The sequence below is a fragment of the Bufo gargarizans genome, chromosome 2 (genome assembly GCF_014858855.1).
Source record: "Bufo gargarizans isolate SCDJY-AF-19 chromosome 2, ASM1485885v1, whole genome shotgun sequence".
NCBI lineage: Eukaryota > Metazoa > Chordata > Amphibia > Anura > Bufonidae > Bufo > Bufo gargarizans.
In genome coordinates this window covers 611203698-611275786 of record NC_058081.1, presented here as the reverse complement: position 1 = coordinate 611275786, position 72089 = coordinate 611203698, and the positions used below count along the sequence as shown (strand labels likewise).

The 72089-nt window shown below is 46.6% G+C and overlaps 1 protein-coding gene across 1 annotated transcript; it reads right to left on the bottom strand.

The window, feature by feature from the left end:
- Window positions 1-16609: 16609 nt before the first annotated feature.
- Window positions 16610-44027, bottom strand: SLC25A33 (solute carrier family 25 member 33). The gene is made up of 7 exons (XM_044282033.1): window positions 43862-44027; window positions 25912-26094; window positions 23200-23277; window positions 21938-22038; window positions 19260-19326; window positions 18882-19165; window positions 16610-17748 (listed from the first exon to the last, which is right to left on the bottom strand). The coding sequence occupies exons 1-7, from the start codon at window positions 43903-43905 to the stop codon at window positions 17546-17548; spliced, it is 960 nt and encodes a 319-aa protein (XP_044137968.1). The 5' UTR covers window positions 43906-44027; the 3' UTR covers window positions 16610-17545.
- Between the last annotated feature and the right edge of the window lie 28062 nt (window positions 44028-72089).

Genomic DNA, 72089 nt, shown 5'->3' with positions numbered 1-72089 from the left:
CCTGGTTTTTTTTATATGGTCATTTATGACTTGTTTAGACATGAGCAGTTAGTTGGTAGTAATAAAATTTTGATATACGTGAGCAATGTTCCTTCAGTCTATGTGACCTTTGTACGACGCCATTACAAGTCTGTCCACCAGATGGCTCCACAGTCTGATTCCATTTGTTAGTGTGGATAAATTTTAAAGGGAACCTGTCACCTCAAAATCGCATATAAAACCGCCAGCATTACCTTATAGTAGCGCCCAGTCTGTTGTTAATGATGTGTTTGATCCGGTAATCTGATGCTCAATACATGACAAAAAAGATTTTTTTAATCGCCATCAGTGCTATCTCGCCAGTCAGTGTGAAGTCAAGTTAACCGTGCCCCCTTCCCTGCGACTGAAGGAAAGACCACAGCACTAGTGCCGTGGTCTTTCCTTCAAATAAATGAACTTTGTATACCACTGAGCACCTTCCTACACACGTTGAGGAGTGCCGTTCAACCTTTTCTTCACCTTCTCCTATGACTGACAGCCATCTGTCGGGCATAAGCGCGGTCAGTCACAGGGAAGGGGGCGCGGTTACCTTGCCTTGAAGCAAGGAGGTCGCTGCCCACTTGACTTCAAGAGTGACTCGAAAATAGCGCGGGCGGAGGATAAAACATCGTTTTTTCGCCCGCTTTCCTTGGGGGACACAGGAGACCTTGGGTATAGCTCAGCTCCCTAGGAGGCATGACACTAAGTGAAAGCTGCTAAGCCCCTCCTCCACAGCTATACCCTCAGCCTGGGGAGAGAGACTGCCAGTTTTTGCTTAGTGTCCAAGGAGGCAAGATACTCCCTGTTTTCTCCTTGTTGTTTAATTTTAGATTTTTAGTTTTTTTTTTTTTTCTTCCAGACCATCAGGGACAACAGAGTCGCCTGGACCTCTGTTTCTCCCGGGGTTGAGCTGCGCCAGTGCCGGTCACCCGCACTGCTGCCTCCCCCACAGAAGGCAAGGTGGACCAGGGCAGCCTAGCTCCCCTACATCCCGCCAGCGCAAGGGTCGCCCGCACGCCAAGTCCCTCTTCCAGCGTCCTGCCACTACGGTGCCGGTAGCTGAAGGGGCGACCCTGCTGGAACGGACTGAGGGTGAAGACGGCTGATGGTGAGAGAGTGGCTTCTTCAGCCCTACGCCCCCCCCCCCCCTCGGTATCCTGCGTGCCTGACCCCATACTGGTGCCTCTGGACCTAGGCTGGCCTCTGCAGGACATTGTAGCAGGCTGTCTCCTCACCGCTAGCTGCAGAATAGGTTCAGCCGCATTGCCTCCCTTCTATCCTGTGAGGATGGTGACATAGAGATGCTTTCTGTCTGGAGGGAATGTGCATATTATCCTTAGCTAACACTCTTGTTGTTCCGCAACACTGGCATCGGTCTCAGGGCCCCCCCCATCCTATTACCGGTGCGTTGCTCAGGGCCAGGGGCCCGCTCCTAACGGCCAAGGTGCAAGGCCTCGCCTTCGGCCCGCGGCCGACATAGACTTAGTGTGATGCTCCAAGCATTCCGGTCGGCCGGGCACTGCAAATTTTGGCCCAGGCTTCACGGCCTGCTGGGCCGCAACTCCAGCGCTCCTTCCCGGGCCCCTGACTTATTCGGCCAGTGAAGTGGGCACCCGCGGCCAGTATGTACATGCGCCACTCCGGTTCAGGTCCCGGCCGGTACCTCAGATACTGTGCGGCCCCGGTCGGCCGGGCGCCGCAAAAATTCAGACCCCAGCTTCACAGCCTACTAGGCCGCAAAATTACAGCCTCGGTTGGAGGGGGCGGGAACTTCTCCAGGCGTGAAATCTTCCCGCCTGGAGGTTCCCCGCCCTTATTGGATCGCAGCGCCGCCCCCCCAGGCCGGATCCCTGTTAAACCTTTGGGTACAGGCCAGCTCCCATCTAGAGGAGACCCTCTCAGATCTGGGCTTCCTCATGGGCCTGTATGGCTGGCCTCTTTCCTGCCTCTCAGAGAGGCTGTGCCCCTCAGAGAGGCTGTGTTATAAAATAAAATAAAAAGATTTCTTGTGGGCTGCGCAGGACGCTGCAGCCTGATCTCTTCCATAGGCGGCATGTCGCGCTCCCCGGCTGCGGCGCTGGCCAGGTGCATGTTCCCCTTCTAGACGGTTCTTGCCCTCTCCAGGGATACGGCGCTGGCCAAGTACATGCCGCCCTTTCTATAGGCAGATTTTGTCACCCTCTCCAGTTATGGTGCTGGCCATGTGCATGACCCCCCTTCCTAGGTGGAATACTGCACTCTCCCTGGCTGCGGGCTGGCCTTGTGCATGACCCCCTTTTTTAGGCGGAATACTGCACTCTCACCGGATACGGTGCTGGCCATGTGCACGACCCCCTTCCATAGGCGGAACGCTGCACTCACTGGATTCGCTGCCGGCCATCTGCATGACCCCCTTCCATAGGCGGAATGCTGCACTCTCACTTGATTTGCTGCCGCCATGTGCACGACCCCCTTCCGTAGGCGGTAGGCTGCACTCTCACTGGATTCGCTGCCGGCCTTGGGCATACCTCCTTCCCTCAGGCGGCATACATACACTCTCACTGACTGGGGTTGTTCTCTCGCCGGTAAGTTGCTGCTCATGTGCATGACCCCTTTCCATGGCGGGGTGCTTGCACTCTCACTGAATCCGCTGCCGGCCATGTGCATGCCTCCTTTCCTCAGGCAGCATACATACACTCTCACTAACTGTGGTTGTTCTCTCGCCAGTACATTGACGGCCATGTGCATGACCCCCTTCCATGGCGGGGTGCTTGCACTCTCGCTGGATGCGATGCTGGCCATGTGCATGATCCCCCCCCTTTCTGGGCGGCATACTGCACTCTCACCGGATACGTTGCTGGCCATGAGCATGGCCCTCTAACATGGGTGGAATGCTTGTACTCCCATTGGATGCGGTGCTGGCCTTGTGCATTCACCCCTCATTCCATGGGAGGAATTTTGCACGCTCACGAGACTCACGGCTGTCCTTGTATATGCTGTGCTGGACTCGTACATGTCCCCCTTCATTGGCGGAGTAGTTGCACTCTCGCGAAATTCAGTGTTGGGTGGATTATTGCACAATCAATGCTAGGATAACCCTGTGCATGTCCCCCTTTCACTAGGTGGACCTCCTGCGTTCCTGCTAGATACTGTGCGGCCATGTGCATGGCCCCCTTCTGGGCGGAATATGGTATGTCCTACTTCTCTGAAGTTGGTACTGGCCTTGGGCATCACCCTCTTTTGGGGCGGGTCTTTGCACTCTTGCCGACTGCAGTGATTGCCAGGTACATTTCCCCCCTTTCTGGGCGGACTGCTTGCGTTCCATTGCATGCCGTACTAGTCTTGTGCAAAACTCCCTTTCAGGCTGCACTTTGCACTTCCGTAGATACTGTGGTACTCTGTGGCTGGCCCCCTTCGCTGAGTGACTATTTTGCAGTGAGCGGACGTTCTCGTGCGCTCTGTGTGTTGTTTGGGCTGTGTATGCCTTAACCTCCTGTGGGTGGGTTGGCCTTCTCACTGCTTACGGGGCTGCTCGTACGTATGCCTTCCTCCCTCCTGCGACATACTTGTTTCTCTTGGGATACGATGCTTGCCGCAAGCCTTGCACTCTTCTCTGAAGAGATCATTCTGTCCACCTGACGCGGACGGGCTCTACTTGCTCTCTACTGCACCGAGCTAGGTGGTACTCATTCTCGGGTTTGGATTGTATATTGCGGTTCCGTTGTGATGGTATCCTCCATGTTCGTTGGCCCTTCCACCTGGGGAGTGTTCGTGGTTCCTAGATGCGTACCCATTCCTCCTCCCGCAGCATTGCTTCCCTGCGCAAGCAGTCACATGGACGAGAGTGCTGTCTGCAGCGCCCCTCGAATTCTATGTTGGCTCTGGCGGGACTACGGTTCCCTCGCCTACTACCATTTCCTCCTCTTTGGATGCAGTGTGGTATGAGTCCTTCTTATTAGCCACCTCAGACCCATTCTTCCACACTACTGACCACACTATGTATCTCCTGGGTGGTTAGCCCTGCATCTTGGGTGATTTAAACTGGGGCACCTGTATCTCTTGTGGTGCATTTCAGCCAGTCAGATACATGCTCTTATCTATGAGCCTCCTCAGTAACGATCTTTACGCAATCTTCCATTGCCAACCTCAGTGTGTATGTAGGCAGTCGAGTTTACTAACCATGCCGCCAAAAAAACGTATGTAAACTGCCATTTGGCAATCATCTAATTACTCTGGGTCTGTCGTGTCAAAAAGGATTGTTTATTCTTGTATTTATGTACGCACGTATCATTGAACTGGGACGGCCACAACCACTGGCAAGGGTCCCAGGACCTCGTTACACCTACCACACATAACCCCCTGATGAACCCACTGTATGGGTGAAACGCGTCGGGGTCTGTAGGTTATCTATCCTAATATATTTATGCTTAATTGTGCGTTTATTTCTAACAATAATTTTATCCTCTAGGTGTGCCCTGTACCTCCTGGATATGCCACGAGGGTAGTATACAGTGGACACCTCTTTAACTAATCCTTTCTATCTGTGCTAGTTTTCCACTTAGACACCACGCATTACCTTCTCACTCCACCACTCACCTTATCAGGGATAGTCAGGAGCTGCAGATTAGGCACGTGGACAGGGCGCCCCCACCACCAGGAGACGTCCCTGGGCAGAGGACCAGTTCAGGGAATCAGTGCTAGGGATATTCTTCCCCGGCCTCCCGCTCTATATACCTTTACCCTAGGTATTAATTCATACTCTGGCCTCTCCGTGGATTAATTGCATAGAACTGTATATGTTTGTGTATATGTAAATTCTTAACTTCTTATTAAATTTAGTTATCTAATGAATGAACAGGGTACCCCTGCTGGACTGATTGTTTTACACACTGATACCCCGTCTTAGTATAAGCTTGCTATTTGTATTGCTGGACTTCTTCTTATTAGCGCCCTCTGCGCTTTAGTTCTGCTCTGCTACCAGGTTCGGGCCGCTCTTCTCGGGAAGGTCACCCAACTTCTCTTGGGTGCTCGATTATCCAGGTCCGGAGATCTCCACTTTGGGTTCTTCAGGGTATTCTCCTTCTGCGAGGCGGTGAGCCGGCGTCTCACAGAGTAGCGGGTGTTCTGCTTTTGGCCTGTCCTACTATGACTTCCCTGTTGCCCACTCCTCCTTTCGGTTAGAGGGTGTTATGCCGGCCTCTGTCTCGACTGCCTTTTCTCGCCGGCTCTGTTTTGGCTCCCACTCGGGGCACATCTCTCCGATGTGGCTTCTGCCCCGGCCAGGCTTAAGGGGCTGTTCCTTCACTGCCCTCCCCTCTGGGGAGAGCATGGTTGTTCACTTGGATGGTTCCGGTGTTCCTTGTGGCCTCGTACTGTCTCCCTCGTTCACACTGGCTGTACTAGCTGTGTGCCTATTTACCGGGTCTACCACGTTCTGTCCTCCCGCTGGGTCCAGATTGCGTTTTCCATTCTAGGCAATGGTCCTGCTGGTGACTTACCTTCTCGGTAACTTGGGAGGACTACCCTTCGGTCAAGATTATCCTTAGATCTCACACACCGGGACTGTAGAACCCCTTCCTGTGGTGGCAACATCGACATGGACTTTAGCCTCTCTTGTCCTGGCATCTGTCGGATGCTGGGCGGACCCTTTCGGTTCCTCCCGTCTGTCCTTCTGCTCCCCCACTCCGGGTGGACAGGGCTATTCTCCATCCCGTTCCTTCCTTCCTTCCTTCTGAAGGTGGTATCTGCCTTTCATCTCAACAAGGCTATTGTCCTCCCCTTTCCAACTGTCATGGAACCATGAACCAGACGTACAACAAGAGATAAGTGGAAATAAGAAGGCTTTATTGAAAATCAAGCTGTAAGGCAAAATTCCAAATGGATGGCTAAACCGAAGCAGGGTCTTGCGAAGCCAGAGGTCAGGAACCAGAAGGGTAGTCAGACGAAGCCTGGATCAGGAGCCAGCAGGGTAGTCAGACGAAGCCTGGATCAGGAACCAGCAGGGTAGTCAGACGAAGCCAGGATCAGGAACCAGAAGCAGCAGCAGTCTTAGAAGCATGTGAACACAGGAGGACCAAGCAAGGAACTGAAGCCACAGACCTCCTATATATATGAGCTAGGCATCCAGCTCCTCCCAGTGGGAAGGAGAAGCCGCAGGGTGGGAGGCTACAAGAAACCCAGAAACCAAGATGGCCGCCAGCACATGTCAAACGAAGGAGAACAGCAAGAAGGTAAGACCATGACAGTACCTCCCCCTCAAGGGCCCCTCCTCCGCGGAGTAAAGAACGGTTTCTGAGGGAAGCGTGCGTGGAAGGCTCGGAGCAAGGCAGGAGCATGGACATCTGCGGAGGGAACCCAGGAACGCTCCTCTGGACCATAACCACGCCAATGGACCAAAAACTGCACCCGCGGACCAGGCAGTGAGTCCAGGATATTGCTCACCTCATACTCCTCACGATTGCCCACTTGGACCGGACGAGGCCGAGGAACCGAGGAAGTGAAACGATTACACACCAGTGGCTTCAACAGGGAGACATGAAACACGTTGGAGATCCGCATGCCAGGAGGAAGCGCAAGGGCATAGGCTACCGGGTTTACCCTGCGAAGCACTCGGAAGGGACCAACAAAGCGAGGCGCCAGCTTGGGAGTGGGCACTCGAAGGTTGAGGTTGCGGGTGGACAACCATACGCGGTCTCCGACCTGGTAGGAAGGAGCGGGCGCTCGTCTGCGATCAGCCTGGAGTCTCTGGCGCTGCGCAGAGACCTCAAGGGACCTCTGGATCTGTACCCAAGAAGCACGTAGGACGGAAAGGTGATCCTCCACAGCCGGAATATCCTGGGGAGAGAATACCTCCGGTAACACGGCAGGTTGGAACCCATAATTGGCCATGAAGGGAGACGTCCCAGAGGAAGAGTTCACCGCCGTGTTCCTGGCAAACTCAGCCCAAGGCAGGAGGTCAACCCAATTGTCTTGGTGATCGGAGACATAGCAACGAAGGAATTGCTCCAAGGCCTGATTGGATCGTTCTGCGGCCCCATTGGACTGAGGGTGGTAGGCCGAGGAGAAAGAGAGATGAATCCCCAACTGGGAGCAAAAGGCGCGCCAGAACCTGGACACAAACTGACTCCCCCGATCCGACACAATCTCCCTGGGCAAACCGTGCAACCGGAAGACCTCCCTGGCAAAAATCGTGGCCAACTCTTGTGCAGAGGGTAACTTCTTGAGAGGAACACAGTGGCACATTTTGGAAAACCGATCCACAATCATGAGAATGACCGTATGGCCTCGGGATGCAGGGAGGTCCACAATGAAATCCATCCCCAGGTGTGACCATGGACGCTCCCCGGTGGCTATGGGTTGCAAAAGGCCCAACGGAAGGTGCCGAGGGGACTTACTCTGGGCACAAACGGAGCATGCCGCTACATATGCGGCGATGTCGGAACGTAGAGAAGGCCACCAGAACAGACGTGAAACAGCCCAGGACAGCTGATTCTTTCCAGGATGCCCCGCGGCCTTGGAGTTATGGTAGGTTCGCAACAACCGAGTGCGCAACGCCTCAGGCACAAAACATCTGCCATTGGGTCTCCCAGAGGGAGCACCAGATTGAGCCGCCAAAATCTGCTCACCCAGGGGAGAGGTCAGGCTGGTGCGAATGGCGGCCAGGATCTGATTCGGAGGTATGACCGAAGTCGGAATCGACTCCTCCCCGGACAGCTCGGAGTACTGCCGTGATAAGGCATCCGCTCTGATGTTCTTGGAACCGGGTAGGTAGGAGACCACGTAATTAAAACGTGACAAGAACAGAGCCCATCTGGCCTGACGTGGTGTCAATCTCTTGGCCTCAGAGAGGTAGGTCAGATTCTTGTGGTCCGTCAGGATGAGAACCGGAACCACCGAGCCCTCGAGCAAGTGCCTCCATTCTTTAAGGGCCTGCACGATGGCCAATAACTCCCTGTCACCAATCTGATAGTTGCACTCTGCGGACGACAGTTTCCGGGAGTAAAACCCACAAGGAAGCAGAGGACCCTCTGGTGTTCTACGCTGAGACAGAAGGGCGCCTACTCCCGTCTCAGACGCGTCCACCTCGAGGACAAAAGGCAACCCAGGGTTGGGATGCGACAGAATCGGAGCCGACACAAAGGCGGACTTTAGAGCCTCAAAAGCTCGGATGGCCTCGGGATGCCAGACCTGGGGATTACTGCCCTTCCTGGTCAGATCCGTGAGAGGCTTGGCTAGCATGGAAAAGTCCCTGATGAACTTCCGATAATAATTGGCGAAGCCCAAAAAGCGCTGCAGGGCACGAAGACCACTGGGCTGGGGCCACTGTAAGACAGCCGAAACCTTCTCAGGATCCATGGAGAACCCCTCAGCGGAAATGATGTAACCTAAGAAGGTTACCTGGGATCGGTGAAATTCGCATTTCTCAAGCTTACCGAACAGCTTGTTCTCTCGTAACCGTTGCAACACTCGTCTGACATCCAGAATGTGGGCCTCCATGGATCCAGAATATACCAAGATGTCATCCAAATAGACCACCACACACTGCTGCAACAGGTCACGGAAAACATCGTTGATGAACTCCTGGAAGACTGCGGGCGCATTGCACAACCCAAAGGGCATAACCAAGGATTCATAATGACCGGTCCTGGTGTTAAACGCGGTCTTCCACTCATCGCCCGCCCTGATCCTTACCAGGTTATATGCCGCCCTCAGGTCGAGTTTGGTAAAGACCGTGGCCCCTTTGAGGCGATCGAACAGCTCGGAAATCAAGGGTATCGGGTAAGCGTTCTTGATCGTGATGCGATTGAGACCCCTGTAATCGATGCAAGGCCTCAACTCACCGCCCTTCTTTTTCACAAAGAAAAATCCAGCCCCTGCCGGGGACGAGGATTTGCGAATGTGTCCGCGTGAAAGCGCCTCCCTCACGTACTCCTCCATGGCCTCATTCTCCGCTACCGACAGTGGATAGACCTTGCCACGAGGAGGAACGGCACCAGATTGTAACTCTATGGCACAATCGTATGGGCGGTGCGGAGGTAGGGCAACCGCACGCACCTTATCGAATACATCCCGGTACTCCTCGTATTCAGGAGGCAACAGAGAGTCCGAGGAAGTACACAGCAACTTGACAGGCCCATGGATGCAACTAGCCCCACACTGCGGTGACCACGAGAGGATTTCGGCCGATCTCCAATCGAAAGTCGGATTATGCTTCTGGAGCCAGGGGTACCCCAAGACCACCGAGTAGTGTGGAGACGAAATAACCTGGAGACAGACCGACTCTCTGTGAGCGGCACCAATGGCCATCCCCACTGGAAGGGTCTCATGAGTCACGTGTGGCGGCAGAAGGGGTCTGCCGTCTATCGCCTCAAGAGCCAGTGGGGAACCTCGAGGCTGCAGAGGAATGGAATTGGCGGCAGCGAACACACTATCAATGAACAAACCACCAGCACCAGAGTCCACCAACGCCTGGGTCGTCACCGAGCCCCCGACCCAGGAGAGGACAACAGTAATCAGTGGTTTGTCAACACGGGAAACCGGGGACGAGGAGACTCCACCCAAGATCTGCCCCCGACAGGATCTCAGGTGCGAGCGTTTCCCGGACGGTTCGGGCATGCCAACCGAAAATGCCCACCGAGACCACAGTATATGCATCGGCCCTCGCATCTCCAGAGTACCTTCTCCCCCTCGGACAGGCGAGCAAACCCCAGCTGCATGGGTTCACCCCCAGACAAGTCATCCCCAGGAGGCGTGGGAGGAGAGGGAGGCACGGGTGGGACAGCAAACGTAGGCGCCAATCTGTTAGAAGACCTCCGCAGGCTCTCCTTAAAGGAAGGTCTCTCCCTGAGTCTGGTGTCAATCAAAATCAGGAAAGAAATAAGAGACTCGAGCTCCACTGGTAGGTCCTTAGCTGCAACCTCATCCTTCAAGGCATCCGAGAGACCATGAGAGAAAGCAGCGACCAGAGCCTCATTATTCCAGCCCACCTCTGCTGCCAGGGTACGAAACTCAATGGCGTATTCAGCTACGGATCGTGAACCCTGTCTGATGGACATAAGGAGCTTCGCAGCAGAGGCAGCACGAGCCGGCACATCGAATACCTTCCGAAGAGAAGCAACAAAACCGGAAAACTCGGCAACCACCGGATTGTTGTTCTCCCATAAAGGGCTGGCCCAGGCCAAGGCCTTGTCCGAGAGCAGCGAGATCAAGAAGCCCACCTTTGATCTCTCAGTAGGAAAGGCATGTGGCAGCAACTCGAAATAAATGCCCACCTGGTTAAGGAAACCTCGGCACTGAGTTGGCTCTCCCCCAAAGCGCTGTGGAAGGGGGGCAGAACCGGTCATACCCCGAAACACCGCAGGCGCAGCAACAGGTGTCGGGGTAGACTCTGGCGCAACAACCGGAGCGGCAGTAGGAGCGGGCCCAGGAGCGACAACCGACCCTTCGGCAACGGAAGCTAAATGAGCCGTGCGTTCAAGCAGGGTTTGCAACGCCACAGCGAACCGACCCAACAGGTGATCCTGCTGATCAAGTCTGGCAACCAGCGTAGGTAGCGAGGATGGCCCTGTACCGTCAGAATTCATGGCTTGGTCCTAATGTCATGGAACCATGAACCAGACGTACAACAAGAGATAAGTGGAAATAAGAAGGCTTTATTGAAAATCAAGCTGTAAGGCAAAAGTCCAAACGGATGGCTAAACCGAAGCAGGGTCTTGCGAAGCCAGAGGTCAGGAACCAGAAGGGTAGTCAGACGAAGCCTGGATCAGGAGCCAGCAGGGTAGTCAGACGAAGCCTGGATCAGGAACCAGCAGGGTAGTCAGACGAAGCCAGGATCAGGAACCAGAAGCAGCAGCAGTCTTAGAAGCATGTGAACACAGGAGGACCAAGCAAGGAATTGAAGCCACAGACCTCCTATATATATGAGCTAGGCATCCAGCTCCTCCCAGTGGGAAGGAGAAGCCGCAGGGTGGGAGGCTACAAGAAACCCAGAAACCAAGATGGCCGCCAGCACATGTCAAACGAAGGAGAACAGCAAGAAGGTAAGACCATGACACCAACCCCTGGGAACGGACACTTCACCGATTGGACTTTGTTTGGGTCTTGCAGTTTTACTTGGAGATCTCCGACTCTTGTCGACGCTCGGTCTCTTGTGGTTCCAGGAGGTCCGCGCAAAGGTTTGATGGCCTCCAGGGTGGCTTTCCTCCACTTCATCAGAATGGCTATTGCTGAGGTTACCGCAGGTCACCATTCATTTCACCAGAGCGGTCGGTGGCTCCTGGGCTGGAGGCATTGGGCTTCGGCCATGCAAGTGGGGTCTCTCTCTCTCGGGTATAGCTGCTGGAGGAGGGGCTTAACAGTTTTCACTTAGTGTCATGCCTCCTAGGGAGCTGAGCTATACCTAAGGTCTCCCGTGTCCCCCCCCCCCCCCCCCAAGGAAGAGCGAGAAAGAGATTTTACTGAATATAAATATAAAATATATATACAGTACAGACCAAAAGTTTGGACACACCTTCTCATTCAGAGTTTTCTTTATTTTCATGACTATGAAACTTGTAGATTCACACTGAAGGCATCAAAACTATGAATTAACACATGTGGAATTATATACATAACAAAAAAGTGTGAAACAACTGAAAATATGTCATATTCTAGGTTCTTCAAAGTAGCCACCTTTTGCTTTGATTGCCAAGAGTGTGCAAAGCAGTAATCAAATCAAAAGGTGGCTACTTTGAAGAACCTAGAATATGACATATTTTCAGTTGTTTCACACTTTTTTGTTATGTATATAATTCCACATGTGTTAATTCATAGTTTTGATGCCTTCAGTGTGAATCTACAAGTTTCATAGTCATGAAAATAAAGAAAACTCTTTGAATGAGAAGGTGTGTCCAAACTTAGCGGGAGAACGGAGTGGCGCCCAGGGATAATACTAAGTGCAGTGAGAGCACCGGGCGCCGATCTCCATGTCTATATACTTAGTTCACAATGTCAGGATCGGTGAAAGGTCCTCTTTAAATGTCTTTTATGGAAAATGGTAGACATGTTTCTCTTGGTAGGAATGTGTATCTTTACATAACCCCATATAAGTAGGTTTGAATAGGTGTTCATTTCCTGTTAATATCATGTCTTATACCAGCAGAAGTGTTAAGGACGTCATGATATTAATGTGAAGCCATTACAATATGGCGCTGGCAGCTATATGTTTACATACCAAAGTTTGTAAAATGCGCAGATGCCAAGTGTTATCTCTTTTCTTCTTTTTGTACTTTGGCCAATGAAACAATGGCATGAGCCTCAGTAGAGAAACTCTCTATCTCATATGATATATAAGCTGCTTAACGTCCTGTAATAAAGGAGTTCTGCTTTGATACTCTGTGTCGGTGCGGTTCTTCCGTGTGCAATAAACTAACAGCTTGCAATTTGGAGCAGACAGTCAATAGGACAGCACAGCTTGTGTGCATCCAAAACAGAAGTGTCAGCAGTGACTTTCTTTCATACAGCAAAATATCTGGTCATGTATGCGACAAAGAAAATGTTGCCAACATTCTACAATCTAAATATAAACCACTGTGTAGATACATTGAATTGCTGATCCTCAATTTAAAGGGAACCTGTCACCTGGATTTTGGGTATAGAGCTGAAGACATGGGCTGCTAGATCGCCGCTAGCACATCCGCAATATCCAGTCCCCATAGCTCTGTGGTTTTATTGTGTCAAAAAAACTATGCTAGCTCACACATCGTAAGATTACAGCGCTCTAGCTTTGTGACATCGGGGAGCAAGGAGGAGATTCGGAGGATGCTGGGCTCATCTCAGGGACAGGACACATATCTGGTTAATTTGCATATCTATCAAATCGTATTTTTTTTTGGACTGGATATTTTGCAGATGTGCTAGCGGCCATCTAGCAACTAATGTCCTCAGCTCTATACACAAAATCCAGGTGACAAGTTCTCTTTAAGGCCTCTTTCACACTACAGTATGTTGAATTCAGTGTTTTGCGTTCCGTTTTTCACGGATCCGTTGTTCCGTTTTTTGCTTCCGTTGTGGTTCCGTTTCCGTTCCGTTGTTCCGTTCCGTTTTTCCGTATGGCAAATACAGTATACAGTAATTTCATATAAAAAATTGGGCTGGGCATAACATTTTCAATAGATGGTTCCGCAAAAAACGGAACGGAAACGGAAGACATACGGATGCATTTCCGTATGTGTTCCGTTTTTTTTGCGGACCCATTGACTTGAATGGAGCCACGGACTGTGATTTGCAGCCAAATATAGGACATGTTCTATCTTTTCAACGGAACGGAAAAACGGAAATACGGAAACGGAATGCATACGGAACACATTCCGTTTTTTTGCGGAACCATTGAAATGAATGGTTCCGTATACGGACCGTATACGGAACGCAAAAAACGGACCGTATACGGAACGCAAAAAACTGTAGTGTGAAAGAGGCCTAATCCTGTATTATACTCCAGACTAAGGGTCCATTCACACGTCCGCATCCGTTCCGCAATTTTGCGGAACGGGTGCGGACCCCTTTAATTCTCAATGCGGACAGCGGCCCCAATCTTCCAGTCCGCAGCACCGCAAAAGATAGAACATGTCCTATTCTTGTCCAGAGCTGCACTCTTTCTGCTGGTGGAGTCACTGTGTACATATATTACTTATGAAAGACTTCCGGGAGGCGGGGCATCAAGCATGGCTGAATTTTAGGAGAGCTCCCTCAGACTTGCCAATCAAACCCTTGAAAAAAGTGGGCTCCCACAGCCTTTGAGGGGGCTACACACACCTCAGGATTCGACTAATGTAATAAAGAGCAGAGGGAAGCCGAAATTTAATCTCCCAGAGCCTGCGGGTTTGAGGCCCTGAGTAATAGGTCCCTAAGATCATCACAGAGTGCTTGACCTGTACAGTCTCTTCAATAAAAAATATAAACAAAAACTATTAATAAAAATTCAAATAAAAAATGATAAAGTTCACCACTGTGTTTTCATCTTTTTTGGCAACGCATCCGCTCCTGATGAAGCTGGTGTGGCGAAAGCGGTGTTATAACCACAGAGATTTTATTCTGTTTTATGCCTATTGATCTTTGTGAGTATAATAAAAGCTATTGCCATTGGTGGACCTTCACTATGTGCCTGCACCTTTATATCTACAGAGGGGTGGTTTTGTGACAGAGATTATCCTCCTGTGGACCCTCGTTGTTTGGCATCACCTAAAAGCTGTCCTATCCTATCTTGATCAAGTCCTTCGAATTACAGCCAAGTGAGGCAGCGCGACACCTTTGAACTGCTTGACCTGTGCACCCACAGTGGGGCCAGAGACACTGATAAGTGGGGAACACCCTAAATGTGGAGCAGGAGCTCTCTAAATGTATAGTGCCTGTCAGGGATCAGCAGGCCACGGACAGACAGAGGGACAAGAGGGACAAGTGGGACAAGTCCCATCCCCCAGAGGATCACACAGAGTAGGCCTGGGACAGACACCTGATAACAGAGGGTCCTTAGCCCGGCACACAGCGACACCCCCACCCCCACCCCTGCTCCACGGCGCCCAATATAAAAGCTTTTAAACCTGCTTAACTCTTCAGTGCCTGAACCTCTAACCGGAACACAGTACAAAATATATATTGAGTCCCTGCATATAAAGTTCCCTGGAGACAAACTTCCCGCTCGACTTCTGACAATCTTTCTGCATCACCCGCTAAATCTATTCTGCCCACCAAAATGCAGAAAACAAACCCCCCCCCCCCCCCCCCCCAAGCTCACTCCAGAACTTTCTAAACAATCTCAGGAGGAACTGTTCCCACCAAACCCCCTGCAGGAAAAGGACGCTACATCACCAAACGTATCACCCAACAGTGACCCGATAACATCTCCAGAACCCGACATTTATAATGCAGTGGTGCAGGAAGTGTCCCGTATTTTATTGCCACTGTTTGACAAGAGGCTGGACGTCCTCCATTCCTTGATAAATTCAGCACTGGCTCTCATCACCACATATGCCCAGGAAATAACCACTGCTAACCTGGAACGTACTATAACACAATGCCAAGAAATGGAATCTACACTGAGAGACAAGCTAGACTAGAGGATGTAACTCAGGATCAGTACAGGATAAGTAATGTATGTAAACGGTGACTCCACCAGCAGAATAGTGAGCGTAGCTCTGGAGTATAATACAGGATGTAACTCAGGATCAGTACAGGATAAGTAATGCATGTACACAGTGACTCCACCAGCAGAATAGTGAGTGCAGCTCTAGAGTATAATACAGGATGTAACTCAGGATCAGTACAGGATAAGGGCTGTAATGTATGTACACAGTAACTCCACCAGCAGAATAGTGAGTGCAGCTCTAGAGTATAATACAGGATGTAACTCAGGATCAGTACAGGATAAGTAATGCATGTACACAGTGACTCCACCAGCAGAATAGTGAATTCAGCTCTAGAGTATAATACAGGATGTAACTCAGGATCAGTACAGGATAAGTAATGCATGTACACAGTGACCCCCACCAGCTTTACAAATAAGGCCAAGTTCACACCTCAGTTATTTCCATCACTTATTGTGAGACAATACCAGGTGCAGGTCAAAAACACAGAACAGGAGGAAACATGCATTAGGCCTCTTGCCCACGACCGTGTGCCCTCCAAGATATGCGGGCCATATGTCCCAGAGCGGCATTGATCGTGCGCACGGGAGCGCGCAGCATCATATATTACAATGATGCTGTGGACGTCGGGCCGCCCCTATTGTCCCGCACTCATATGATCTTATGAGTGTGGGACAATAGTCCCGCGGACGGCCCGACATGCACAGCATCATTGTAATATATGATGCCGTGTGCTCCGTGCGCACGATCAATGCCGCTCCGGGACATATGGCCCGTTCACGGATCGTATATCTCGGAGGGCATACGGTCATGGGCAAGAGGCCTTATACCTTATCTCCGAGTAGGCTTCACTACTGGTTTTGGCTAATGCCTCATTCACACGTCAGTGATTTCCATCAGTGATTTTGAGCCAAAACCAGGTGCGGCTCTCAACCCAGAACAGGTGCAGATCTTTCCCTTATACCTTATGTCTCTGGAGGCTCCAAACCTGGGTTTGGCTCATAATTAGAGATAAGAGAATTTATGATAAGTTTGATTCGGCGAATTAAAAAATGTTTTTTTGCTTCGTGACGAAGTAGCGGGTGCAATGACAGGGAGCTGCGATAGCGCTGCCCCCGTCATTGTACCCCTCAGATGCCGCGTTCATACACATGTGTCTGAGTGTGAAAAAAAAAAGTTAAATCAAACTTACCACCTCCATTTGCTCGCGACGGGCCGGTCGCCGCCATCTTGCTTGAAGATCTGGAGCGAAATCTTGCGCGGCGTGAGATTATGTCAGACGGCGTGGTCACCTCATACGTCACCATGCATGGGATTTCGGACGATATCTTCAATCAAGATGGCGGCCCGTCGTGAGCAAATGGATAAGTATGTGTTTTTTTTTGTTTTGTACACTATTCCAGGTTAAATTGATTGGCTAACGAAGCACAAGGAAATCGTGGGATTCGATGAGCTCATCTCTACTCATAATAACTGATGGAAATCACTGACGTGTGAATGAGGCTTAAGTGATTTATTTCTATGACTACACTTTATATAGATTATAGCTATATATAATCCAGAAAATGGTGTGCATATGCATTAAGAGTGAATACATATGGAAATATTTGGTTTAGGCTCCATTCACATGTCCGTAGTGTGTTTTGCGGATCCGCAAAACACGGAGACCGGCAATGTGCGGTCCGCATAGAAATGAATGGGTCCGCAGAATGCGGAACGAAATTGCAGATGTGTGAATGGAGCCTATTTGTGACCAAGGATTTAGTTCTATAACCAGGATAACTCGTGAGGAGGCTCAGGCCTTCTCCAGGCTGCTATATTAGCTTCAGCCCAGGCTACCAATGGTGCTACCTCATATTTAATTAAAATGCATTTACAATGTACATGTTGGAAATGACAATGCCTGCAATAGTCACAAAAGTGATGACCTAAACAATGTTGGTTTCTCAGTTGACAAATCTCCCTCTTCATTACCAGAAATAAGGTATCTCCCCTCGTTTTGAGGCTCTGCCCCTCTCCAGTTCCAGTAACTGGAGATAGTTGTACGGAAAACAAGGACCATTGATGATGTTACTGCCCCCTCCTGGATGCACACTTCACTGCAGGCAGTTCAGGAAATCATCACAGGACCAGACATTTTTTCGGTTCTTTCACTCTAGTTCTTTATAGATATAAATTAGATGCAACCGGTGAAGAATACCGTGTCAGCCGAGGCTGTATATTAAATAGCAGATCTCATTATCTAGCAGCATCAGTGAGTATCAGGACTCTGCAAGTTTTAAAATAACAAAATATACAAATTAACTAACGTTAATGAGAAATAAAACTTCCCAGAAAGATAAAAGGTGGTGAGAAGGCCGTGAGTGTCCAACGTCCTTTACAGTACAAGAGTCTCAGTTTGGTCAGTGTCCATTTCCACCTTCGCTGCTTTACTTGGCTTTATCGCGAAGGAAATAGACTAAAAGTTCATAAGTTGAAAGGACAATGGCCGTGTTGGGAATCTGCCGGAAAAGTTGAGCTAAAAGTCCTCTGTAAAAGGCTGCGTAGCCCTCTTCCCGCGCCACCAGCCGCGCCGTCTGGCAGAACGTCTGGTACTTGCTCCCTTCTTCTCGAAGCCTTGTGCGGATGACCTCTGTGAAGGGAGGACAGGATCATGTCAGTCACAGCAGAACATTACACAGATGTACACTATTGAAGGGCATCTATAAGATACCACAGTTGGCAGTAACAAGCCATCCATCTGGGGACAGATGCCAATTAAAGGGCTTCTCTGGGAATTACTTAAAATGGCGGCCAGCAACCTGTCCTACAATGAGAGCAGGACTGGTTGCCTCCACTTGCAGAGCTGCTTAGGGGGTGAGGCCCCCCTACACACTATGCTCTGGCACTTGCATATACTACACGTTGTTCTTGTCAGGCTGCTCAGCCACAATGGCATATAGGCAGGATCACATCACTTCCATCTGTTTTAGAACCGTGTAGTGAGGCCCCATTGACAATGTGTGTAGGACAGGTTGCGGATGGCCAATTTAAATCCCAGAGAAACCCTTTAAGGGTGGGTTCATATATTGTTTATCCTATATTTTATTTAAAGGAATGCTACAGGCATATATGATACAGACTTCGGCCTTCCGTCTGAGGGGGGCGGGGCATGACAGATTATTTGTTTAGCGTTCTTTGAACCCTTTCGACATGTACCATGTCCTCAAGCCCTGTACTAGGCACAATATGTACCCCCCTTTTATTATGAAAGGTCATAGAAAACAATGTTGTTAAAGGGGTTGTCGGGCTTTTAAATATTAAATGACCTATTCTCAGGATAGGTCATCAATATCAGATCGGCGGGGGTCTGACACCCCCGATCAGCTGTTTGAAGAGGAGGCGAGCGCCGCCTCCTCTTCACCATTTACCTTCTCCTCGTCACCTCTGCAGCGGTGAGCAGGTGTAATTACACCTAACCGTTCCCATACACTTGTATAGGAGGGATCCATCCCATTGAAATTAATGGGTCGGCTTGGGTGTAATTACACCTGCTCACCGCTGTAGAGGCGATGGCGAGAAGGTAAACAGTGAAGAGGAGGCAGCGCTGCCTCCTCTTCAAACAGCTGATCGGCGGGGGTGACGGGAGTCGGACCCCTGCCGATCTGATATTGATGATCTATCCTGAGGATAGGTCATCAATATTAAAAGCCCGGAGAACCCCTTTAATATATTCCAGAGACTATACCTCCCAGCATAGCACACAGCTGATAACACCAAACCTACCGTGTGGGTACGCAATGCAGGAGGCACATCCCTTGGAGAAGGCAGCAGCAAACATTAACCCTAAGAAGTTGGCGGAGGTCTTCTCTCCGGTACTGGCATTGGCCGCTGAAAGGTGCAGCTCTTCCAGGTGTTTCTTTAATCCCTCGTATATGACAAAGCAGATCATTGTCTCAGAGATCCCTGCATATGAGGCAGTGAGACCCCTGTAGAAGCCCCTCATGCCCTCTGTCTGGTACACGTAGCGGGCACACTGCAGCGCATTCATCTGCTTGGAACCTTTCACCCTAATAACACAAGATGATATTGAGGAGGTGATAAGTATCTCCTATGGGAGAGGTAGACTCGGCACAAAGAAATTAGCAGTGTCCGTAACCCTACCTTCTCTCAAGTTGCATCCGTGTTTTCACCATCCAGATTGGATTCATCATTGTATTTGTAACAAATGCTGCAAGACAAAGAGCAGAGCGGGTCATTGTAGGGTATAGTCCTGAATCATAACCATGTCAGTGACCTGCTGGACTTCCACTAAGACAGGGATGCCCAATCTGTGGCCCTCCAACTGTTGCAAAACTACAATTCCCAGCATGCTTGGTCAGACTACATCTATTAGGGCATGGTGGTTTTGCAACCGCAGGATGAGGCAGGAGTAATTCACATGACTTGCAGTTCTCCAGTGTCACACTAGGGGACAGTGTGCAGCCAGAAATGCTCATCGCTCTGTCACACTCCCTAGGCTGCTAGCTCAGCCTGAGAGGGACGTTCAGCCCCCACTGCAATTATTAAAATGTACTGCAGAGCGGCACATCCCTGCAATGCCGTCAGTACAGCAATGGCTCTGCAGATAGCAGGCAGCATTCTAGAACTGCAGACCTGGGGCTGGTGGGGGGGGGGGGGGGTTACTGTATTGTAATCTCCTTGGCGAAGCAAAAAGGAAAGAGAAACTGAAGATATGTGCACGCATTATGTAAAATGGCTACAGCATTCATAATGTTATAGACCAGTGTTTCCCAACCAGTGTGCCTCCAGCTGTTGCAAAACTACAACTCCCAGCATGCCTTGACAGCCTTTGGCTGTGCGGGCATGCTGGGAGTTGTAGTTTTGCAACAGCTGGAGGCACACTGGTTGGGAAACACTGTTATAGACAACGACATGAAAAGCAATTCCCCCAAATACAGTGATTTATGTACTTGTCCTACTAATTTCCTGCAGAAGGTAAAACTCTAGGACTGCTCCTACATAATATATCAGGGGTTGTCTAACAGGGCGATTCCCAAAATACCAAGCTTAGTGAATGTAAGTATGTTAATCTATTTATTAAGTGGCTCATCTGTTTGCTGACACGGGATTTGGTGCTCGTATCTATAGGACCCACCCTATCATGCAGTGTGTGTGTGTGTGTGTGTGTGTGTGTGTGTGTGTGTGTGTGTGTGTGTGTGTGTGTGTGTGTGTGTGTGTATATATATATATAAAAAATAAACACAAATTAGATAGGCACTCACCATCTGAAAAATATGTCATATTCTAGGTTCTTCAAAGTAGCCACCTTTTGCTTTGATTACTGCTTTGCACACTCTTGTCAGTCTCTTGATGAGCTTCAAGAGGTAGTCATCTGAAATGGTCTTCACTTCACAGGTGTGCCATTTCAGGTGACTACCTCTTGAAGCTCATCAAGAGAATGCCAAGAGAGTGTGCAAAGCAGTAATCAAAGCAAAAGGTGGCTACTTTGAAGAACCTAGAATATTACATATTTTCAGTTGTTTCACACTTTTTTGTTATGTATATAATTCCACATGTGTTAATTCATAGTTTTGATGCCTTCAGTGTGAATCTACAATTTTCATAGTCATGAAAATAAAGAAAACTCTTTGAATGAGAAGGTGTGTCCAAACTTTTGGTCTGTACTGTATATTTCAATAAATTCTTGTTGTACATAGTGAACTCAGTTGAGTGCCCTATCTAATTTCTGGCATTTATCTGCAGAATCCTTTCCGCCTCGTGCACTGATCACCCTATAAACCCAGCCACCTCTCTACGGTTTCCATCTGGGACCGTTTACAGGGATCAGCCTGTGAGAGACAATGAACAGGTCGTTCTCTGTATGAGGGATTTGTGCAAAAAGGGCCTGGTAACAACAGGATTGTTCTGGTGCCTGGAGCGGAAAATTCTCTGTGTACGGTCATTAGCTAAGGGATGTGGAATCTGTATGTATTCCCTGTGCAGCCAAACTACATGGGGGTTGGAGACGGCAAATATATTGTAGGCAAAGTCTATCATAATAACTGCATATTCATTATAAAATATTCATTTCCATGACGTGTGAGCACCAACAACCTTCTGCACTGACGCATCAGAATACTACTTCCAGAAGAGTAACTTGAGGCTTTTGATATGTAATGTGGCCCCCGTGTATCGTGTGACATTTATAATGCTGGTAGAGGGGCCTCAGGCACAAGCGAGCAAGTGCAACAGATACCTCTGTGCCCCCTAAAGATCCATCTCTGCTGCTCTTATGCAGATGAGCCCCCTCAAGTGCCAGAATGTAGATGAGACTATAGGTTCTGCACCCCTATAGCTACAGCACTGACTGGGGCTCAACAGATATGTCCATAGAATCATATGAAAGGTGCCCATAGACTTCTTCCCTGTGAACAAAAGTATCGGGCCCTGAAATTGAACAGGTGTAATCTTTCTTTCCCCCAAAATCTGTTATGGAAGGGGGGGGGGGGGGGGCAGGAAATGGCTCACAAAGTGGTCGGCCTGTGTCGCCAAAATCGACAGGTTCAGCTGATGACTTTTGTGTTGTTATGGATACTGTGTTCTGCAAGCATAAGATCTATAGAAAAAAAAAAAGAAGTTCTAAAAAGCAAAAAATATATCTGCTCTCACACAGGGAGAACATTAAACTGGACACCAAACCGTGGTGTGAAAAGGGATGGATGACATGAGCAGGTGCGACCATAAAATGAAAGGGCATGTCAGGACATACACAGCGTGGCGGCCATCAATCATACAGGATCCAGCGGTCAGTAAGTTGATGTATCTAGCAGATCATTTACCTGCACATCCTGCAGAACACATGTGCACGAGGTTACTGTTGGGAACAAATATGGTATTGAACTGCTCCTTGGCTTTCGAGTACGATGCAAAGTAGACGGCCCTGCGGAAAAAGACGAGAGGCTCGGCGACTGCAGAACAGACTGTGGGCAAACACAAGCAGCTGGCGTGTGCTTGGTACCGGATCCAGCACGGAACCAGGCCAAGAGCCAGGCTTAAAGGGGCAGGGACAGGGCAATTAACAGGTATGGCTAAAATACTAATAAATGATAGGTATATTATTAACAACAGGGCCTCTTTTCCTTACGCACCATTTTGATAGTAGAGACCCCAAATCCCCTCTGTGTTTAGTGTCCGATGCTTTACCCCCAGTATTAAGAATCCAATATTGTAGTGCTCACAGATTCACAATTTCACAAGCAGTTCTTTCATTCTGTCATAGGATATGGGGCAGAGTTCAAGGGATATCTGTTATCCATAAGACAGTAGTGCAGTATAGGGTCGGACTGTGCACTTATCAGCTACAGATAACACAAGTGGTAAGGGCAAGGCCACGGACAAGTACTGCACTCACTAGTACCAGGATCGGAAACAATGGCTTAGGCCAGGGATCAGCAACCTTCGGCACTCCAGCTGCTGTGGATCTACAACTCCCAGCATGCAAACATGCTTGGCTGTGCTTTTAACTCCTATAAAAGTGAATGGAGCAATCTGGGAGTTGTAGTTTCAGAACACCAGGAGTGCCGGAGGATGCTGATCCCTGGCTTAGGCCATGCTGGTGCTGTACAACTAAGACTACTTTCACACTCACGTTTGGTGCGGATCCGTCATGCATCTGCACAAACGCATCCGTTCAGATAATACAACCGCATGCTTCCGTTCAGAACGGGTCCATTTGTATTATCTTTAACATAGCCAAAACGGATCCATCTTATACACCATTGAAAGTCAATGGGGGACGGATCAGTTTTCTATTGTGCCAGATTGTGTCAGTGAAAACGTGGATCCGTTTGGCTCAGTTTCGTCAGACGGACACAAAAACGCTCCAAAGCGGAATGGAGGCGGAACAGAGCCAAACTGATGCATTCTGAGCAGATCCTTATCCATTCAGAATGCATTAAGGGCAAAACTGATTCGTTTTGGACCGCTTGTGAGATTCCTGAACGGACCTCACAAACGGAAACCAAAACGCCAGTGTGCCTAATGAGCAATAAGCAATTTCTTGCATTTCAGCAATACTTAGACCAAATCATTCTCCACTTACCTGGAAGGAGCCACACCAATTAGATTAGGACCCAGTCCCCGGAAAAGAGATTTTGGACCTTCTTTTTCAAGGATGGATCTAAAATGCAAAAAATAAATTAATATAACTGGAAGATACTATGGTATTTCCTTGTATTAGTAAACTTTTATGGGAAGATTATGTTGCAATTTCCATATGACTACATGATGCTACGTACATTATACCAGGAAGCTGAGGTGTGATACAAACTTTCCCAATCACTGTCATTCTCTAAGAATAAGTGCACTTCCTTCTCAGGATCTACCCCAGAGCAGTAACCAGAAAACAAAGGCATAACGAGAAACCATAATGTGGTTTTCCACTTACCATGTGTCATTTTTAATATTAACGTCTTGTGGCAGAGGGGTGTCTAAGCCGGGTGAAGGGGCAAGTGCTACCTCTGTGCCACCTATAGCTACACCCCTGCCAGAAAATCACGGAGAGGGGATAGGACAGGTCTCAGTCCTATATGCACACTTAGTATCTTCACAAGGAGACTTGAGACATGTTTTCAGTAGGAAAGGATCAGAGTCCAGTGGTTGGGTCCTAAATTAGGCCCTAATTCACACATACGTGGATTTTCACGCACCACGTCTCGCCTAAGGAGGCCCTTTGCTACTTAGATGGGAAGCCATACGATAAAAGATCCCTGAAGCACTAATTGCTACTCTCGGTGCTCCATAGCTCCTGTAGTCCACACCGGGATCACAGCCATTAGCCGGCCAGTCAAAGCTCCTAAATCACAGACTATAAAGGGTAATGGTCGCCAACTGAATAAGGGTACTTTCACACTAGCGTTTTTCTTTTCCGGCGCCGAGTTCCGTCCTAGGGGCTCAAATCCGGAAAAGAAAAGATGAATGGAGAGCAATCCGTTCAGGATGCATCAGGAGGTCTTCAGTTCAGTCTTTTTGACTGATCAGGCTTTTCAGAAAACCGTAGCATGCAGTATTTTTACCTCCGGCCAAAAATCCTGAACACTTTGACTGAACGCCGGATCCGGCCTTTTTCCCGTTGACTTGCATTAATGCCGGATCCGGCACCGTGTGTTCCGTCAAACCGGATCCGGCTTTTGCATGTTAAACTCGAAAAATGTTAGTTCATGTCCGTTTTTTCCAAAGCATTTTTTCATTGTGATCAAAATCCTGATCAGGATTCAAATGTAATCAGTTTTCACACATTTTGCCGGATCCGGCGGGCAGTTCCGGCGACGGAATTGCATGCCGGATTCAAACAACGCTAGTGTGAAAGTAGCCTAATGCTGAAACAGCTCAATGTGAACGGCTGGCTATGGAACCCTGATACCATGCTGAATAGGCCCCTCGTATCAGATTGGCACACAGTACTGCTACCTGCCAAGAATGAATAGAAGGTGGCGGTGATGGAGGAGTTCTCTATGTCCTGTGTCTGCTTAATGAACTAATAATTATTTCAGTCTGTGGCAATATGCCTGTATTATTCTGGGAAAACGGGTCACAGCGTGTTACTGTGATTCAGCAGAGTACTGGATAGGGAAGTCGGCATACATGACAGGTGGTGATACTAAACATGAAATGCTGGCTTCAGTCCATGCTTCGAATCGGTAAGACAAGACTCAGTGGTGCGATGTGTTGCAGCAAAGGCAATTCAGCTTTTTGCTGCAGTCCGATACAGAATTCTGGCCCATTTAGCTCAGCAAATATCCCCATTATCTTCTTACTTGCATTACAATAGTCAGATTATATCAGTGGTTTCAAACCTATGTCTATCCAGCTGTTACCAAACTATAACTCCCAGCATGTCTTGACTGCAGCAGGCATCACTAATGGCTAACCAATTTTTAGTTAAGGTGTCTGAAACGCTCCCAAAGTAATGACCCTTTCCCCTCTACTTACTTCTAGATTTTGTAAACATTTTAAAGGCTGATAATTTTATTAAAAAGTATTGTTTATCTAAATGGTTACTCCGAGAATGTGGAGGGGGTCTCAGGCAGAGAAGCTGCAGTGAATTCACAGCAGTTCTGTCATTAAAAGGGGTTATCCAGGAAATGATAACGAAGACCTAGTCTCAGGATTGGTTATCATTATCACATCTGCGGACTAACAGCAGCTCACCAAGCACAACGCCGTATGTAGTATAGTGGCTGTGCTTGGTATTGCAGCTCATCCCTATTCATTTCAATGGGGTCGAGATGCAACTAGCTCATGTGACCCATGTACTGTGACATCACATGGCCTAGGAAGAGGTCGCAGCTCTCACTGGACGCCTGACCTCTTCTAACAGCTGGTCGGCGGGAGATGGACCCCCACCAATCTGATATTGATGACCTATCCAAAGGATGCGCCATCAATATCATTTCCAAGATAACCCCTTTAAGCTGCTCCAGGTATATTAGGGAATTGCTGTTTATGCAATTTCCTAACACTGTGACTGATGGTTGCGTGGAGCTACAGTCCTACAACCACCGCCGCAGGGCATACAAACCATGGCAGGTTCCCCTACTTTCTGGAGGCCAGCCACGCCATTATTCTTCCGATTTAGATTGCTCTGCCATTCTGCATTATGAACGTGTACCTTGTAAACCCGTTTACCTGAGAAAATATTAGACTGATCCACAATAAGCCGCTCAAGCTGGTTTATTTTACAAGTGAATATATGGGGAGGAAAGCAGAACGGCGGCTGGTACTGACCGGACTCAACAAACTCCCAAGGACTTACTTGAGAACCTGCAATAAGCTGGGGGAGACGGACGTGGCGGGTCTCACGACTCCTCCTCCGCTGAGGGTCCCTAGCTGAACCTGAGGGTAGTAAACTGGTTGCAGGGCGATTCTTGAGGACTGTAACCGTGTCTTGATTACTTCCAGGGGACACGTAGCAATAGCACCCACGGTACCCGCACACCTGCACAGAGAAAAACAAATGATCAGGCGATCACAAAAATAAAAACAACATGATACTAAAGATTATACTGTAAATGTTATCATCTCCTATTCACCAATTATCTGGTACTACTTTTAGAGAGTCTCCTCCTGGGTGGCGGCCAGGTTCCTGTAGATCACTTTGCACTATTTTTGGAAGTCTGAGGCTACTTTCACACTAGCGTTTTAGTTTTCCGGTATTGAGATTCGTCATAGGCTCTCAATACCGGAAAAAAAACGCTTCAGTTTTGTCCCCATTCATTGTCAATGGGGGAAAAACTGAAGGGAATGCTCCAAAATGCATTTCGTTCCATTCTCATACAGGACAGCAAACCGCAGCATGGTGCGGTTTGCTTTATGTCCTGAGATGTGGAGCAAAACCGATCCGTCATGACCACAATGCAAGTCAATGGAGACGGATCTATTTTCTCTGACACAATAGAAAACTGATTGGTCTCCCATTGACTTTCAATGGAGTTCATGACGGATCTGTCTTGGCAATGTTAAAGATAATACAACGGGATCCGTTAATAACGGATGCAGATGTTGTATTATCAGTAACGGAAGCGTTCTTGCTGAACCCTGCCAGATCCAGTAAAAGCGCTCGTGTGAAAGTAGCCTAAGCAAGGAGTTTTCAAGCGTTTCCCATAATATGGTTGTCCCATGGAGCGATATGGAACGTGAGAAGGAATTTACACAAGGTCATAAAAATGTGTTGGGACATTGCTTACACTTCGTTGTGGGAAGAGACAAGTGAAAAGCTAAAATGTTAGAACAAGCCGGAGACTTCGTGTTCCCGATCGTTGTCCTCAATGAGTTCACATTGTACTGGAAAATCACTGCACAGTCGCCTGAGGAATGAGCTGCCCCCACAAGGGGAATAAGAGTCTCTCCTATACAGAGATCTAGTTTTAAGAGAAAAAGTGGAACTTCGTTCTTAAGCCCCAGTGCAATGTGGCGCCCACCTACCATGTAGAATATTGATGTCCTTATGTGACTTTGGCTTCAGTTCCCACTTCTGCACCCCTATAGCTACACCCATGGGTTAAAAACCCTTCTCTACCCTCCGTTTTGTCCAATTCTGCCTTGAGCTGAAGACCTGAATGATCTAACACAGTTAAAAGTGACTTGCTGCTTTACAATGCCACGAAAAAGTCTGTGGTTGTTAGGCAGTGTACCCCTAGCAACCGGACTGTCAGACAGGACTCAAAGCTGGATTGGTACCATTCCAGAAGTGTCCCGCTGGCAGCAGTCACGTCATCAAAAATACATTGAGAACCTCCTTCTTTATGGGGGAACTCCTCCCAAACACGTGCACCACAGCCACTAAGGGCTCATGCACATAACCGTTGTGTGTTCGGCCGTCTGCAAATTGCAGGGCCGACCCTTAATAGAACAGTCCTATCCTTGGCCGTAAGGTGGGCAATAATAGGATATGTTCTATTTTTTTCAGGAACGGACACCGAATGCACACAGAGCGATTTCCTTTTTTTTTTTTTTTTTTTTTTTTTTGGGCCCCACTAAAGTAATGGTTCTGCATACGGGCTGCAAAAAAAAAAAAAGAAAGAAAGAAAAAAAAGTGTATGTGTGCATGAGAAAAAAAAATCACAGAAAAAACTAAGATAAAAACATCCTGCACGATATGATACAAATGTGCGGATGTCACTGGCCATATTATTGAAGAAAACCACAGAAATAAGATAATAATGCACTTAGTAAAGTAGATGCAAGCACTATATATGGACAAAGTCCTCACTCTGATATGATAAAATCTGAGACACTTAGTCAATATATTTTGATCAAAACACATCTAAGCCCGCCTACCGAACGCCAAGGTGGTCTCAGGTCAGGCGGGTCCTAAGCTAAACCTACCTAAGCCGTTGGGCTTCTATGTTCAGGAGCGCAGACGCCGCACATATGGTGTGCTGCTCCTAGTAACCTCCATGTGCATCAAGCAACCAATGGGAGGAGGAGCAAGCACAGCCATATGTATATGTGTGCATGAGCCCTAAAACAGAACTTTCCTTCGACACTCTGCCATTAACAGGCCAGTTCACAGTCATCCATCCATGTCCTCCAGTGTCCCTTGATCCTACCCCTGTACTGCCATGTTTTCCTAGTGTTCCTTCACCTGAATGTCAAGGTTACCTGCACCGGGACGGCTGCCAGTGAACTCATTTTCCTGGAAGGAGATGCGGGAGGTTTTGCATAAACAGACGTCACTGTAATGTTGTTTTTCCTTCTGACGTGACAAGACAAGTTTCTGGAGCTATTCTGAACACAAAGCGATTTCCTGGATCTGATCCATGCTGTAACCCTGTGCAACCATCCAGACGCTTCATTCCCTATCTCCTGATAGATTGTCAGCTCTTGCGAGCAGGGCCCTCATCCCCTTGTAACTGTCGACTTGTAATGTAATATATGATCTTGTACAGCGCTGCAGAATATGTTGGCGTGATATAAATAAAGAATATGATTATTATTCCATAGAAATAAAAAAAAAAAAAAAAAATAAGGGGGCTTGACCTTGATGACACAGCCCCTGAAGACGCCATTCTGGAAGTTAGGCAGGACTCTTACTTCTGCAGAGCCAAAAGATAAAATCTGCTGCGGGGTCACCTCATTTACAAACCCTAGTTACTGTATGTGCAATATTGGACACAGCCCATGGCCAAGAATAGTGCCATTTCCAAGGTGGGTGGATAGGTGGGGGGAATAGGCAGTCCCATGCTTTTCTCACGGTATGAACTACTGTAGAAGAGAAGTGTGTCATAAATCTGGGAGTGTTACCCCAGCCTTCGTTTCACACTTTCCGCAACTTCCCTGAAGCAAGGAAATAACTGACCTGAGCCCCGAGCAAACAGCCACTCCTTGCTCCATAGAAAACAATGGCAACCTGTATGGTTTAATGTCACTCTGTGATGCCAGACAGGTGACGTCACAGAACCCACATATCGCCTGCCTCACAAGTGTCTTTCTACAATCCTGTCCTCGGTGACATTAGCCACTGAATCACATTGCGGGTCATGAGAAGCCCTTATATGACCCCCTGGCACATGGTCACCGCACGACCACACTCCTGACAGCTGACGGTATCACATGCATCTGTCTATTTAGATCTACATTGTCATCTTCTCCAGAGAAACCTTTAATGTAGTTTATTCCTAAATGTTTCAAGTTCATTTATTAACAAACACTTGCCTTAGTCTTACACTCCAGTCACATCCAGAGCTGCATTTAAACATTCTGCTGCTTCCACTGCAGTCTCCAGTATATATACATATGTAATGACCTAGTGGCTTTACAACCATCAACCAAGCACTAGTGATGCCCTGTCACAGGAAGCCAGCTGATTTGCAGATGCAGCTCTGGATGTGAATGGAGAAGGACACCCTGCAGTCAGCATAAGATCGAGTTAAGCAAATTGTTTACAAAACTGCCCAACATTAGGTGTGTGAAATGTAAAACGAGCAACCACGTCCTGAGGAAGCCGGGGCTGGGAGATGTTCCATTACCGGCATCCCACCCGCTTTCCAAATTTGCAAGTGAAATAAGCAGCAGGGGCTTTTTAAGCTTAAAAGCATTCTCTGGCATCGTCCTGTCACCACGGGCACGGCTCGGGCTATTACCATCTGCATCGGCACACTGCCCGGCCGGCCCGAGCCTCCGACGTGACATCCTGCAGCACAGACAAAACCCGGCCTGGCTTAGTGCAATCCTCTCCAGAGCGCCCGACACAGCAAAAAGAGCATGGTGGGAGTTGTAGTAGCAGCAGAAAAATCAAACTGTGCCTGTAGACACCTTTCGGGAGCCTTCACATGCCGCAGATTTTGTTGCAGAAAATTTCTGCAACTGAAAATCAGATCCATTCTAAATGGCGGTTGTTTTGGCAGGAAGCACATGGATTCCGGCAACCACCATTCACATGAATGTAGGGCTGCAGATAATTTTAGTAATGAAGTATTCCACCGATTCATCGAGTACTCTAATAAGGAAAAGCTAATTAAAAGTAACTTTTTCTATAAAAACTCATCAGCTCTCCTGCCATCAGTTCCACCCTCCAATGCCACTAGCTCCTCCCCCCAGTGCCACTATCTTCCCCATGTCATTAGTTGCTCCCCATCCAATGCCACCAGCTACCCCCAGTGCGATAAACTCCCCCCAGTGCCACCAGTTCCCCCACTCCCCCTCCTAGCCAACAATGCCGAGCCGCAGCGCCAGTGAACTAAAATACTTACCTTTCCTGTAGGGGGCGCTGCCGACACTCCAGAGATCTTCCATCCTCTTCGTCACGTGCTGTACTGGGATCTGAAGTCACACAGCATCAGGTCATAGTGCGTGCTTACGTGCACTGTGTCCTGATGTGTGTACGTCAGGATCCAGTGCAGCGCTGTGCGGGCAGATGGGTGACCATGGAGCGAAAGTAAGTAATAGCAAGCTCTTCATGCACACACCATGGTCACGTGGCACAAAACGAATCATTGATGCAAAAAATTTGCATCGAGGATTTTTTTGTGTCGAGTTAATCGATTAATTCAAGTAATCGTTTCCGCCCTACATGAATGGAACTAATTCTCAGTCCCAGAAGTTTTCTGCAAATAAAAAAAATCTGCTGCATGAGAGGGCACCTTTATAGTCAGATGTGTTGCCAATGGCGACTACAAAGTCATCATTCCAGTACAGTTTGGTTGCCATCGGCAACCCCTTTCTTGCACAGGTTACAATGTAACACTGATAGGTCACTAGTGAGATTTCCCTTTGTGTATTATGCAGGTCTTAAAGCTCAATTACCTCCATGCAGGGACAGATTAAAGGGGTTGTACTACGAAAAATATTCAACAGTTTTTAAACCAGCTCCTCAATCTGAATACTTTTGCAATTGCACATAATTTAAAATTTTGTATAACCACTGAGTTATTCAATAAAATCTATCTTTATAGCGCCACCTGCTGTTTGTTCTTTTTCTTATTTCTTTGATCTGCTTACTGAGAAGGCCGCACATGCTCAGTTTCATCCAACTGCCTCCTGAGCTGTGATGGGGAGAGCTGAGACACGCCCCCTGAGCTGCAGCAGATTGGACACTCCCCTTGAGCTGTCAGCTTGATATAAATCTAGCAGAGTAATGAACGGGGAGATCTCTGGATCCATGTGAGGTGCAGAGCTGGTTCTAGCTTTGTTAGAAAGGTGTTATGTACTATATGATGTCTGATTTTCATTTACACTAGTCATGGCATAACCCCTTTAAAGGGACACTGTCAGGCCTTCTGAGCATAATTAGATCTTTATATGCCCTCCTAGGTCTTGTAATAAGTTTCCAATTCATATAAGTATTATCCCTATGCACATTGTAAAACGTGAAAAATAATCTTTATAATCAGCTGTCAATCAACTGTCCTTTATGCCCAAGGGGCGTTCTTTGCGCCGCATTTGTGCCCAGCCGCGCCCCAACTGCCGAATCCTTAGACACGCCCATCTCATTAGAATTCGCTTCGCTGGGCGGTATTTTCCTGTCCCCGACATTCGGAGATCCTGCGCATGCGCCCGGCCCCTATTGAGGCAAAATACCGCCCAGCGAAGTGAATTATAATGAGATGGGCGTGTCTAAGGATTCGGCAGTTGGGGCGCGGCTGGGCACAAATGCGGCGCAAAGAACGCCCCTTGGGCATAAATATGCTCAGAAGGCCTGACAGTGTACCTTTAACATCTATGGAAGGCACCTGGCCTTAGTCAGGAATCATGTGTGACAAGGCTGTCTAGTAAAAATATGACTCCCTCTCCTACTTGCCAAACAGTGCTGCAATATTACTGTAATACAGTGCAAGCACGGTGACATCATTATAAAGTAAGCCAAGCAGCCAATCAGATTACGGGAGCTTGTCAGGACTCAAGATACATGGAAGAAAAACTGGAACTGGTATGAGCAAAGGAATGGGACAGCAAACAAAAGCTATACGCTCGCGTTTGGAAGGGAAACTGTACCAGTAGAAGGCACCATTATGAATTTTGCTCTGGAGCCTCATCATTTATATACAGCAGCATGAGTAATCTCCCTGTTCTTTTAATATCCCAAGTCACACTGGTAATGACCTTATGGACAAATGAGGCCCTCAGGCCCAATCCTCTTAATGCTGGATAATAAATATTTCATTGGACGGAAATGAAACACAGAAGAAAAAGAGCCAATTACGAGAACTAATGAGAAGCATATCAGACATAGAATAAATTACCCTCTCTTTAGCCACTTCTTAGTTTTAACCGTTTTTGGAAAAGCTGGGTGGCAACCAATATGGCCAACGTTACTCCCACCAGCTTTCTCAGACTGGATTATCACGTTAGACAAATATACCATTCAGGAATCAGGACTTTAGAGAAACTAGATGCCCTAGTGATGCGGGCTGTACTGGTGACTATCTCTCCCCCCCCCCCCCCCGCCAATGCACATACAGCTCAGGTGTGAACAGGTGCCATTAACGATTAATAACCCGCTATCCACGCCGTGGCGACTCCGATTCTGCCCTGGTTTTCTGTTATCACCATGTCTCTTTAAGGGACAATGCCCAAGTGTGCACAAAGTTCACTTCTCACAAGCTGCGGAGACATGATGCAACATTGCACCAGCTCGCTGCCGGTGTACTGAGACACTCCTGTCCTGACACGGAGAAGGAGGAGAAGAGCAGATGTGAATACGCCTTCATGCAACTTTTTGGTCCCCCAGCTGCTCCGTAGTGCCATTTCTGGAATGGTAGAAACCAGTCTAGTTTTCTCCACCAGATAAACTACACACAGTATGTCCATTATACAGTGTTATGAGACGCCGTCGGCATCCACGAGTGATAACGAGTTAGAATGAACAGAAGATGAGGACTGCGACACAGCCAGGAGGAACAGAGATACACACAATGGCCATGTTACCCCTGGCACTAAGGGTGACCTGGGATTTTCACCCCCAAAAACAAGAGGCTAGGAGGAGGGAGAAGACTAGGCTATGCCATGGATATGAACATCACAGGCAAAGGAGAGGGTGAGCACGAGGGAAAAATAGCATTACCCTCCCATGTGTACTACTTCATTTCCTCTGCCAGCTTCCGCGATTATAGCGGGCAGTCAGCTCCTTACCCAGCCGCTGCATGACAGGGGCTTGTCAGCCATTTTCCCCGTTCTAGACCACTCATATCGCGTTTTTGCAGCAGTCCCCCCTTTTTAAACAGTATCTTTATTGTATATGTCCCACGTAGAGAAGCTGAAAAAATGAGTTTATACTGATATGCTAATTAGGTCTGGCAAGTTATGGTCTAAAGTGCCCAGGCCCCTTGCCAATGTGCCCACCTAACAACTCCCTTTGCAGTCCTCTGGCCCACCCTGCCCTCCTCTCCTAGTTTGGCGGCGGATGGTGCGGGAGCAAGAGGCAGAGGAGGATGGCAAAACAAAGTGGCCATCTTAATCAGTGCCTGTCAAAAGAACAATAGCGCTGTCAAACCCTTATCCTAATTCTACTAATCTACTATTATACCTGCAGATAACATCCTCCCATCACAGCAGCAGTAAACTGACAATGGGTTCTCCATTTATACAGGATCTGATTTACGCTGACGGCTACAAAACAGTATTATGTATTACATTTTCAATGGTACAGTATAGGGCTGAAACAATTACTTGATTGAATCGAGGAATTCGACACAAAAAAAAATAATCTTCAATGCAAATTTTTTGCAACGAGGCCACGTTTGTGTCATGTGACCACGGAGTGGGAGTGAAGCTTGTCACTCACCACTCCGTGGCCTCCCGACTCCCTACACATCAGCGCACATACAGTATCAGCGCCACTTCCCGGAGGCCAATCACAGCTTCTAGCGCAAGAGCAATGCAGATGAGAGCTCTTTTGCTATTGGCGTATATTTGCAAAGGGTGATTGGCTGGTAACGGATGATGGGCGGGGCTCTGGGCAAAGCTGTGCGCTGCCTGTATATTGTTGCAGCTTCCGGTAAACACCATTACGGAACGAATGTCAGTGTAATAAGTTCTGTGTACGGCGTTGTGTGTGGACTCCGCACGTCTCTCACTCTCGTGGCCCAGTAGTTGTTTGTAAGGGCAGTACTGGGCTCCTACTGTGCTGTGGAGGGCTCACAATTCATTGTAGAGTTGGGGGAAGTGCTGTGTCTGGACGTGTGCGCTGTGCTGGTCCTTGTGACCGGACTGTACGGAGGAAGGAAGGGCTGACCACCTTACTGCTTTGTGGCGGGCACAGGCGACAGTGGTCTGTGTGGTTTCAGGAGGGCTGCCCCCCATGAGTGTGGCTGGTACCTTAGTGAGGAGAGTTGGTATATCCTGAAGGGCCAGTGGTGTCCATGTGGCAGGGGGTCCGGCAGGACATGGCTTTGAGGGGGAAGGGAACCCCGATCCATGTTGTTTGGGAAGGCCAGGACATGAGTGGTGTTCATTGGTCTTGGTTAGAATTGTGACACTGGTTGCGGTGGTCTGCATTGTGGCTGGCAGTAGAGAGAGTGGCGGTGGTCTCGCATTGTGGCTGGCAGTAGAAGGAGTGGCGGTGGTCTCGCATTGTGGCTGGCAGTAGAAGGAGTGGCGGTGGTCTCGCATTGTGGCTGGCAGTAGAAGGAGTGGCGGTGGTCTCGCATTGTGGCTGGCAGTAGAAGGAGTGGCGGTGGTCTCGCATTGTGGCTGGCAGTAGAAGGAGTGGCGGTGGTCTCGCATTGTGGCTGGCAGTAGAGAGAGTGGCGGTGGTCTCGCATTGTGGCTGGCAGTAGAGAGAGTGGCGGTGGTCTCGCATTGTGGCTGGCAGTAGAGAGAGTGGCGGTGGCCTGCATTGTTGCTGGCAGTAGAGAGAGTGGCGGTGGTCTCGCAATGTGGCTGCCAGTAGAGAAAGTGGCGGTGGTCTCGCAATGTGGCTGCCAGTAGAGAGAGTGGCGGTGGAGTGTGCAGCATTTTTTGTCCGGATCCCCATTACAGTCAATAGGCATTCAGCTACGACAGTGAACAGACTGCCGAAGTTCACAACATAACCTTAGATACACATGCTGGAGTATACCCAGATACAACCAGCTATATGCTCTCATTGACTATAATGTGGTCCAATGTTCCGGCATACATGCTGGGTATCATCCAAAGCGTTTTTTTTTTGTCCCAGCTTGAATGCTGTAACAAGGCCGGACTCCATTACAGTCAATGGCTGCAGCAGCCGGCAGTGTCCAGCTATACCCGGTACGGTACATTCCGGCTGTTCTTCTGACAGAATGTATATTGCAGCTGTGAAAGAAGCCTTATGTGTGCAATTATGTGCTATATCACTGTAAGAAATACAAATACCTGTTTATAAAGCAATACCTTATTTTAAGAAGGTTTTTCTCAGAGTACTCGATTAATATCATATGTACAGCGCTATGGAATGAATGGCGCTTTAATAATAATCGTAAAAATAATCGCTTACTGCAGCCCTAGTACAGTACTGCTATAGTGAAAAATAAAACCAGCCATAAACTCTTTAGAAAAATAGATTTCTATGAATATTGAGCTTAAAGGAAAATACCCCCTTTCTGACCGAAGTGTCTTTAAAGGAGAACGAAGAGAAAAGGTATGCTGTTAGTCACTGACTGCAAGCAAAGATCTTGTGAACAGAGCAATACAAAAAGTGTATTAGAAAGATGCAATAACTAGCTGGATTATCAAACCTTCTGAATTATCAGAGAATAAACTGGTCATTTCTATTCCATTTTTTGCTGCCCAGTTTGTGACATTTTAGATGATCTTGCGGTTCCATCACCGGACGCTGGATCAGAGTCTGTGTCCGTGCACCGTCAGTTATATTCTGCAGGATGGAGACCCCCGGCGGCCTCCGGGAAGGGGTGCAGCCAGCCTGTCTGCAGTCATTTCCTGGGCTAATTGGCATATCACCATCACACCCTTCCTCCTCACCCTGCGCCTAACCGCAGACCGCACAATACAATGCACCAATGCTGGCATCACCATGCTATAATCCGTGGATGGCATCCCACCTCTTGTATTTCTCATGGTCTTCCACCGCACAGTGGCCCTCATGTCCCCTTAGACACCATAGCCCTGGGTGAGGCTGGGTGAGGCTGCAATGTCTATATAGGGTTCTCACCTAAAATGTCTATAGAAAAACAGAGGTCATACCCCACACCCAAATCAGGAGACAAAAAAGAGGAACAAAACCGGCTCTTCACGTCATTGTGTTATGGCAACATATTTTCTTAAGGATCAGAGAAGAATAAAATAAGCACAGTCAGATACGGAATGCGCCGTCCTGCAACATTGTGTCATAGAGACTAGCGCTGCGATGAGGCTGGGCCCCATGATGTGCACTGGACTGCAGCTTGTATGCATTCTGATGGCGTGGAGTGATGCCCGCACTCCCAGTAAGTCAATGGAGATAAGGCCCATTGCAGACAAGCATGAGCGGATTAGATCCGGATGCGTTCAGTGAAAAATGCGCGATTTTGCAAACAAGTCCATTCAGTTTTGTTTGCGATCGCGTTCAGTTTTTATTGAGCGGGTGCAATGTGATTTAATGCATTTTGCAAACGCGTGATAAAAAAACAGGAATGTTTACAAACAATATCTCTTAGCAACCATCCGTGAAAAACGCATTGCATCTGCACTTACTTGCGGATGCGATGCGATTTTCACGCAGCCCCATACACTTCTATGGGGCCAGCGTTGCGTGAAAAACGCAGAATATAGAACATGCTGCGATTTTCACGCAACGCACTTATCCCAGAAGCGCAGCTCTCCGATATCTCACCTCTCTAGCGATTCCCAACCACCGAGCAGCAAGGATCTCCATCTCTATATACTGCTTTTGTGGATCTGTGTCAATCTTCTTTTAAAGGCACGAAACAGAGATCCTTGCTGCTCGTTGGTTGGGAATCGCTGAAGCGGAGAGAAATTGGAGAGCTGCGCTACTGGGAAAAGTGAATGAATGGATGGCTAGCAATTTGCAATGAAGGTCCAGATGGGCGTTACCAGTTGGTGGTGGTGGTGGGGGGGGGGGTTATCCCTGACAGTCTGTCACTGGCAGCTATTATTGCATAAGTGTCAGAATGTGCAGAAACACTCCTACTGGTAACGCCCAGCTGGACCTTTACTGCAAACTGATGCCAATTCATTCAGAACTTCTAGCAGGAATAATAAAGGAATGGCACATCACTGAGTTATAAGAACAGATGCTTACAAGTGGTTACTAAAACAGACATATCAGGAGACGTGCAGGATAAAGAAGGAATAGCAGTAACCCCCTTACTAAAAATCTACAGGATCAGCAGAAAAAAAAAAAAACAATTACACAGAAAGGGATCCAGAATCCCGAATTGCAGCAGCTACCTCCGAATTTGCATGTTCCTGACCGTACGTGGACGCTGCACATGTGACCTGAGCCATCATCATGGACATAATCCAGCCTCATCCACCAGGACCACAGATCAGCCCAGTGCACGGCCCATTGTGAGGCAGGGGAGGTTATGTAAGCAGGAGGGGGGCCGTTATATAATCGCAGGGACACACTCTGCTCTAGAAAGATCCAGACCTTTACCACTTCCTTCCCCCCACAGGCCAGGAATAGTCGCTGGATGGCTTTGGTGTATGAGTTACATAATACATGTAATAAAAGGGTTTCCACTTTCCAGGCATTCTCATGTCATCTCTCCAGCTGTAGTAGGGCATGCTGGGAGTTGTAGTTCTGCAATTATAGCCCATGCACTGCTGGTATACCCACCTCTGGCCTGGAGGGGGGCACATGAGGTCCTATAAATGGGCAATAAATAGATATTCTTGTCAGGATGTTTCCAGCTGCTTAAGGGTGCATTCACACGACCGTAAGTGTTTTGCGGTCCGCAAAACACGGATACCGGCAGTGTGCGTTCCGCAATTCGCGGACCGCACATGGCCAGCGCTATATAGAGAATGCTTAAGCTTGTCCGCAGTTGCAGACAAGAATAGGACATGCTCAATCTTTTTTGCAGGGCCACGGAACAGAACAACGGATGCGGACAGTACACGGTGTGCTGTTCGCATCTTTTGCGGCCCCATTGAAATGAATGTCCTATTCTTGTCTGTTTTAGGGATTGTTACAATGGATCCGCAAAAAATAAAAAATAAACGGATGTCATCCATTTTTTTTTTTTTGCGGCTCCGCAATTTACAGACCACAAAACACATACGGTCGTGTGCATGTAGCCATACTGGGATACACAAATTATTCTCTTATGTTTCTTGCCTGACACGCTAATGTCCATCTGTATGATGAAACGTGGCTCATCGTGGAAGACAACCCTTTGCCAAAATGTAAGCCTTTTCTGCCGAAGCAACTTTGTTAGCAGGGGTGCAGTGACCATTCGTCTGCTTCGAAGACCCATGTTCACCTCTCACATCAGTGGCACGTGGTGCTCCGGAGTGTAGTGGTGCCATGTGTCCACCCACGATACACTTTCACCACAGCAGCTTGAGAACTGGTCCCAAACAGAACAGTTTTGGCCCAAAAGCCAATAATCATCCCTTTTTAGAACTATGATAAATCTCCCCTTTTACCCTTAAAGGGAACCTGTCATCGGGATTTTGTGTATAGAGCTGGGGACATGGGTTGCTAGATGACCACTAGCACATCCGCAATACCCAGTCCCCATAGCTCTGTGTGCTTTTATTGTGTAAATAAACCGATTTGATACATATGCAAATTAACCTGAGATGAGTCCTGTCCCTGACTCATCTCACATACAGGACTCATCTCAGGTTAATTTGCATATGTATCAAACTGGTTTATTTACACAATAAAAGCACACAGAGCTTTGGGGACTAGGTATTGCGGATGTGCTAGCGGCCATCTAGCAACCCATGTCCTCAGCTCTATACACAAAATCCCAGTGACAGGTTCCCTTTAACAGTAATGAGGGATATGTAAGTAGACAGCCAATGGCACACCTTATATACCCACCACGCCAGCTAACCACACGTGACTTCCTTCATGAGCTACACACTGCCCATAGAGGTGAGCGAACCGCGCTTCGGATCCAACTTCAGTACCGAAGCCGACTTCTTCACAGACTTAATAAATTTTGCTTCTGCACAGCACATACATTTTAAAACTACATGCACACGAACGTATTTTGTTTCCGTGTACGTTCATTTTTTTTTGCGGTTTGGATGCGGATCCATTCATTTCAATGGGTCCGCAAAAAATGACGACAGAACACCGTGTGCTGTCCGCATCTGTATATGCGTTCTAGTAGCCCCGCACAACAATATAGAGAAAGTCCTATTCTCGTCCGTTTTGTGAACAAGGATAGGCATTGTTACAATGGATCCCCCCCAAAAAAACAAATGCAGTACAGATGCCAAAAGGACGTCATCCGTATTTTTGGCGGATCAGTGTTTTGCGGTCATGTGAATGTAACCTAATGCTGTACAGACAGGTCTCCGCACAGCATTAATACAAAGTTGGGGAACAAATCGACTTCAGATGTTGGATCCAAAGCGTGATTCGCTCACCCCTAGCTGCCGACATCCAAAGTAGGAAGTGGTCATAATACCGGAGGCACAGGTGAAAAAAGTCACATTCAATTTACCACCGGCTGCTCTGATCAGATATGTCTCAAACCTACGACAGGAATTAATGCACAAGACCAAATACCTGAGCAATAACCGCGGTGTGCGGCACACAAAGGGTTAGGAAATGCAGAACATAGCATGGGAGGAAATTACGCCTGAGTCACGGGAAAGTAAAGAAGCATCAAAAGAATGTAAACTGAACCCACACAATGACACAACCCTCACGTCAGGCCATCAGCAGGCTCCTTCCAGGTTACTGGAGCACATGCTCGCCCCGTGGATGAATGAGCCGCCGGCAGCGCAATGGCTGACTTCTAGAAAAGTCACTAACTCTGGCCACAGTATAGAAGACTTAAAGGGATACTCAGACAGCAGTAGGCACACAGGGGGTTAATCTACTCAACCCTGCCTCTCTTAGGCCTGGCCGTGCGGGCCACAATGCACGAACACCCACCGTAGGGGAGCCGCACTTTAATTCACTTTAATGGGTCTGCAATCCGGCCGTTCCACAAAAACATAGAACATGTCCTATCTTTTTGCGGAACGGAAGTATGGTACGAAACCCCACGGAAGCAATCCGTAGTGCTTCCGTAGGGTTCCGTTCCGTGCTTCCGTTCCACACCATTCCGCATCTCTGGATTTGCGGACCCATTGAAGTGAATGGATCCGCATCCGTGATGCGTAATGCACATAGAACGGTGCCAGCATATTGAAGGTCCGCTATACGGCCATGGGGCGCACACGTTCATGTGGAATAAGCCTTAGGCCTCTTGCACACGACCATGGTTTGGTTCCGCATCAGAGACACATTTTTTGCAGCTCGGGTGTGGACCCATTTACTTCAATGGGGCAGTAAACGATGCAGACAGCACTCCGTGTGCTGTCCGCATCCGTTGCTCCGTTCCGTAGCCCCGCAAAAATTATAGATCATGTCCTATTCTTGTCCGTTTTGCAGACAAAAATAGGCATTTCTATAAGGGCTCGTGCACACGACCGTTGTTGTTTTGCAGTCCGTTTTTCCCTGATACGTTGTTCCATATCTGAGGTTTTTTTCTTCTCTGACTAAAGTCCTCTTCTGTTCCGTTATTCCACAAAACATATCCGTATGGTTTCCGTATTTGATCCGTTTTTTGAGTATCGGAAACGGAAACAGTAACTTATTAAATCACCAAACACATGAGCAAATGGGCCGGGCATAGCATTTCTACAGTGTGGCTCAGCAAAATACGGATGACATACGGATGTGTTCGGTGTGCGTTTCGTATTTTTTGCGGACCTATTGGCTTGAATAGGGCCTCGGACCGTGATTTGCGGACAATAAAAGGACATGCACTACTTTTTTGCGGAACAGAAATACGGAAAGGGAATGCACACAGAGTACCTTCCGTTGTTTTTGAAGACCAATTGAAGTGAATGGTTCCGCATATGGTCCGCCCAAAAACAACGAACGGAAAGAAAATACGTTCATGTGCATGAGCCCTAAGGCCTCATGCACACAAATGTATGTTGTTTCCGTGTCAATTTTTTTTGCGGATAGGATGCGGACACATTCATTTTAATGGGTCCGCAAAAAATGCGGACAGTACACCGTGTGCTGTCCGCATCAGTAGGTCCATTCCGTAGCCCCGCAAAAAAAAATAGAACATGTCCTATTCTTGTCCGTTTTAGGCATTTTTTACGGATGCATTGTAAGGCCTCATGCACACGACCGTTTTTTTTTTAAGGTCCGTGAAAACGGGGTCCGTAGGTCCGTGATCCGTGACCGTTTTTTCGTCCGTGGGTCTTCCTTGTTTTTTAGAGGATCCACGGACATGAAAAATGAAAAAAAAAATCTAAGTCAAGTTTGCCATTGAAATGATAGGAAAAAACGGACACGGATGACAATCTTGTGTGCATCCGTGATTTTTCACGGACCCATTGACTTGAATGGGTCCGTGAACCGTTGGCCGTGAAAAAAAATAGGACAGGTCTTATTTTTTTCACGGCCAGGAAACACGGATCACGGATGCGGCTGCCAAACGGTGCATTTTCCGATTTTTCCACTGACCCATTGAAAGTCAATGGGTCCGTGAAAAAAAACGGAAAACGGCACAACGGCCACGGATGCACACAACGGTCGTGTGCATGAGGCCTAACAAAGGATGACATCTGTATGCCATCGTTTTTTTTTTTTTGTTTTTTTTTACAGATCCATTGTAACAATGCCTAAAACGGACAAGAATAGGACATGTTAAATTTTTTTGGGCGGGGCTACGAAACGGACATACTGATGCGGACAGCACACGGTGTGCTAACCGCATTTTTTGACCGACCCATTAAAATGAACGAGCCCGCATCCTAGCCCAAAAAAAAAAAACGCAACGGACACGGAAACAAACAACGTTCGTGTGCATGTAGCCTAATGGTTTCCCTCCGGGAGGTCAATTTAAAGGGATTCTTCACCGCAGCTGTTCCCGGGCACATGACTGGAGGTAAACAGGCTGCCTGTCCTGGGACACGTCCTATATGGGTACACACAGAGCGCATGGGTGAACGCAGGGATACAAATGTCAGACCGGACTATTTCATTGCCCAGTGCCCCCATCACATCACGAGCCGCAGTAACTGCACCTCTTTACCCAATGGCTTTACCAGTCACCTTCAGACACAAGACTAGCGACACCCCCACATGACCAGTGACAATGTGGCCGGAGCAGAGGCCTTTCCCCATAACAAGGCCAGCCACAATACCCCCATAATGTCATACTAGACAGAGCAGCGCGTCTATGATTGCAGTCTACGGACATAGGTGACAGGGGCCATGCATAGCCGTGGCCTCCACCATGGGGCTCTCCGGCTATTGCAAAACCATAACTCCCAGTATGGGCATGCTGGGAGCTGTAGTTCTGCAAGAGTCGGAGACCCGCTGCTACCTAATATACTTTGAGGAAATCAGTCAGAAGCATTACTACTACTAAACCCATTTAAAATGGAATTTAACCCATCACTACTTGACCGTTTCGATTCTAGAAACTAATCGTAACCCATGCGGCGACCAAGTGAATCATCGGGGAGAAAATCGTTTGTAGCTAAATGACAACCACCAGCAACGAGTAGCATTATAATATCCACACTGCCTGGCTGCTGACAGGAACCCGTCTGCGCCACGACATTGACGCAGCATCAGCAGCACTGGTAGCCCTCAGCTTAGAGGTGGCACATCCCCCGCCATGTGTCTGTCATCTCCATGTGACCTTGCCTGCAGCCACGCTTCCTTCCTGTGACTCTGGGGCTGCCCTTACGGCAAGAAGCAAGGACTGCTCCTTACAGGACAGCGGGGAAGGGGTTAAGTGGCAGAACACGTGAAGATGATGGACCTATATAGAAACCAGGAGATGGATGCCACCTGACTGCATTACTAAGATTGCCTGGCACAGAGTCACCCAGCAGACTGCGCTGTATCCATTCAGCCATGTGCAGATATTATACCGTGCATCTGCACTACGCTTTATTTTATTACACTATTCTAATAATCAGACTACTTCATATCCCACTGCTATAATACACTACGCTTTATTATATTACACTATTCTCTATCAAATTATACTACTTTATATCATACAGCAATAATATGTTATATTGCATTACACTATTTTATATTACATTTCATTATACTATGTTACATTCTATATAGTATATATTTTACACTATGCTTCATATTATACTGTGTTATATTACACTATATTTTATTATATGATATACTGTGTTACTTTACAGTACACCATGTTATATTACATTATACTATATATGCTTTATATGACCTCATACTACTTTGTATTACAATATATTATATACTATACATAATATAGTGTATTACACTGTGCTTTATATTACACAGTTTTATTGCAGTATAGGATATTGCCCTATGTTATATATTGTACGTTAGATTACACTATGGTTTATTATAGCATATACTATCTGATATTACACTATAGTATTAATACCCCTGGTCCTGTCGGGTGACACAATTATTACCACATATACTGTATATGTAGATTATAACGGGGACTATACACCTGCCTTGCTGCAGTGGAACTAACAAGTCCCAGCAGGTGACAGGACATGCTGGGCACTGTAGTTCCTCTGTGTGATGTAATATCATGCCATACAACTTATGGTTCTAATGCCGCTCTTACCCTCCGGCCAGGAGGTGCATAAGGGTGTCCTTGCTCTGAGCCATGTCCCCGGCTGCTGGACGGATAGGGTCTCGGCGTCTCCGGTCAGTCCCTCATCCTCCCGCTAGCTCTCCGCTCTCTCTCTCTCTCGGCTGGCCGGTAGAAGCCGGTTTTCTCTTTACAGCCGGCTGGTGATATCACGTCAGCAGCCCCGGGGGGAGGGGAGGGGGTGTGCGTGCAGTGAGTGACGTACGATGGGGGCGTGTCTACTGTCTGCAGAATGCTGCCGCCTGATCCATAGAGACAGAGGGGGCACGGAGGGGGCGTTGTCCGTGACGTCACCTGTAGTATTGCAGAAGTTTGCAGCATACTGTCCAGGGAGGGGTCACGTTCCACTGATCAGGGGTTTGGGGAGGCAGAAGTCACATGATCTGTCACGGAGTCTTTTACAGCCTTGGAATTATTTGGGGGGAAATCCACAGTGTTTTACAGAAGCAGCAAAATAACTCATACTGTGAACAAATCTCAACCCCCACTGCTTAAAGGGAACCTGTCACCGGGATTTTGTGTATAGAGCTGAGGACATGGGTTGCTAGATGGCCGCTAGCACATCCGCAATACCCAGTCCCCATAGCTCTGTGTGCTTTTATTGTGTAAAAAAACGATTTGATACATATGCAAATTAACCTGAGATCAGTGATGGCCAGCGAACACATGCGAGCTGCCATCTTTAGTAAGGTAGACTCACCCGTCCGGCGATGCACAGGTAAGCCCTTACCTGTGCCGGGAGCCGGTCTGAAATCAAATGCAGTCACCGGGAGCAGGCAGTTCCGAGAACAGCCCGCTAAAGGCCCATCGCCGGACGAGTGAGTCTACCTTACTAAAGATGGCAGCCCGCATGTGTTCGCTGGCCATATCTGCCTGAGATGAGTCCTGTATGTGAGATGAGTCAGGGACTCATCTCAGGTTAATTTGCATATGTATCAAATTGGTTTTTTTTACACAATAAAAGCACACAGAGCTATGGGGACTGGGTATTGCGGATGTGCTAGCGGCCATCTAGCAACCCATGTCCTCAGCTCTATACACAAAATCCAGGTGACAGGTTCCCTTTAAAGGGGTCGTGTCACCTCAGCAAATGGCATTTATGATGTAGACAAAGTTAAAAGGGTTGTCCAGACTCAGAGCTGAACCCGGACATCCCCCCATTTTCACCCAGGCAGCCCCCCTGACTTGAGCATCGAAGCAGTTCATGCTCCGATGCTCTCCTTTGCCCTGCACTAAATCGCGCAGGGCAAAGGCATTTTCCGGAGTTCCGGTGAAGAGCCGGGCTCTCCATGGGGTTACCAGGAAGCCCGGTGACGTCACCAGCACTGATGGGCGGGCTTTAGCTCTGCCCTAGCCTGGAAACGGCTAGGGCAGCGCTAAAGCCCGCCCATCAGAGCCGGTGACATCACCGAACACACTGCCGGGACAATAATAGGACATGTTCTATTTTTCTGCGGAGCAGCCGTGCAGACATACGGACATGGAATGCACAGAGTCATTTCCATTTTTTTTTGCGGCCCATTGAAGTAAATGGTTCCGCATAAGGGCCACACAAAAAACGGAAAAGAACATGGGAAAAAAAATCCATTTGTGTGCATGAGCCCTTAGTGTAAATGCTGCAGATTTGCTGCCACATGTCCCTGTGTGACACATCCCCAGCATTGTACAGTAGCAACGAAGTGTATGAGCGTTTAAAATAGAAATCTCCCGCACAGAACGTGGCACACTGGGGGGGGGGGGGGTTAAATCTGCAGCTCGTCAGTTTATGTTACAGATATCTGCTGCGGATTTCATGTCATGTCTGCAGTGTTTTGGGGGAAAAAAAAATCCACAGCAAAAACTTCCACAATCTGGTGCAGTTTTTACCTCTGCTGATTTTGGGCAGATCCGCTGCAGAAAAAATGCAGTTGCCACATGGGAACATACCCTGAAACATTTAAAGGAGTATTCTGGTTGTGACCTCCACCAATCACGCAAGAAGGGGACCCTGTACCCCTTGGAACCCTGCAGAATGAGCGGAGCGGCAGGCTGAGCATGCGCAGTGCTGCTCTATTCATCTTTCTGGGCGTTCACTGTACTCGGCTATCCGAAGAACTCCCACAGAGATGAATGAAGAGGCAGTGCACCTGCTCTATTCATTTAAGGGGGTTCTGAGGTGTACGTGTCCCCATTCTCGTGATCGGTGTGGGTCCCAGCATTAGGACCCCCACCAATCTATAGGTATCCCCTATCCAGTGGATAAGGGATAACCTGTAACAAGCGGGAATACCCCTTTAATATCCACAGCATGTCAACTTATGCAGCAGGAGATACTTCTGCAACTTACATCCCGTGTGGACACCGCCATAAGGGTCCATTCACACGTCCGCAATTTCATTTCTGCATTTTGCTAAAGCCTAGCCATGGAAGACGGTGGCCTGGGTCTGATGAATCACATTCTTTTACATCTTGTCGATAAGAATTCTCGAGCATCATTTTCTAGAACTCTACGTTATCATTTTCTAGAACTCGACGTTATCATTTTCTAGAACTCTATGTTATGCTATTATTCTGTTCTTCCTCTTGTAAATGTATGAATACATTAACAACTGGACGCATGGGCACTGACAGAGGTTGTAGCCGTGCCTCGGCAAGGACTGTGCGGTCAGGTATGGTATGGCCATGGACTGTTTATATCCAAAGTGCTTAACCAGTATTCATGGTAATGACATGTGCGCTAATCCACAAAACCGTGCCACCATTAACACAGAATAAACAATTCAGTTCTAATCAGTTATTATGAAGGCGCTGCGGCATGCATGGGCGATACTCGGCTGCCCGTGCTGTGTGGCCATACCCTTACTGTTCCTCTTTCCAATGGGGTATGTCCTTACACACTATGATGTATCGGTGCTAAATGGTAAAAAAAAAAATATAACAGTAAATTAATTCATACATTTCCATGATGAATAGCAGAGGGACAGCACGATACAGAGTTTTAAGAAAACATCAATAATTACTATTTTGTTGGAAATGCACATATTTATTAAAAGAGACATCTTCTTTAAAGGGGTTTCCAGGATTTTAGATGGCCTATCTTCAGGATGTTTTTAGCTTTTTTTTTTATCCTAAGCAATGGCCTACTAATTAATACTAGGAAAACCAATATAGAGCAATATAAAGCACAATATATAACTGGCACTACAGGGGGGAGGGTAGCACAGCGGGTGCAGTATTGGGAGGAGCAGCAGGATGACACAGTGGTCTGTATAAATTAGGGGGCTGATCTGGGGTCTATACATTTAGGGGCTAATTTTCAAAATCTGTAGCAGTCCCCCAAGTGCCACCTAGTAATACTGATGTCTTATATAGTAGAGGGGGCTGCATACCCCTGCCCAAAGACATCTGCGTGTGATGTTATGGACCAAATAGAGAAAAAAAGGAAAATGAAGAACTGAAATCTGTGGAGACGTCAACTATAAGTCACTGAATCTTCTCTTCACTGCTTCTTTTAAATGTGTTGTAATCTTATAATTAGGAAGTAATTTCACTTTTATTTGATTTTGTGGAGGAGGGGGGGGGGGTGCAATTTGCCTGCTTTGCCTAGGGCGCTGAAATACCTTGTCGTGGCCCTGGCCACAGCACCTCTTCATACAGCTGGTTGGCAGGAGTCATGGGAGTCAGACCCCTGTCTGGCCTGAGGATAGGCCATCAATATGAAAATTCCAGAAAACCCCTTTAAGGTTATGGCTACACGTAGCAGGTCCACTGCTAAATTTCTGCAGTGGAAATTGGCACCATATCTGGTCAAAATGGCAAAATCATGTGAATTTTTGCTGCAGATTTTAGTGCGCTGCAAAAGGTGAAGTCCACAGCATAAATTGACAAACTGAGGATTTAAAATCTGCACTTGTTAAATATGGCAGCACTGCATGGCAAGTTATGTGCGGACACTTTCTGCAGCTTGTGGGTGAAATTTGTTTAAAAAAAAAGCAATTCCTCTGTGGAAAATCCACATCATTTAACATATGTGTGGCCGTACCCTAAAGGGGGCATTTTGGCAAAGGCACTTTTGGGAGCTAACCTGAGGGTGGCACATATGGTTAATGTTCTGGAAATTCTGTTGCATGCTAAAAGGTTACTTAAAAAATGTCCAAATTACTAGAACTGCATCATTTACAGCATTCTTCTATGTAAAGGGTGTTGGTAATTATTTTCAGTTTTCCAGGGTAGGGGGTTATGCTGCACGCTATTCATTATAGTATAACACTAGGAAAATATAATTTCTCTATTGCATGTTAGGATTTGGAGTCGTGTTGTACATGTACATAGAAGTATGGGTAAATTCCTTAATTACACAAGAGTCATCATGTTCCTGGAAAGCAGAGAACAGAGGAACTGTGCCTGATGCTACAGAATACAAGATTCCTCTGTAGGGTTGTCCTGGAGTCTGGACATATACGCTGTATGAACAAAAATATTGGGACACCTACACATTACAACTACAGGAGCTTTTTTGACATCTCATTCTAAATCCATAGACGTTAATATGGAGTTGGTCCTCCCTCTGCAGCTAAATCATCTTCCACTCTTCTGGGAAGGCTTTCTACAAGATTTTGGAGTGTGTCTGCAGGAATTTTCACCCATTCATCCAGAAGAACATTTATGAGGTCAGACACTGATGTTGGATGAAAGGGCTTGGCTCGCAATCTTCAATTTAATGACAAAAGTGTTGGGTAGGGTTGAGATCAGGGTTCTGTGCGGCAAGTCAAGTTCTTCCAATTCACCCAAACTTTCTGGACCTTGCTTTGTGCTTTGGGGCACAGTCATGTTGGAACAGAAAAGCCTTTCCAAAACTGTTCTCAAAGTTAGAAGCATACAATTGTTTTAGTATGCGGAAGCTTTAAGATTTCCCTTCACTGGAACAAAAGGGCCTTGACCAACCTATGAAAAGCAACCCTAGGCAACCCCTCCTCCACCAAACTTTACAATTGGTAACGTTCTCTGGGAATTCCCCAAACCCAGAATTATCCATCAGACTGCCAGAAAAGCCTGACTTGTCACTCCACAGAACACATTTCTAATGCTCCAGAGACCAGTGGCGACGAGCTTTACACCACTCCATCCAGCCTTTGGCATTGTGCTTGGTGATGTAAGGCTTGCCATGCAGCTGGTCGGCCATGGAAACCCATGCCATGAAGCTCCTGGCACAGCACAGTTTTTGCGGGGATGTTAATACCAGAGGAGGTTTGGAGCTCGGCAGTTATTGAGTCTGCAGAGGGTTGACGACTTTTATGCCCTATCACCTAACGTAAGCTATAGAGCAAAGATAATCTGATTATTAGATAAAGACCACCAGACGAAGCAAAAGTTACAACATGGATCAATGCGTCTTGTGTAACCTGCACCAATGGCAACGCCAGGCGAGTTGGTCAATGTGTTGCGCCAGCTTCTAAAGTCAACTTGTCAATGGCACGGCTCCCATGAAAGTATATTACAACGTGCTTTGATCAGTATGGCTCAACGAAAGGTCACAATGTGACTGTGGCAGAAATTCAAAAGGCCAGAGCAAGTGACGTTAGGAACCTTCCCTCTACATGTTACTGGTCAGAAGGTCCAAGAAAGATGATACCGTGGAGGTCACAGAACAGGATATATTTGTACCTCACAAAATCTAAAAAGTTTGGAGCTAAGCTCATTACCTATTATGCTGTAAGCCATAGTCGTGGGGTCCAGGAAGCAACGATTTGGAGTACTTAAAGGAGTACAGTACTTAAAAAAAAAATGATAACCTATCCAGGTGAATGTACAATGTACAGCGCTATGCTTGGTATGCTATGAGGAGGCTGCAGATATATTCTTATACTCCAGTATAAATAGCTCATGGGAAATATTGGCATTATTATATATCGATATAAGACAAGTTTGAAATATTTAGAGATCTGTTAATAGAAGGCCAATTTTTATTTTATTTTGCTGTTTTTGTCTTTCTCTCTTGAAACTTTATCTGAGCGGTAACCTGACACACGTAGAAGAGTGAGGAATGTCTATGTATGTCACAGCATGTGGTTATATATAGTAAATGCATGCTAAGGGAGGGTCAGTCCCCATCGCCTCATCTATATCTACAAACAGCCTGTCTGTTTACTCTAACCAGGTAAAGATCAGGTTTCCAGAGCTGAGAAGATACGACATGGACCAGGCGCGGCTGTGGAAAATGTACTGTGCAAAAACAACCGTTCCGACACTGACAGCATCAGCTTGTGATAAAGATAGTCAATGAAACAATATCAAATGCACGATAGGATCGCAATGCTCTGCAGCTTCATCAGACAGCTACATATTCTCCCATTGTGTAATAATGTAATCAATTGTAATATAGAAAGCCTAGTCAGGATTAACACTGACAAATGTAAGGTTATGCACATGGGAAGGAATAATGCAAGTCACCAGTACATACTAAATGGTAAAACACTGGGTTAGGCTCAGGGCCAGTGCTACCATAAGGCAGACCAAGCGGCCGCCTTAGGGCGCACCCTGGGGGAGGGCGGAAAAATGTGACATGGAGGGGGAGAAATGTGACATGGGGGTCTGATGGCTGACATTGGGGACTGATGGCTGGGGGATGATGTCTGACATGGGGTTCTGATCTGAGGTCTGATTAACATTGGGGGTGATCCTCCTCTAAAACTGTGTCTTAGAGGGCAAAAAATATGGTCCTTAAACCAGCCATTGTCTGAAGCAGAGAGACGTTACCAGAACCAAAAATCCTTTGCTTGTGTTGGCAAAAATCCTTGCACCGGCCCTGGTTAGGCTACTTTCACACTGGATCCGGCAGGGAAAAACGGTTCCGTTACTGATAATGCAACCACCTGCGTCCGTTATGAACAGACCCGGTTGTATTATCTTTAACATTGCCAAGACGGATCCGTCATGAACGCCATTGAAAGTCAATGGGGGACGGAGCCGTTTTCTATTGTGTCAGATTGTGTCAGAGAAAACGGATCCGTCCTCATTGACTTGCATTGTGGGTCTTGCTCCGCATCTCAGGACAGACAGCAAACCGCAGCATGAGAACGGAACAAAATGCATTTTGGAGCATTCTGTTCTGTTCAGTTCAGTTTTGCCCCCTTGACAATGAATGGGGACAAAACTGAAGCGTTTTTTACGGTATTGAGACCCTATGACAGATCTCAATACTGGAAAATATTAACGCTAGTGTGAAAGTAGCCTAACACTGACATGGAAAAGGAATTTTAGTGAACAGCAAACTAAGGCTCCTTTCACACTAGCGTTCGTCGGTCCGCTCGTGAGCTCCGTTTGAAGGAGCTCACGAGCGGACCCGAACGCCTCCGTCCAGCCCTGATGCAGTCTGAATGGAGCGGATCCCCTCAGACTGCATCAGTCTGGCGGCGTTCAGCCTCCGCTCCGCTCGCCTCCGCACAGCCAGGCGGACAGCTGAACGCTGCTTGCAGCGTTCAGCTGTCCGCCTGGCCGTGTGGAGGCGAGCAGATCCGTTCAGACTTACAATGTAAGTCAATGGGAAGGGATCCGCTTGAAGATGACACCATATGGCTCAATCTTCAAGCGGATCCGTCCCCCATTGACTTTACATTGAAAGTCTGAACGGATCCGCTCAGGCATCTTGCGCACTTAGAAATTTTTCTAAGTTATTAATGCAGACGGATCCGTACTGAACGGAGCCTCCGTCTGCATTAATATGATCGGATCCGTTCAGAACGGATCCGATCAAGCGCAAGTGTGAAAGTAGCCTCAGCTGTAGAAACCAGTGTCAGGCAGCTGCTGCCAAGGCCAATAAGATAATGGGTTGCATCAGAAGAGGCATAGATGCTCGTGATGAGAACATAGTCCTACCACTTTACAAATTACTAGTCAGACCACACATGGAGTACTGTGTACACTTCTGGGCTCCTGTGAACAAGGCAGACATAGCAGAGCTGGAGAGGGTTCAGAGGAGGGCAACTAAAGTAATAACTGGAATGGATGGACTACAGAACCCAGAAAGATTATGTATAAATATATCAGGGGTCAGTACAGAGATCTCTCCCATCATCTATTTATCCCCAGGACGGTGACTGTGACGAGGGGACATCCTCTGTGTCTGGAGGAAAGAAGGTTTGTACACAAACATAGAAGAGGATTCTTTACGGTAATAGCAGAGAGACTATGGAACTCTCTGCCTGAGGAGGTGGTGATGGTGAGTACAATAAAGGAATTCAAGAGCGGCCTGGATGTATTTCTGGAGCGTAATAATATTACAGGGTATAGCTACTAGAGAGCAGTCATGATTGCCTGATTGGAGTCGGGAAGGAATTTGTTTCCCCCTAAAGTGGGGAAAATTGGCTTCTACCTAACAGGGTCTTTTTGTCTTCCTCTGGATCAACTTGCAGGATAACAGGCCGAACTGGATGGACAGATGGCTTTTTTCAGCCTAATAAATGATGTTACTATGTTACATACAGCATACCTGCTAAAGCCATTGAATAACATGGTGACTTGACCAAAGGATGTGTCCTCACTATGTACGGCACAGGGGACAGATTACGGTTCGTTCAAATCTGCACTTTTGTTTCTGTTGACCTCCGTTACAAAAATGGAAGCACCAGGTCCTCTGCATGATGGACACACACTGCACATGGACACAACGCTGACTGTAATTGCATCCGCTGAGATTCTGGTACGCTGCGCTACTTGGTCTGGATTTTTGATGGAATCTACATTGAAGGATCCTAATGGAGCCTTCAACGCAGAAGTGATCAAAGCCTAAAGTGGACTGCGAAAACTAGTTGTGAATCCAGTCTAAGCTCCTGTCATAATGGATGCCACAACAATGTGCGTGCAACTGATCCCATTATATCTGTAAAGAATAAATCAAGGCAACTGGACTTACTGTAGATTTCTTGAAAACTGTTTCACTCGTTCTTCCAACGACTTAAGCTCCCATTGACTCAAGCCTCTTTCACACAACTGTATGGCTTTTTTAGTGTTTTGCTGTCCGTTTTTTACGGTTCCTTTTTTTGTTTCTGTTGTGTTTCCGTTTCTGTTCCGTTTCTCCGTTCCGTTTTTCCATATGGCATATACACGGAATGGATACAGAAGACATACAGATGCATTTCTGTATGTGTTCCATTTTTTTTGCGGACCCACCGACTTGAATGGAGCCAAGGAACGTGATTTGCGGGCAATAATAGGGCATGTTCTATCTTTCAATGGAACAGAAAAATGGAAATATGGAAACTGAATGCATACGGTGTACATTCCGTTTTTTTTTTTGCGGAACCATTGAAATGAATGGTTCCGTATACAGACCATCTACGAACCGTAGACGGAACGCAAAAAACAGCGAATTTTCCGTCCAGCTACGATGCGTCTTGTGAACACATAGCATCCAGACCCATACGAGTCCTAATCCATTCATTTCAATGGGTCTGTGCACATGAACATTGTTTATCACTGATCATCTGTAGGTTCAGGAAAAATCTCAGCATGTTCTATATTGTGTGTTTTTCACGCAACCCTCACCCCATAGAAGAGAATGGGGCTTGTTTGAAAACCGGAAGGCATACGGATACAATGCGTTTTTCATTGATGGTTGCTAGAAGATGTTGAGTGTTAATCTTCAGTTTTTCTTCAGGCGCGTGAAAAACAAATCAAAAACTGATTGCATCTGCACGGAAAAACTGAAACACTGAATGCAGACAAAACTAATTGAACTTGCGTGCAAAACCATCCGTTTTTTCCTGATCAGATCCTGACACAATCTGTGTCGCTCGTGTAAAAGAGGCCTTAGGGTTCTCCTGTGGCTTCCATAGTTTCAATGCTATTCTTACTATCTAATATATCTGAATTGCCAGCAGAGGAAAGTGTGAACAGAGCTCTACTTATATATAAAGTCTAGAATTTGAAGTACTGAGGTGCTGAAGATAAGATGGACATTTACAGAACCGGATGCAGACACAGCCAATTGGTCCAAAAAAGGTCACAAAAACATAAGAATGTGTCTTACTCTAGGCTCTCTTCCCATAGGGTTTATGCATACTTCCATACTGTAGCCCAGGGCAAAGATTCAGCTAAGTGGAGTAAGGCCTCAAGCACATGACCGTTGCTTTGGCTCGGATGCGGACCCATTCACTTCAATGGGGCCGCAAAAGATGCGGACAGCACTCCGTGTGCTGTCTGCATCCGTTGCTCCGTTCTGTAGCCTCGCAAAAAAAATATAACATGTCCTATTCTTGTCCGTTTTGCAGACAAGAATAGGCATTTCTACAATGGGCCGCCTCCGTTTCATTCCGCAAATTGCAGAAGGCACACGGACGTCTTCCGTTTTTTTGCTGATCTGGACACATATTCTACATTTAAACCAGCACCTGGATCTAAATATTTTTGTATTTACATGTAATTAAAAATGTAGTATGAGCTATTCAATAAAGTGTATCTGTGTAGCGCCACCTGCTGTAGGTTCTTTTCCTTATTTTTTGTCCGTCTCCCTGAGCTGGTCAAACGTGCTCAGTTTAAATCTTTAACTGCCACCAGCCATATGTTCTGTCAGACACTGTAGCAGTTACAGGGAGAGAGCTGGAGCAGAAAGTACTATATGATGTCTAATTTTCATGTTTTACATCAATCATGGCATAACCCCATTAAGCAGTGAGTGAGAGTAGGCCCAGATCTAACCACTGAGGAGCTAGTGGGCTAAGGATAAAAGCAAGTGACATAGAGTCTTAATGAAGCAGTGCAGTGTTTCAGAACTAGCCACCATGATTCTGCCGGGGTGATATAGAGAGAGGGACCTGGAGGACTATTGTACAAAGTTGCCAAACATTTGCTGCCTGAGGGTTGTCACTGTCAGGGCCAGTGCAAGGATTTTTGCCAACACAAGCGAAGCAACGGTGATGTAAAAAGGAGGGGGTGATGTAGCGCCGGGCCTGGTCACTGAAGAGAAGCTGGTAAACTGAGACGAATGACCATCCCATAGTCAGCAACTGGCTGCACTGAGCCATAGGGAGGGTGACGTGAGTGGACTGGTGGAGTTTGGAGAGACAGTGTTTAGCCCAACAGGTTCTTGGAAGCTAAGCCAACATTTTAAAGAATAAACTCTCCTTCTGTCTGAAGTGAAGGTCACGTACTGCATTGTATATTACAAGTTGAGGTTAACCTGAGTGGAATTGTTGTTTCATTTGTGCCAGGGTGTTACTGCCGTTGCAAAGCGAAAGTTTACCAGTCCTCAAACAGGGGGGTGCAAGTCCTTTTCTACCAAGGCCTTAGACTGACCACCCCGAGGTCTTAGACATGCAACTCTTGGATAGAGTGCTAGGCAATGTGCAAGTTGCACACTCGCTGCCAGAAGTAGTTGGACAAGTCCTTGGAGGGTGGTGGCATAGTGGTCATGAGGACCCATGGAGGCACAGGACAGATCCATACAGTGACTGATGCAACCCTACATGAATACTGCATATATGAGGTGACCCAATGCCACACTGTTGGATGGTTGAAAGTCAATAGTCACTATGAGTGTGGTGGACCAGTATGTCACAGTTCCAGGCCTATTCAGAAACTGTTCTTCTAGTTGGGTTTATTCAGCAACTGTCAAGTGTACTGTGTCATGGTGTTCTGCAACCACTAAGCATTTTGTGCCCCTGTTGTGAAGAAAATACATTTCTTCTGCTTGCTTCAGCTGCATCATCTGTGATCTGTGTTAAAGGGGAATCCATCCATCAGGTTCACTTCCTTAGACCTGTATTTAATGAACTGGTCAAGACAGAGTGACTTATTGGTGCCCCCTTCTATCTACATTCAGCAGGACCTGCGCTGACGTCACCGCGCTCACCACATGGTAAGGGTGATGATGTCAGTGCAGGTCCTGCAAGAAGAAGAAAGAAGACGATAACGGCTGCGCAATCAAGTGGATGAGGTGAGTGATGTTTTTATTATTTTTTAACCCTCAATGGACATTTTACTTAGCATTCTGTATTAAAGAATGCTATTATTTTCCATTATAACCATGTTATAATGGAAAATAATAAAATCTACAGAACACCAAACCCGAACTTCAGTGAAGAAGTCCAGGTTCGGGTCTGGGTACCAACATTCAGTTTTTTATCACTCGCGTGCAAAACTCATTAAAACGCTTTGCACTCGCACGGAAAAAACTGAACAACGCAACGCAATCGCAGACAAAACTGACTGAAATTGCGTGCGCACTCACGCGGGTTTCCTACAATGCACCCGCAACGCATCCGGACCAAATCCGTGACACCCGTGTGAAAGAGGCCTAAGGGCTCTTTCACACAAACGATATGGATTGGCTCAGGATGTGTTCAGGTGGCGTTCAGTGAAACACGCACCATTTCGCAAGCAAGTTCAGTCCGTTTTGTCTGAGATCGCATTCAGTTGTTCAGTTTTTTTCTGCATGGGTGCAATCAGTTTTGATGCGTTTTTCAGGCACATGATAGAAAACGGAAGGTTTTCAAACAACATCTCTTAGCAACTATCAGTGAAAAACGCATTGCATCCGCACTTGCTTCCAGGTTACATCCAGATGCAATGCGTTTCTTCACTGAAGCCCCATTTACTTCTATGGGGCCAGGGCTGCGTGAAAAACGCAGACTATAGAACGTGCTGCGATTCTCACACAACGCAGAACTGATGCTTAAAAAAAAAAAAAAAACGCTCATGTACAGAGACTCATTGAAATGAATGGGTCCGGATTCAGTGCGGGTGCAGGTTCACGTCACACATTGCACCCGCGCGGAAAACTCGCTCGTGTGAAAGGGGCCTAAATCATTCAGTTCGGTCTGGGAAATGCAGCCATCACACAAGTGTGTTCCCTGGACTGAATACCCTTGTGTGCCGTTAGTCTCACAAGCAGCAATGGGAAATTTACTCCCTAATGACATTTTATGGACATTTTTGTTTAATTTTCAAGATCTTTGATTGATGTCAGGGAATGAATTGTTATTTCTGCAACTAACACGCTCCATAATAAAATGCCTAACCCCATCTTATAAGAGAGAGATCTTGGTAAACATGTTATTGATCTATTATTGGTGTGTTTTCTGCTGTTCTGTCATAGTTCACATTTCTGGGACGCTATTTACCAGCGGATCAGTGTTTTTTAACACAATGATCGTTTACTCCGAGCTGCCTGCAGGACATCCTTTTGTACTTTTACCTACATTACAACCCAACTGCACAAAAACACCCGTATATTGTGGTCACGTCCATGACCCTGCAGTGTTATAAACAAGTGTGAACTCTGATCTGCCCCGGCCGCTGGAGGGACGCTATTGGCTGAGACGCTGCACACCCCCAGCTATTACAATCCTGCAGAGGAGCCACATAAACAATGCAGCCAAGTCTGTTCAATGGGATGTCACCACCCACTTCCCCGGAGCTCACCTGCACTTTGTAGCTGTCCTCTGTGTCATTTATCTCCTAGGGTTTTAAAGGGGAATTCCACCATGCGTTATGATTGCACATATTACAGATATACTGTCAAAAGATAAGATTCATGGGGGTCCTGCTGAAAGTCAGTATACACAGCCCGATGTAGCAAGTGATTGTCGGGAAGGAAGCGTTCCTTTCCGACAATCGCTTGCTCGTTAGTGGAGGAGACGGCTCCACAGTACGGGGACAGCTGATCGCTTATGCTATTGCTTGTCCCCATACAGAATGATTGTTTTCCGGCAGTAGACAGAACAATCTGCTATTACCTGATGCATGAGATAATCGCCGGCATCGGGTAATCGGGGGCACCATGTGAACACTCATTGGTGATAATCTCCCCGAACATCGGCAGTGTAAAGGGGCCTTTCGAGTTTTAGGGGGTCATTTATTAAGACCTTATGTAGAGGCCGCTTCTAAATCTACGCCAGATCCCTTGCTATGCCTAAAACAGGTGTAGAAATTGATGAATGAGACTTTCCCGCCCACTTTTGTAGACCTGACGTGAGTAAGGAAAAGTCGCAGATTGCAGCGCAAAGAAATACGCCTTATTTAGTCGTATTTCTGTAAGTAAATGACCCCCTTAGTATTTGATTATATACTGGTTCTGCTTAAAGATTTCTTTACCTCTATACTTCAGACTGCAATGATGCTATACAGCGCCACTGAACTTAAAGGGGTTATCCGAGCCTGGAAATGCCCCCCCATGTTACCGGGTCCCCCACACTGATTCTACTTACCTGGCTCCCTACATTGCTCCTGGTCCCCGCACCGCCGCAGCAGCTTCTCCCCATGTGTGGATGAAAACATCCGGTGTTGGGGGGAGCAGCCGATGGCAGGCGGTAACGGGAATAAGCCTCCTTAGCATCGCGGGTGACGCTAGAGAGGATCGTCCCTGTCACTGCCTGCCACTGGCTGCCCCCCGACAGATAGGTCCTGATAGGTCATCAATATTTAATCTGTGGGGTGAATTGAATGTGAATGAGCTGTACCTAGGCCATATGACCAATGAACTTGACATCACTGGCCTATAAAGAGGCCGCAGCGCTGTGGCCTCTTTAATCAGCTGAAGGGTGGGGGTGGCGTGATTTCGACCCCCACTGATCAGATATTCATGGTCTGAGGACTGGTCAGCAAAACAGAACACCTCTTTATATTTGCGAAACAGCTCGAATGACTACAGATTAGGAGAAGGGTCTCCTTGGGCACCAAAACAACTAAGGGTTTAGCTTTGTGCCACAGATCACCGTCCACCTTTACAGCCTTGGCTTTAGACTGCACTAAGAGGGGTTTGGCCAATCATGAATAGCATGACCCTGCATTGGTCCCTATCATGGTTGCACATACGGTGCTGCTCACCATTCATGGCACCCCTTCATTTTTTTTTCATAGACTGTACAATATCTTCAGAAATAAATGGAAATGTAACAAAGTGATATCCTCATGTATTTTTAATTAGTGGTCCAAAGTAATACAACAATAAAATATTGTTTTTCAACTTACATTGACGTAATTTCAAAGAAGAAACTGAATAAACAGCATGTGCAGCAATAAAGGAACCCCTAATTAATACTTGGTTGCACACCCTTTGGCATTGATGACAGCCTCCAAATGTTTCTTGTAGCCATCTATAAGCTTCTTGCACTTCTCATCTGGTATTTTCTCTTGCAGTTTGTTCAAGCTCTTGAATCTTTGCAGGGTTCTTTTTCCAAATGGCAGACTTCACCTCGCCCCAAAGATTTTCAATGGGATCTAGGTCAGGACTTATTGCTGGCCATTTTAAAACAGTCAATTCTTTTAATTTTTTTCAACCATTCCTGTGTACTTTTGGATGTGTGCTTTGGGTCCTTATCTTGCTGGAGGACCCATTATCTTCGACTCAAACCAAGTTTTCTTTCACTGGGTAGGACATTCACTCTAAATCTCTTCATAATTCCCTGATTTCATGATTCCTGTGATACAGTCAAGGCCTCCAGTACCAGACACAGCAAAGCAACCCCACAGCATTATGGATCCTCCACCATGCTTAACTGTTGGTAGGGTGTTCTTTTCCTTATAAGCTTCATTGCGCCGTCTGCAAAACTGTTGCTTTGCATTTCCAAAAAGCTCGATTTTTGTTTCATGTGTCCACAGAACATTTTCCCAGAAGGATTATGGTTTGTCAAGGTACTCTTTGGCAAAGATCAGTAGTTCCTTTTCATTTATTTTCTTCAGAAATGGTTTCTTCCTTGGCCTTCGCCCATAAAGCTCTGCTTGGTTTAGTGTGCGGCATATGGTACTTGTTGAAACAGCTGGAAATTCTTTCTCTCCTGATGACCTAAATCATTTTTTTGCACGATTTGACAAAGACAATGAGCTGCCTATCATCAAATTTGCCCAGCAAGAGGCTCCATCATGTTCCCTGATACTAAGAGCACATGAGGTAGAATGGGCCTTAAACCACATTAATCCCCACAAAGCAGCTGGCCCTGATGAAGTTCCTGGAAAAGTCCTTAAAAACTGTGCTAAACAGCTGAAAACAGTGTTTACCAGTATGTTTAACAGCTCACTAGAGCAGGCCATTGTCCCCACTTGTCTGAAGTCCTCCACAATTGTCCCAATTCCAAAACAGGCCGGGGTGAAGACCTTAAGTGATTATCGCCCGGTGGCTCTCACTCCTATTGCTATGAAGTGCTTTGAACAACTTGTCCTCAGGCACATGAAGAGCAAGATCTGCACCTCCATGGACCAATACCAGTTTGCTTACAGAGCACATAGGTCAACTGAGGATGCTGTCTCACTTACCCTTCACACTGCGCTGTCACACTGGAGCAGAGAGACAGCTATGTGCGGATGCTGTTCATTGATTACAGCTCGGCCTTTAACACCATCCCTCCCAACAAGTTGGCAACGAAACTGAACAACTTGGGTCTCAGCTCACACCTGTGCAACTGGATACTGGATTTTCTTACAAAAAGACCACAAATCGTACGCATGGGCAAGCACTTCTCTTCATCCTTAACACTAAACACTGGGGTACCGCAAGGCTGTGTGTTGAGCCCTCTCCTTTACTCCCTCTTCACAAATGACTGTAAACCTATTCACAATACCAATACCATTATAAAATTTGCAGATGACACGACCGTGATAGGCCTAATCTCCAACAATGATGAAACAGCCTATAGGAAAGAGGTTGAGAACCTAGGGAGATGGAGTAAGAACAACAACCTCATACTCAATACCAAGAAAACAAAGGAGCTAATTCTGGATTTTAGGAAGAAGAAACAAAATGGACACCTACCATTAGCATTAATGGTGGAAACGTGGAGATAGTTCAAAGTTTCAGATTCTTGGGAGTTCATATTAGTCAGGACCTGTCATGGATAAAAAACACAACAGAAATTTCCAAAAAAGGCCTTTAGAGGCTTTATTTTCTGAGGAGTCTGAAGAAAGCACAACTCCCAAAACAACTGCTAGTCAATTTTTACAGGTGCACCATAGAATCTGTTATCACATACTGCATTACAGTGTGGTACTCCGGCTGCTCTTCTGAGGACAAGAAGACCCTCAAGCGCATCATCAGAATGGCTGGCAGAATCACTGGTACTCAGTAACCATCACTGGATGACATCTTCACTGCTCGCTGCAGCAACAGGGCAAAAATTATCTGCGGGGATCCAACTCACCCCGGCCACAGCCTTTTCATTCCCCTACCCTCTGGTAGGCGTCTTAGAGCCCTACATGCCCGCACCACTAGGCTGAAGAACAGCTTTTACCCCAAAACAATCAGTCTCCTAAATGCTCGGAGATTATTGCCCCTTCCTAGGATAGAAACTACAACAGACTGAAGTGACTGCTGCATTCATGACCCCATGATGACCTCTTGTCTGCAGTGGTGTCTGAATCAGTGTGTATATATACCCATAAGCACTTCCTACTTTGCTCTTGCTATATACAGTTGCAAGAGAAAGTATGTGAATCCTTTGGAATGATATGGATTTCTGCACAAATTGGTCATAAAATGTGATCTGATCTTCAGCTAAGTCACAACAATAGACAATCACAGTCTGCTTAAACTAATAACACACAAAGAATTACATGTTACCATGTTTTTATTGAACACACCATGTAAACATTCACAGTGCAGGTGGAAAAAGTATGTGAACCCTTGGATTTAATAACTGGTTGAACCTCCTTTGGCAGCAATAACTTCAACCAAACATTTCCTGTAGTTGCAGATCAGACGTGCACAACGGTCAGGAGTAATTCTTGACCATTCCGCTTTACAGAACTGTTTCAGGTCAGCAATATTCTTGGGATGTCTGGTGTGAATCGCGTTCTTGAGGTCATGCCTCAGCATCTCAATCGGGTTGAGGTCAGGGCTCTGACTGGGCCACTCCAGAAAGCGTATTTTCTTCTGTTTAAGCCATTCTGTTGTTGATTTACTTCTATGCTTTGGGTCGTTGTCCTGTTGCAACACCCATCTTCTGTTGAGCTTCAGCTGGTGGACAGATGGCCTTAAGTTATCCTGCAAAATGTCTTGATAAACTTGGGAATTCATTTTTCCTTCGATGATAGCAATCCGTCCAGGCCCTGACGCAGCAAAGCAGACCCAAGCCATGATGCCCCCACCACCATACTTCACAGTTGGGATGAGGTTTTGATGTTGGTGTGCTATGCTTCTTTTTCTCCACACATAGTGTTGTGTGTTTCTTCCAAACAACTCAACGTTGGTTTCATCTGTCCACAGAATATTTTGCCACTACTGCTGTGGAACATCTAGGTGCTCTTCTGCAAACTGTAAACGTGCAGCAATGTTTTTTTTGGACAGCAGTGGCTTCCTCTGTGGTATCCTCCCATGAAATCCATTCTTGTTTAGTGTTTAACGTATCATAGATTCGCTAACAGGGATGTTAGCATATGCCAGAGACTTTTGTAAGTCTTTAGCTGACACTCTAGGATTCTTCTTCACCTCATTGAGCAGTCTGCGCTGTGCTCTTGCAGTCATCTATACAGGACGATCACTCCTAGGGAGAGTAGCAGCAGTGCTAAACTTTCTCCATTTATAGATAATTTGTCTTACTGTGGACTGATGAACAGCAAGGCTTTTGGAAATACTTTTATAACCCTTTCCAGCTTTATGCAAGTCAACAATTCTTAATCGTAGGTCTTCTGAGAGCTCTTTTGTGCGAGGTATCATTCACATCAGGAAATGCTTCTTGTGAAAAGCAAACCCAGAACTGGTGTGTGTTTTTTTATAGGGCAGGGCAGCTGTAACCAACACCTCCAATCTCATCTCATTGATTGGACTCCAGTTGGCTGACACATCACTCCAATTAGCTCTTGGAGATGTCATTAGTCTAGGGGTTCACATACTTTTTCCACCTGCACTGTGAATGTTTACATGGTGTGTTCAATAAAAAACATGGTGACATTTAATTCTTTGTGTGTTATTAGTTTAAGCAGACTGTGATTGTCTATTGTTGTGACTTTGTTGAAGATCAGATCACATTTTATGACCAATTTGTGCAGAAATTCATATCATTCCAAAGGGTTCACATACTTTTTCTTGCAACTGTATGTGTGTGTGTGTGTTAGTATTAGTATTAGTTAGTGTTTGCGTATCTATGTTAACATAGGAGGTGTATATAGGAGATATCTGGATATGGGTAGTAGTGTGTACAAATTGTAATGGATAGCTCTCTCTCAGGGGGTCTCAATCACAGACTTCTCCTCTGACAATGGGGTTCAAGTCCAAATGGTGCTTTATTTTTGGCACTTTAGCACCAGCACAAACATAAATCCAAACCAAAATAAACACCTGCCAGTCTGGGCTCTACCTTATACAAAGTTCTTCTACCTGATTCACCTCTAAGCACAGCTTACACACAGAGTATCAGGCTCTAAACCTTAGCAGGTCAGCTCGCCAAACATAAGTCCAGGGGAGAGATCTGGCTTCTCTAAGCAGCCCACATGGCGGTCATCACACAAGCCTCCCATGCTTCCCTCTCTGTAGGGTTACTTCCTCTCCCCTCAGACTCAAACACAGAGGGTTGATTTATCCCAGCTTGATTAACCCGGCTGGCCTCACCTGTGATCACCTCCAGCAAAAGACAATACATGTACTGGAAGGGTGTGCACTGGCAGATCCCACTACCAAATCTATCCACCAGTCCAAATAAAATCCAGCACAGAACAAAATCTAGATAAAACTCTCTTAGCAAACTACACTTTGCTGAATCCACTAACGCTTTCTGGATTTTACTTATCTCACCCAGATGAGGTATCTGGGTGGGATATACACACCTTCCAGCACTGTACACATTACCACAATATATAAAGAATTAGAGTACTACAACCCCTATCCAGATATTTAGGATACTATAGGACACTAATATTGAAAATACAGGAAAAAATTGGCTATATTCCGGCACTCCAGCTGTGGTGAAACTCCCAGCCTGGTCCATTAATTTCTATGAAGTTCTGAGAACAGCCAAGCAAGTGTGTGCATCTTGGGAGTTGTAGTTTTACCACGGAAGGAGTGCTGGAGGTTAGCCATTACAGGGATAGGTCATTCATATCGGGGGGGGGGGGGGGGGGGGAAGGGGCTGTAGAAAGTTTGCTGTGGGGCCCAGTCAGTCTAGCTACACCCCTGCAGAAATCTATGGCAGCTGTGGATTACAGACTGGCGCACGGACTGCCAGAGGAGGTATATAATTTATGATAAAGCCTGTGCTCACGTCGAACTTGATAAATCAAAGCCCTAGAGTCCAGTAAACATAGCTGTTTGAAGGGTATTAGGGGACTTGGAATTCTGTATCAGAAAAATAGATGAATTTCTTAGGTTACATTCACATGTACATCATGAACTCCAGCAGTCTGTTCCAGCCGAAGAACAGACTACGAGAGTTTACCATATCCAGCATTGCCTGATACTACGGCATACAGCCGGCTCCCTATTGACTATAATGGGATCCGAAGGGGATCTGACTGGTTTCGGCATAAATGCCGGCTTTCGGACAGACCAAAAATATTGCATGCTGTGGTATTTGTTTGGCTGAAAACCAGCATTTATGGCAGAAACCGTCTGGATCCCCATTGGATACGATATTAGACAATGGAGATCCGGTGGTGCGCAGGCTGTGCAAGATGTGATAACTCCAGTAGTCTGTTCCTCTGCCAGAACACCGGACTACCAGAGTTCGTGCCGCATATGTGAACATAATCTTAGGAAGCTGTGAGATGAAGCTCAGAGCCCAGAGGACCATAAACATTTTTTCTGTATGAGGCCCAGAAATTACTGATGGCAGCCTTGACTTCCAGCGTCCCTAAACCAAAGTAGGGGTTGCTTGCCAGAACCAGCCATTTTAGTGTGTGAGAGTCAAAGATTTTCTTACCCACTCTTATAAAAATATGCATCCTTTCAGTTACAGTTCAGTTACCATTGACGTTACAGTTGCAATATAACCTTTGTTTGGGGAGCGTTGCGTGTCTCTTTTGGCAACACATGCATCCCCTCTCTGACACACAAGGAATGATAACAAAACCAGCAGCTTGCTTACAGTCGGTGAGTCTGTGCTGGTTAGAGGGCAAGTGGGAGTAGAGGAGCGTCGCCTGATCTCTACCGTGCATAAGGAATAACCGGCGTCATGACAGAGTGTGGTCGCCAAGATGGAGGAGGATTAGCGAGAGAGGAGAGCACATGAACTCTACCTGCATTAGAGTTGCAGGTCTGGAGGAGCTGGGTTGATGGCTATTTGCCAGTGTAATTGTCACCCAGGTTTCTGCCAAACTGACCTCAGGGCAAATACCGGTGACAGCATTAATTAAAAAGGACAGAATGTAAGAGGGTTGAAAATGCTCTCACCCCCTCCTACAGATATATGTTTCCTTCAACAGTTATAGTTCAGTTTCTTTTGGTTACCACTAGGGTTGTCACCTTTCCCAACAAAAAGTACTGGCCAAGTTAAGCCACACCCCAAAGGGGGTGTGATTGTGGGACCGTGGCTTAACACTGGGTGTTAAGTCGCTATGTCATAATGTGGCTCCCAGTATTAATAATGCCCACCATTAGTGCCCCCACTAATATTAATGCCTCTATTAGTGCCCCCCAGAATTGATAATACCCTTATTAGTGCCCCCACTAATAGTAATGCCTCTATTAGTGCCCCCAGAATTAATAATGCCCCCATTATGGGCCCCCAGAATTAATAATGGCCGCATTAGTGCTCCCCAATAATATTCATGCCCCAATTAGTGCCCCCCAGAATTAATAGTGCCCCCATTAGAGCCCCAAGAAATATTAAAGCCCCCATTAGTGCTCCCAGTAATAGTAATGCCCCCATTAGTGCCCCCAGAAATGGTAATGCCCCCATTAGTGCCCCCCAGAATTAATAATGCACCCATTGTTGCCCCAAGAATGAATAATGCCCCCATAAGGGCCCCCCAGTAAAGGCAGTCCACCCCTAGGGATCTTTGTTACAGACACCCCAGCATGGCCCGACCCGCTGTAGTAATTATACTTACCTGATTCCCGACACTAAGTTCCGGCTCCATTGCTGCCCTGCTGGCTTTGCAGGTTCTGGGTCTCCTTGTATCAAAATGTATCATGCAGGTCATGTAACCACTGCAGTCGCACGGCTGCCTCTGCACCTCCGGAGCAACACAGGTGCTGGGGAGAAGGTAATTCCCCCCCCCCCTGGGCATTGGAGGGAGATCTTTTAGACTTTGAAAAACCCCTTTAAGTAATTTATGTACCATTTTGTTAAATGTCCTCAGTATTTCTGCCAATCTGTATGCTGCAAATGGCAGTTGATGGACACTATAAATGTGTGAAACTGAAAAACTGCACCATAAATTGTTTGATTGAATTCTGCCAATGATGTACGTGAGAGAAGTCTCTGAGTGTGAGTGACAATCTCTCTTACAAGCAATGGAGGTAAGTGGACTCTCCATGCTAATTTCTCCAGCAACACCAGTTGCATATAGAATTCCATGTCTTAGGTAATTTATTGAATCTACTTAGAGAAATGATTATAGAGATCAAAAGTACTATCTCTAGCTCTGTGATGCATGTCTGACAATGATTATGTCTAAACGCCATATGCCGTAAGGATGTAATAACGGACATAATAAGGACGTCACTTTGAAATTGAGGCTGTGAATGCCTTTTGACCCAGTGATGTCAGAAGGTACTTTAGACACTACCATGTTTAGACACTACCATCTGACAATAGAAAAAGACTGAAGAACACAGGATGTGTTCTCACAGAGGAGGAGGAAGAATGACAAAATAAGGAACATATGAATTACAACCATAGATAACTTACATAAAACTAAATATAACAATGGCCACTAGATGGCAGCAAAGTACACTAAAAGTTAACAGTGGTTAACAGATATAACAGAATACAATTAAGAGCCATTAACTGGGATAGCACACTCCCCATCTGGAATCTTTGGATTTTACTATATGAACTGACATTAAAGGGGTTGTTCAGCTTCTGATATTGATAACCCATCCTCAGAATAGGTAATTAATATCAGATAGGTGGGGGTCTTACACCTAGCACCTTTGCTGACGATCTGATATTGATAACCTATCCTAAGGATAGGTCATTAATATCAGAAACCAGACAACTCCTTTAAGGAGTATTGTCTGTCTGATGTTCAGCTCTTCTTGGTATAAATAGATAACATCTTCTTATGGAAAAGGCGCACTAGGCTAGTCGTTATCAAGGTTATCAAGTAGTCAAGTTTCGGGTACAGATGCAAAGATGAACACCTACATTGAATGAAAGTTGATAGTTCCCTTCTGCCTTGACAGCGATTTACTTGTTAACAGTTAAGAACATGAAGACTTCAGATATACAGTTGCAAGAAAAAGTATGTGAACCCTTTGGAATTATATGGATTTCTGCACAAATTGGTCATAAAATGTGATCCGATCTTCAGCTAAGTCACAACAATAGACAATCACAGTCTGCTTAAACTAATAACACACAAAGAATTAAATGTTACCATGTTTTTATTGAACACACCATGTAAACATTCACAGTGCAGGTGGAAAAAGTATGTGAACCCTTGGATTTAATAACTGGTTGAACCTCCTTTGGCAGCAATAACTTCAACCAAACGTTTCCTGTAGTTGCAGATCAGACGTGCACAACGGTCAGGAGTAATTCTTGACCATTTCTCTTTACAGAACCATTTCAGTTCAGCAATATTCTTGGGATGTCTGGTGTGAATCGGTTTCTTGAGGTCATGCCACAGCATCTCAATTGGGTTGAGGTCAGGACTCTGACTGGGTCACTCCAGAAGGTGTATTTTCTTCTGTTTAAGCCATTCTGTTGTTGATTTACTTATATGCTTTGGGTCGTTGTCCTGTTGCAACACCCATCTTCTGTTGAGCTTCAGCTGGTGGACATATGGCCTTAAGTTCTCCTGCAAAATGTCTTGATAAACTTGGGAATTAATTTTTCCTTCGATGATAGCAATCCGTCCAGGCCCTGACGCAGCAAAGCAGCCCCAAACCATGATGCCCCCACCACCATACTTCTCAGTTGGGATGAGGTTTTGATGTTGGTGTGCTGTGCCTCTTTTTCTCCACACATAGTGTTGTGTGTTTCTTCCAAACAACTCAACTTTGGTTTCATCTGTCCACAGAATATTTTGCCAGTACTGCTGTGGAACATCCAGGTGCTCTTGTGCAAACTGTAAACGTGCAGCAATGTTTTTTTTTGACAGCAGTGGCTTCCTCTGTGGTATCCTCCCATGAAATCCATTCTTGTTTAGTGTTTTACGTATCGTAGATTCACTAACAGGGATGTTAGCATATGCCAGAGACTTTTGTAAGTCTTTAGCTGACACTCTAGGATTCTTCTTCACCTCATTGAGCAGTCTGCGCTGTGCTTTTGCAGTCATCTTTACAGGACGGCCACTCCTAGGGAGAGTATCAGCAGTGCTGAACTTTCTCCATTTATAGAAAATTTGTCTTACCATGGACTGATGAACAGCAAGGCTTTTGGAGATACTTTTATAACCCTTTTCAGCTTTATGCAAGTCAACAATTCTTAATCGTAGGTCTTCTGAGAGCTCTTTTGTGTGAGGCATCATTCACATCAGGCAATGCTTCTCGTGAAACGCAAACCCAGAACTGGTGTGTGTTTTTTATAGGGCAGGGCAGCTGTAACCAACACCTCCAATCTCATCTAATTGATTGGACTCCAGTTGGCTGACACCTCACTCCAATTAGCTCTTGGAGATGTCATAAGTCTAGGGTTTCACATACTTTTTCCACCTGCACTGTGAATGTTTACATGGTGTGTTCAATAAAAGCATGGTAACATTTAATTCTTTGTGTGTTATTAGTTTGGGCAGACTGTCATTGTCTATTGTTGTGACTTAGATAAAGATCAGATCACATTTTATGACCAATTTGTGTAGAAATTCATATAATTCCAAAGGGTTCACATACTTTTTCTTGCAGCTGTAGGCCTTTGTATTTCGGAATTTCAGGAAGCGACAGCTTTAATGAGGACCGGTGGAGATCCAGTGGCACAACCCTGCAAATATGCCAAGAATCGTCTGGACGAAATCTCTGCATGCAGGTCTTGACTCTGGTTTTTATACATGCGATTCTTGCCATATTTTCTGGGTTGCGGCTGGATCTCCACCGGATTTTTTCCCATATGCTGTTGCCATATTTTACCTACTGGACAACCCCTTTAATTTTGGGGTGTTTGTGATTCAAGGACATTATGTTTAGGCATTTAGAGGGTGTGGAATAGGGACCGTGATCTCTAAAGTTGTCTAGAAAAATAAAGAGAAGATTGGCAACTTTGCCCCAGGGACATGTAAGTTCTCTGGCGTATAAAGCTGAGATTTATCAGGACAAAATAATGCAGCGTAAGGGTTAAGCTGGAGGATCTGCTGGCTTGATGCTGGAAGTTACCTGGTCACGGCTAGGTGGTAATATCTGTTGCAGTGTGGGTACATCCATGTGGTAGATTAGAAGTGGTGCTGGCATGTGCAGAAGTTTCTGTGCGATCAGCTGGGTCCTCCATTTCTCCTGGGATGAAGCAGTCCAGATCAGTATCCTAGCGTGATGCTTGTTCAAGGACTTCCAGTTTAGCTAAGTCAGCTGTATTTTCCTTTTTTCTAATTGTGCTTGTATTTGGACTTCTTTTACCACTTACCACTGCTTTTTCCGGAACGGACACAGAAAGAAAATACGTTTGTGTGCATGAGCCCTCTCCCTGATGCTCCTCTGCCATCAATGAGTGCCAGGACTGGCATAGAATCCACAGCACACACATACTGACACCAATGACTCATTCGGCGTGAGGCCCCATTGCATATGACTGTATCCGTTTTGCGGTCCGCAAATCATGCAAAATACGAATATTGGATGTGCAGATACAAGCCAAGTACGAGCTGACAGAAGCTTTCTAATGACCAGTGCGTGACCAAGCAGAGGAATATGCTATTAAAGTTTTTGTGCAGAGCGCCTTCTATTGGAATTACAGACTCGTTCTCGGCTCTATGTTCAGTCCGGGGCTGATTAATATCTATTTATATGTTGAGCCCTGCGCACTAGTACTAATTAACATCTATTTGAATACTGGACAACTTGAAAATGAAGATGTAAACTGTAAAAGCAAAATATGAAATGAAAAGTAAATCAGCAGCAGGTGGCGCTATTCATTTTCATTTTGACACTGAAATTGCCATCAGGGAATTGTAAGGTGAACCAATACTATTGTAAGCTAAATGAATCACTGAAGTCGGGAGGTATGGATGATAACTGTACGACTGGTGTGAGAAATGGGATTCTGAGGTCAGATCATGACGAATTAGAGGCCTGTGATTGCATGGGACATGCGGGAGGAGATGTGTAACTGATGTATGGTATTACAATATCAACCGAGGAGATAAAGTCTGGACTTTAAATGGTTGCAGGACTGAAGAAGGGATGGGAGGGAGGGAGAGGGTGGGTGAAGGGGCATGTTATTGTAACACTAAAATGTTTTTTTACAAAACTTTAATAAAAATGATGTGATTTAAAAAAGATATTACCTTCAGGGATGAAAAAGGGGTTGTACAGGATTTTTATTTTGATGACCTATCCTCAGTGCCACCTCCTCTTCAAACAGCTGTTCAGTGAGGGTGCTGGGTGTCGGACCCCCGCTGATCTGATATTGATGACCTATTATGACACTAGATCATTAATAAAAAAACACTGCACAGCCCCTTTAAGCATTTCATTTCTGAATTTTTTAATTTTTTAATTTTATTTGACCATAAAATACCAGATGCATAATAAAAATTAAATGACAAAAAGAAAAATTAAACGACAAAAGGCTTTTTATTTAATTTATTTTGTCACCTATTACCCATGCTTTAATTTAAAATTAAATTGCTAATTATTATTTTATGCACTTATATAGTGCTACTATATTCCGCAGCGCTTTACAGACATTAGCATCCAACTGTCCCCAATGGGGCTCACAATCTAAGGTCCCTATCAGTATGTCTTTGGAGTGTGGGAGGAAACCCCACGCAAACACGGAGAGAACATACAAACTCAATGCAGATGTTTATGGTCAGATTTGAACCCAGGACCCCAGCGCTGCAAGGCACCAGTGCTAACCACTGAGCCACCATGTTGCCCATGAATTTATTTTATTTCATTTCATTTTATTTTATTTTTAATTTTGGCATGACATTTTCACACATGGGTGGCAATTGAAATGTCAAAAAGGTATTCGCATTTCAATTTTAGTTTTCCCATTTTCATTTTACTTTTTGTCTGCTATTACTTCTCCTACAGTTTGTGCCTGTAAGTGAGAGGATAATTGCCATGCAGTCCACAACGCTGGGCTGAGTCAGGGATCTAGGTTGTCCCCACACTGTGTAGCATGTTCCAGTAACTGATAATTAGAGGTGCCCAGGAGGACCTGTTGGTCAGTATGCAGAGAGCTGTGCCACCGTTTGTAAAGAGACCAGTTGTATTGTGTGATAGTAAGCCAGGAGTGAGTGATGACTTGGCGCACTACAGTAGGAACCTAGTTAGAGGTTGAAGTAGCGACTCCCCTAGCAGAGAATGTATTGAACAGGGGCAGCTGACCATAGCGTTTTATAGCCCTTGCACCAGTGAGTGTTCAGAGGACCTGTAATAGGCCAGATCTAGAGGATGTACAGAGTGAGGGCAGTCATCAAGTACAGAAAGTTGGTTGATTGTGAGGACCTGAGGACTGTGAGTGTGTGCCACATGGAAAGGAGTCATGGCTCACATCAAGCAGTATTGTCGATGTCTTCCCTGCTACTGAGATTGAAACTCTCCAGGCAGTTATTGTTGCCACTGAGTTGGGTGCAGCGCCAGGACCAGAGGAGAAAGTAGGCCTGCTGCCAGCAACAGAGACTTTGAAACCGCTAAGCCAGCTGCTTGTTGTGAGACTATCATGACCGGCGTGCCGATCACATACGTGACGCAAAGAGAGGGAAATGGGAAGGCCCTGTCCAAGGGAGAGGGAAAGATGGTGACCCCTAACTCACCTTGAGGCTGGCACCTGACTGCCCTGACGTCCCTAGATGGGTTCCTCACCCGCACGCCGATCACGTGCCTAAACCCTGGCTTTCCCTGAGATGAGCCCTACGTAGTGAATAGGGCGTGGTACATTAGTCCGCACCACTAACACTAAAGGAAAACACCAAGGAGAGGACAGACAATACAGACAAACATATAATCCCAGGTGGGCGACAACAGAAGACAACAAAA

Excerpts from the sequence above, each read along its gene's own strand:
- SLC25A33 (XM_044282033.1), bottom strand. The coding sequence starts at position 43,905 with ATGGCTCAGAGCAAGGACACCCTTATGCACCTCCTGGCCGGAGG. Across the intron at positions 19,327-21,937 it reads GTGTTCTGCAGGATGTGCAG|CATTTGTTACAAATACAATG; the intron begins GTAAATGATCTG and ends TTTGTCTTGCAG. Across the intron at positions 19,166-19,259 it reads CGGATGCAACTTGAGAGAAG|GGTGAAAGGTTCCAAGCAGA; the intron begins GTAGGGTTACGG and ends TTGTGTTATTAG.